The sequence below is a fragment of the Coenobita brevimanus genome, chromosome 71 (assembly GCF_032717465.1).
Source record: "Coenobita brevimanus isolate Jiangsu-jjx chromosome 71, ASM3271746v2, whole genome shotgun sequence".
NCBI classification, from domain to species: Eukaryota; Metazoa; Arthropoda; class Malacostraca; order Decapoda; family Coenobitidae; genus Coenobita; species Coenobita brevimanus.
This window is the reverse complement of record NC_137024.1, coordinates 5,914,831-5,986,919: the sequence shown is the minus strand read 5'-3', so window position 1 is coordinate 5,986,919 and position 72,089 is coordinate 5,914,831. Positions and strand designations below refer to the sequence as shown.

At 43.7% G+C, this 72,089-nt stretch overlaps 1 protein-coding gene across 1 annotated transcript; it reads left to right on the top strand.

Annotated features, from left to right (window-relative positions):
- The first annotated feature begins 39,087 nt into the window (after positions 1-39,087).
- On the top strand, positions 39,088-70,257 carry Uqcc1 (Ubiquinol-cytochrome c reductase complex assembly factor 1). Its single transcript, XM_080277779.1, has 5 exons — positions 39,088-39,372; positions 44,353-44,425; positions 55,956-56,122; positions 63,002-63,196; positions 70,028-70,257. Exons 2-5 carry the CDS (start codon positions 44,407-44,409, stop codon positions 70,124-70,126), a joined length of 480 nt encoding a protein of 159 aa, XP_080133905.1. The 5' UTR covers positions 39,088-39,372; positions 44,353-44,406; the 3' UTR covers positions 70,127-70,257.
- The last annotated feature ends 1,832 nt before the right edge of the window (positions 70,258-72,089 follow it).

Genomic DNA, 72,089 nt, shown 5'->3' with positions numbered 1-72,089 from the left:
CTTACTGTATCTGTAGCATACTCATAAGCAAGCTATATAACGTTAGGAACTGACTTAACTCCTACCTTTCCTTCTGTTTCTCTTCCATTATCCCTTCAGTCTCAGGACATCATTAGCAAAGCCTTCGAGGTGTTTCCACATGATTTTATTCAGCTTAGGGAAGACATTTCAAACTGGGAGGGTTAGATACGGCTTTAATCATCTCCTTTAACTTTTACAGACGTTTAAATAAAATAAAATTGTCTGAAAACTGTACGAGCAATGAAAAATGTCCATGGGCAGAAGGGATTAATATAAACCTGAATATTTGAAAATGTTGTAATAATGTAATCATGGAAACTTCATCGTGTATCTCAATCACCTTTAACGTCTTCAGCCAGAGGACGTCATATCTGATAGTTCAAGTCTTTCAAGTTCTTTCAAGCCTCATCAAGTTCATTAGATACATTCAGATCAGTAAAGATTCCCAAGTTATGCATACGAAGGTGTGTAACAAAAATCAGCCATGTTGATGCACTGGTGATCGAGACACAAATACTTGGAAAAAGAGAGAGAGAGAAAAGAATTAGTTAAATCCAATGGGTCAAGCATCATTTAGTGTGCAGGTAATCCGGCTATGATCCCGTGAGCAAAACCGCAGTTAGATTGGCCCTGTGGTGAGCGAAAAATGTTATGCTCTCTGGAGGAGCAAAAGGACAGCGGGGTCAGAGAAGAGTGGGTGGGACAGGTTGAGATGGTGTTTGATGATGAGGCAGGAAGGGACTAGTATACCCTGTGAAGACGGACTTTGTATAAGGGGTGGCGTTGTTGAAGAGGTGATTTTTCGTAGTAGTTCCGTGTGGGGGGAGGGGAGGGTTTGCAGAAAGGAAGTATGATTTTGGGGACGGTAAGAGGTGGATTAGAGGGGCTGGGATGATGAGTGGTGGTGTTGGGGTTGGACAGCCAGTGAAGATGGAGGTAGGAAAAACAATAGTACAGTTGGCCACACATGACCCTGGGACAGTGTCTGTGTGAAGTGGAGCCCTAGGTACACTTTCCGACGTTCATCCATCACAGTAATTTGGTCATTTCTGTCAGTATTAAACACTTCCGTTCATTCATGTCAGTGCCACCAACAAACATGTGAATATGTCAAGGCTGTGAAGTGTACTAAATGCACTTCTGCTACACACTGATGCTGTGCCAGGGTCATATATTGGCACGGCGAACATTTAAACTCAGGTGTTCTCCAGGCAGAAAAAAAGAACTAGGAAAGAGTAAGCACACGTTGCTCTCATACTCCTGTCATTTCACGGTGCAAATAAAAAGTAGTAAATTTCGAGTATGGAACAAGAGAAGAGCGAGAACCTCCCAGTGACGAGAGAACAATGGTAACATGTAGAACAGCTATCCTTTACAAGACATAATAATAAAGAAGCATATCCGAGAGAAACCACAAAAAATAATAACAGAGCTTTAACACTCAGGCTCCCATAACCCACTCCTTTGAATAAAAGCATCTTCTATCGAAAGCTGTAAGAATACTGGAGTTGTCCCAGCCAAGAAAGAGCTGTAGAATTAATACAGAATAAGTGGTAAGTAGTTAGTAATAGGGTCTATCTTTCCTACTTAGTCCCGTGATCCAACAACACGCCACAACGTGCAACTGAGGGCCCGTGATATAGGTTAGTCGCCTAGGGAGCCGGCAACCAGTCACTCCGCACTCCGCGCTCAACCATCACACGGGTCACTTCTTCCCAGTCCCTCTCAGTTCGCTGCCACTCCCCTACCTTACCGTCATGTTCCACCTGCTTGGCCATCCCGCCCATGGTGAGCTAGGCTACACTGGCCACTGTGTACTAATTTGTAACTTGTTAAGTCGCGTTACATTAGGAATCTTTGTAGCACATCTTAGTTAATTCATTTCCATATTGCACATTATACATATATATATATATATATATATATATATATATATATATATATATATAGAGAGAGAGAGAGAGAGAGAGAGAGAGAGAGAGAGAGAGAGATAGATAGATATCAACACTACTAAATCCAGAACTGTAGATGTGTGTTGGAAAATCTAATTCAGTAAGTCGCAGATTCCAGTCACGTGCACTACCTCATGTATACAATTATTTTATCTGATACTTATCAACACAAATACCGATGCTTATTATTAAACACACTGAATTTTTTAATGTGTGTAGGTGATAATTATAATATCATTCTGTTGTTCAGAGAAGAACGATGCTGATGTGTACTGGGATGGTAAGAGACCCAGGTCCAACATCCCACAACGACCACCAACACAGAGCATCCTGGTGGCTCAGGTGCTGTACTGTCGGATCCTCTACCGTCCAGTCTATGTTCAGCCGCTACAGTACCCACACCGTTCACACCCTCAGCCACTCCGCACCTCTGTTGTATCTGCACTTTACTGAACACACATCAACACGTCCCTCTGGCTGCCAGAAAAGAACGTAACTCGCTTCTGCTGAAGCAAACAATGGACCTGTTATAATAGGTCCATAATTGTGCGTACTAAACATACCAAGTCGTAGGGACTGCTTAACTCAGCCCTGACATGACCACATTATGGACATTAGAGGCATGTCCTCACACGTGTACCTAAGTAAAGTGTGTGCATTCAGTCAGTCATGCACTTCTTTCATCCCTTGTAGGATGAAGGTGCGTTAGTGCAACGTTCTTGAGTTTTATGAGTGGAGCAGTGCATAGGTGCACATTGGGTAGCCTATGTATTGTTGAGTGCCAATCCTGTAGCACTTGTTGAATCATGTACAGTATTGAAGTGCAACCTGAATAGTTTTAAAGCGTAGGTTGCATAGCAGTTGTGTTGTTCCTCAGCTTTCATTATATATGAATATATATAAAAATATAATATATATGCATGTATAGATAGATAGATATAGATAGATACACGCAGACTAGATATAGATATATAGAGATACTGTGGGATCGCCGGATCTTGCATCAGTATTGTTTATCCTGTCGCTGCTCTAGTCATTTATGTATAATAAAGGATTACTTAATAAACAGATATTTTAATACACCATGTCCTGACAGACTTACGAGGAAAGTGTGGCTATGGATGATTATTCTCTAAATAATAGAGCTTTACGAGATATATGCATTTTAACACATTTCCAAGTACATGTGTTCATATAGAAAAATAAGTGCTAATACGAAATGAGTCACGTAAACATGAAACAAACATCATGAGCTTCAGTTGTTTTACAAGAGAAAGAAACCCAAGCACCTATTTCAGTAAATGTTGAAAGCTTTCAAAAATACTATGTATATAAGTGTACCGTACGTGCTGGTCTGATGTCTGTTGACGAGTGCCGAATGTCCACGGCAGCTTGCATCGAAATTCCAATGGTGAGATAAGAAGTGGGAGATTGCTGGGGTCCGTCCACAATTGAATACAGGGATCATGTGTATAAACTCTCCTAAGTCTGTGTATAGGATTACCTATATATACGGTTGTCTTCATGGACACAGCTGCTACACATAACATGATAATGCTTAAGAAAAAAAAAAAGTCGATGACCACCATGCGTCTTGTGTTTTCCGGGGCACGTCCTCCTTTTTGGTATTTTTGTCCCCAAGGAACTTCCAAATAATTAAACTTGTCTAGGATTTGCCTTTTTTACATTTCATCAGTATTTTCCAAGCAGAACTGATAATACTTTGTTGTAAAAAGAGAAAAAATACCTACATTTAACCTCGAAAGAGGGTAAGAGAGTCTTCACAGTGGTATAAAATAAAACTTGAATAATTAGGCTAAACCACTTACTTGAGCACAAAACTGCTTCAGATATTCAACAAAAACAACGATTCATTCAGAACATTTATTAATACACTCCAGAGACTTGGTCCTTAAAATACTTGATGTTGTAAAAAGCCAGAGACAATGAAAGAACGAGAAGAGGGGGAGGGAGGAAGGAGGGGTTGTTGAAGAGGGGGCTGGAGAGAGGGGGTAGGGGGAGGGAGGAGGTAAGGGGGAAGCAGGGAGGGGGATAGAGGGGGTAAGTGGGGAAGGAGGGAGGGGGATGGGGAAGGTAAGGGGGAAGGAGGAGGGGGGGGATGGAGGAGGAAGGGATGAGGTAAAAGGGGAAGGAGGGAGGGGCATTGAGGGGGTGGGAAGAGGTAAGGGGGGAGGGGGGGAGAGAGGAGGAAAGGGGGGGATGGAGGAAGAATGCTTTTAAGGGAGAAGGAAGAGGTGGAGGGAAGAAGGAAAATAAGAGGTGGAAAAACAAGCTGGAAAGGAAGGAAAGATGAGAGATAGGAGGGGGGAGGGGTGACGGGAGGGAGGTAATGGAAACAGGCAAGTTAGTACAGGGGGAGGGAACTAGGGGAGGGAGGGAGGAGGTGGAGGGACAGGTGGAAGGAATCTTGGGGGTGGGGAGGAAGAATCTGCCGGCGTTTGGTCAGTTTGGCTTGAACTGTGAATGGTGAAGGGTAGGTGCGATTTGGGTAAGATATTTTCCATTTTCTTCCTCTTAATTGCTTTTGTGATGTTACTGATTTTAGTTTGCAACGTAAACACTCCTGGGTATTGCTACAGCTTACTCAGATAGATGAAATCGTAATAACTGAAAATAGAAGAATAACAGAGCTGTGTGTGGACTTCGTGGGTGTGGGTGTGGGTGTGGGTGTGTGGATGTGGGTGTGGGTGTGGGTGTGGGTGTGAGGGTGTGGACTGTAGGTGTTTATAGTTTTTAGTCTGATGGCTTATAAGGATTTTCTTTTTCATGTGTGGACTGGGGGAGAAGGCAGCATGATGGCGAAGAGCAGAATGACATGGAGGCGAATTAGTGCCCACCCTTTCCTGTTTCAAGGCATTTAGTTGCAGAGGACTACCACTACCACAGCTACCACTACTACCACCACAGCTACCAGTACTACCACTACCACAGCTACCAGTACTACCACTACCACAGCTACCAGTACTACCACTACCACAGCTACCAGTACTACCACCACCACAGCTACCAAAACTACCACCACCACAGCCACCAGTACTACCACCACCACCACAGCCACCAGTACTACCACCACCACCACAGCCACCAGTACTACCACCACCACCACAGCTACCAGAACTACCACCACTACCACAGCTACCAGAACTACCACCACCACCACAGCTACCAGAACTACCACCACCACCACAGCTACCAGAACTACCACCACCACAGCTACCTGAACTACCACCACCACCACCACCACCACCACCACCACAGCTACCTGAACTACCACCACCACAGCTACCTGAACTACCACCACCACAGCTACCTGAACTACCACTACCACAGATACCAGAACTACCACAAGAACAATACCACAACCAGTACTTTAGAGGGGTAACTGAACTGGATACTAATTTGGTGAGTATGCGAAAGTTTGTTCATTAAGTTCATTATTATTATTATTATTATTATTATTTTATGCTTGCTACTTCTACATGGCTTTTCTGGAGAGGTTGGGTGTATTCTTTCACAACTAAATATTAATTTTTCTCATCTGACAAGGATCGCTAGCCCCTTTTCAGTGATTTGATGGCCATGTGTAGTTAGGTTGGAAAGGTTTTGACTAGTAACCAAGGACACATTTCTTAAGGCTTACTACATTCCATGCTACAACCCCCAGCCTCTTTTCAGTTTATGGCCAAGCGTAGTCAGACTGGGAAGGGAATTTTGACTAGTAACAAAGGAGACTCAAAACCTGGCCTAGATTTTTATTTTTTATTTTCACATTGCTTATGGGCAGAAAGACAAAGATATGGCTCTACATTCATCCCTTAGCACTTCATGACTAATTTCATATTCCAGTATTAATCTTGTAGTACAATTTGGCACTCAGTGTGGATGGCAGTTAGGCCAGTTAGAACAAGAGCTGCATAGTAACCAAGAAGATTCAGTAGCTAATATGTTACTGGAAATCATCATCCAGACCTTTCTCACCCCAAGGTAGGGCGAGGTAGCCTTTTTTTTTTTTTTTTTTTTTAATGCAAGAAAGAAGGAACCAAAGGCCAGGAGCCTGCAAACCGTTCCTTCCAGGAAAAAAACAAAAAAAACAAAAGCGAGCCAAATTCAAGATCCGTTCATTTTGAGATGCCCGGACACACTGCGTTTGAAAGACTGGAGATCATAGAAAGTAAGAAATACAGACAGAGGGAGACAGTTCCAGAGCTGACGTGTTGCATAAATGAAGGACTGGGAGTAACGGTTAACTCTTGCATTAGAGAGTTGGACAGAAAAGGGATGAGAGTTTGTTGCTAGACGGGTGCTACGCACCCGTTGTCGAGGTGAAGTTATGCAGCAGACAGTTCAGAGAAGCAGTGACCATTGAAGTAGAGACAGAAAAGAGATAAAGATGCAACAGTGCCGCGAAGAGACGGGGGTTGAAGGGAGCCAGTAAAAGGAGGAGAGTTAGAGACAAAAAGCCTTTGACTCCACCCTGCTGAGGAGAGCTGTATGTGGGGAGCCTTCCCACACATGAGAGTTGCATTCTACACAGGGGCGAATAACACCCGTGTATACTGTAAAGTCAACAACTGTGCAGGGGTAAAGAAGGCACGGAGTCGGCTTAGCACACCTAATCTCTTGGAAGCAGATTCTACAAGAGATGTAATAATTATGATCTTTCCAAGATAAGTCCCGAGTGAATGAAACCCCAAGCATGTTCAAGGATGATGCAGGAATCAGCTGGATATTATTAAACGTTAGTGGGTACTCCTGTGGATGATTGTGTCGGGTTGATAGTTGTAAAAACTGAGTTTTTGATGCATTAAAAACTGTAAGATTATTTTTACCCCAGTCAGATTTACGAGCCAAGTCAGACATTAGGTGTGCCATAGCCTCGTCCCTTGAATGTTGAAGTAACTGCTGAGATGGACGTTGCGGGAACCGAATGGAAAGGTGAAGGGTAGAATCTTCAGGGGTACAAGTGGATAGTGTTAGATGTACAGCTTAGGTCACTGATGAATAAAAGGAAGAGAGCTGGTGATAGGACAGAGAGTTGGTAGGATCCAGAGGGTCAGAAAGTGCTTTCGAATAACCAGAGTTTGCCCAGCTGAATGAGCCGCACTCCCATTCACTCACCATTCAAGTCCTTGGAATCCTGGAAATGAGTCATAGTTAAAAAGTGCTATGGATATGATGAAGCATAGTTTTAATGACATTTGACCTGTTTTACCCACACATGACCTAAAATTGCTTTCTTTCTGTCTCTGTCTGTCTGTCTGTCTGTCTGTCTGTCTGTCTATCTGCCTCTCTGTCTGTCTGTCTGTCTGTCTGTCTGTCTCTCTCTCTCTCTCTCTCTCTCTCTCTCATCTGTAAAGAGATTAACACTAGAAAATGATGCTAGTCATGGAGAAGTGCTGTGAATAAGATGCATAATATTGTCTTTCTGCCATAGAGCCACAGGAAATAAGCTGCACAAGGACAAATTTAGGCTTATCAAACCAGGCGGACATCCTCTTTCCTTTAAAATGACCAAAAATGCCGTCTGTCTTGAAAATGGACTTGTAAGGATAAACACTAGAATATAAGACTTTACCTCTTTCATTTTAATTTGTTCTGAAAGTGACAACTCCTCATCTTGAAAACCGAGCTGTAATAAAAGCCTCTTAAAATAGAGTACTACGCTCTTTTTGGTTTAAAATGTCTCGGCATCTTTAATTTTGAGTTTTAACAGTAGAGGAACACTAGAATACGGTTACAATTTTAGGGTTTCGTTGATACGTTGAGAACTTGTAGACAGGCCAGGCAGTTGATCAAAGACAACCGAACACTTCTGGGTTTTATTCTTTTTAGAGTCAGCTGGGGTACAGTTGGAAAAGACTTTTCTCTCCCACGTTCTGCCCTTCACTCATTATTACTAGTTCACTGTCCATTCACTGGTTGACTAACTCTGACTAACTACTCCGTTCTTCACAGATTAGCTCTTACTGCCTGACGACTCACTGACTGTTCACTGATGAAAAACTGAACTGCCGCACACTCAACTCACTCCGTCCGTTGCACTTGGCCAACTCAAATGAACTGGCATACTACCTGAACCAAACTGAATTCCTTCGGATGAGGGACACTAGCTTTACTACCCCTTCCCTTGATTCCACCCACCAGTACAGCCCAGAACATTCCAGGACCCAGGAGAGAACTCGCATTTTCTCACGCAACAGTGCACTTAACAATCCACAACATTAATGACAAGAACTTCTTCCTACAGTTCTGTGGTATGGAGGGGCTTTCTCGAGGGTAGCGCCGCGTAGTTTGTATGTCCGCTGCCAGGGCAGTGCTAGTGTAGTGGCAGCCACGTTGCACCACGCCTGACGCTCGTGACTTTATAAAGCAGCCGATGATTCCGGAAAATATAGTGCCAATGTCCACTGTGCAGCATACGGATTAAAAAATGGGCACAGGAATTCATCGAAGAGATGGTATTACATTTCACAGGTAAGAAATGTATCTTCTTGCTACTTTTATAAGATTACTACCCCCTGGGGAGAGATGGGAAGATTCTTCTCCAGTATCCCAGCTTGTATGAGGGGACTAAAAAGGGCCCATTTATCACCAGTCTTTCTCTCCACGCCTCTTCTCTTCTGTTCACACCCATGTAGATATTTCCATGTTTCTTCCAGCCTTTATCAATTTGGGCATTCGGTTTCATGACATGAATAGTCTGACTTCCCACACCAATTCAACACCACTACTTCGACGTAAAACAGCTTCAACATCACGATTACTTCAACGTTGACCATACTATAGTTTCCATTTCTGCCATTATCTTTCCCTGCCTTTTTTTTTTGTGTGTGTGTGTGTGTGTGTGTGTTCGACTCTGGGCAAAGGCTTCAGGGCCTATATCTCGAGGGCAGTAACCTATCCCAAGGCCCAGTAGTCCTCCTACACCTCTACATGTCTGGTGTCACTTTGGCACTGACACCCACCGTCCATATTGAATACATGCTAGGGCTGTCTCATACTTGACTGGTGTAATGGTATTAGCGGGAGTATTTTTACGACATTTCGGCGGGTCATCTGGTAGATCAGGAAAGTCTGCTTTTTATGAAATTCAAATCCTTAAACTGTTCCCTGCCCCAGCCGGGATTCGAACCTGGGTCCATCAGGACTGCAGGCCGCCTCTCTACCGATTCAGCCACCGCCTTGGTGCCATATGACCTTTGTTGCCTGTTGTCAAATATTGTCACTCAACCTATAAGATTACAAACAATAAACTAGTTTAGGCCTATATGTGCGCAGAATCATTAAAAAAAATATAATCCAGTTGATTTTGTATTATGATACAATTGTGTATACATTGAAGCAGCACTGGGAGAGAAAGCAAACTAAGAACAATATTCCAGTTACCTTACTATGGTGGAGGTGATGGGTGTGGGAGTTTCAATACAGCAACCCTAAGTAGACTGTGGAGTAGACTGTAGCACCAGTTGAGCAGGGCAGTACTCCCGAGGTGGATGGAAAGCTGATGACAGGGAGTGCTGGAGCTCCCGTTTCATCAGCCCTCAGGACTAGTTCCTGACCATCCCCCTTTGCTGAACTTTCAGTGTCTCAGTTACACAGAGAGTAGGCCAGCATGCTCTCCAGTACAAATTTCTCTATCTATCTTCACCAAACTACATGCACAGTACACACTACACTTCCTATTCAAAATTTACCAAAATGGCGTCAATTCACCCAGCCTCGGAGTCCCCAGGGAGGGGGACCATAAATGCCCCCGCCATCTGCCCCTCTCCCGGTGACGACTCGAGGTGCCTGGAACCACTGTCTGACTCTCTTCTTCTTCATTTCTGCAACATTCGCGGCCTTTCATCTAACTTTCGCTCTGTAGAGCACCACCTCTCGTCCTCTAAACCTCACCTTCTTTTTCTAACGGAGACTCAGCTGTCTGAGGCAACTGACAGCAAACCCTTTTCTGTATCCTCCTACTTTCTCTATACTCATTTCAAAGCCAAAGGTGGCTGTTGTGTATACATACGCAACGACTTATCTTGCTCTCGTGTTCCTGAACTTGATTCTTCTGAATTCTCCACTCTCTGGCTTCGGCTTTCCTGTCATTCTCTGACTAAATATATCTGTGCTGTTTACTTATCCCCTAATTCTACTGACTATCAAAAATTCTTCGACTATCTTACTTCTACGATGGAACACATTCTGTCCATTTCTCCTTTCTCTGAAATCTCCATTCTTGGAGATTTCAATGTTCACCACCACCTTTGGCTCTCCTCTCCTTTCACGGATCCACCTGGTGAACAAGCCTACATCTTTTCTATCCTTAATGACCTAGAGCAGCTTGTACAGCACCCTACCCGTATCCCTGACCGCCTTGGAGAGAGCTCCAACATACTTGACCTCTTCCTCACAACTAATCCTTCTGCTTACTCTGTTAATCTTTTCTCTCCGTTGGGCTCCTCCGATCACAACCTTATTACCTTAACCTGTCCTATCGCTCCAGTATGGCCTGCTGACCCTCCAGGGAAACGTCGTCTCTGGCATTTTGGAGCTGCGGACTGGGAGGCCCTCAGGCAGTACCTCTTTGATTTTCCCTGGAATGATTATTGCTTCCATGGCTGTGAGCCATCTGAGTGTGCCTTGCGCATTACGGAGGTTATTCTCTCGGGCATGGAAGCATACATTCCTTTCTCATATCCTTTGACTAACGCAAGAAAGCCTTGGTTTAATCACGCTTGTTCTAATGCTGTCCGCAACAAGGAGAAGGCCTACAAAAGGTACCGGAGCCAACCCACCCCTGAATCACATAATCTTTACGTTTCTGCCCGGAATCGTGCTAAGTCTGTTCTTCGCTCTACTAAAAATAATTTCATCCATACTAAATGCTCTCAACTCTCCAACTCGAATTCTTCCCACTCCTTCTGGCACCTTGCCAAAAATCTTTCTAACAACTTTACCTCATCATCCTTCCCTCCTCTTTTCTACTCTGATGGTTCTGTAGCTATTTCTTCTACTGATAAAGCAGATCTCTTCGCACAGACTTTCTCCTCCAATTCCACCTTAGACGATTCCGGTGCTGTTCCTCCATCACTTCCCCCTCTGACTTCCTCATGGCTGACATTAAAATTTCTTCAGTTGATGTATTTTCTGCCATTACTGGCCTCAGTACTAACAAGGCATATGGGCCTGATGGGGTCCCTCCTGTTGTTCTCAAAAACTGTGCTTCTGTGCTTACACCCTGCCTAGGCAAACTATTTTGCCTTTGTCTGTCAACTTGTACCTTTCCTTCTTGCTGGAAGTTTGCTCTCATTCAGCCAGTCCCAAAGAAGGGTGACCACTCCCAACCCTCCAACTATCGTCCAATTGCTTTAACGTCCTGTATTTCAAAAGTTTTCGAGTCAATTCTTAATAAAAAAAATTTTAAGGCATCTTTCCTATCACAACCTTCTTTCCGATCGTCAGTATGGGTTCCGTCAGGGACGCTCCACTGGCGATCTTCTCACCTACCTTTCAGACTCCTGGTCATCCTCCTTTCGGGACTTTGGCGAAAGCTTTGCCATTGCACTTGGCATCTCAAAGGCTTTCGATCGAGTCTGGCATAAATCTTTAATTTCCAAACTGCCCTCCTACGGTTTCTATCCTTCTATCTGTACCTTCATCGCTAGCTTCCTTTCTGGTCGTTCTATAGCTGCTGTTGTAGAAGGCCATCGTTCTTCTCCTAGATCTATCAACAGTGGTGTTCCTCAGGGCTCTGTCCTATCACCAACTCTCTTCCTTTTATTCATCAATGATCTTCTAAGCTGTACATCTAACCCTATCCACTCATACGCTGATGACTCCACCCTTCACCTTTCCATTCGGTTCCCGCAACGCCCATCTCAACAGTTACTTCAAGAAACAAGGGATGAGGCTATGGCACACCTAATGTCTGACTTGGCTCATATCTCTGACTGGGGTAAAAATAATATGGTTGTCTTTAATGCTTCTAAGACTCAGTTCTTACACCTATCAACCCGACAAAATCTTCCACAGGTATACCCACTAATGTTTAATAATATTCAGATTAATCCTGCATCATCCTTGAACATGCTGGGGGTTTCATTTACTCGGGACTTATCTTGGAAAGATCATATTGCATCTCTTGTAAAATCTGCTTCCAAGAGATTGGGTGTGCTAAGCCGACTCCGCTCTTTCTTTACCCCTGCACAATTGTTGACTCTATACAGGGGTTTTATCCGCCCCTGTGTGGAGTACAACTCTCATGTGTAGGGAAGCTCCCCACATACAGCTCTTCTCAATAGGGTGGAGTCAAAGGCTTTTCGTCTCATTAACTCTCCTCCTCTTACTGACTCCCTTCAACCTCTGTCTCTTCGCCGCACTGTTGCATCTTTATCTCTTTTCTATCGCTACTTTAATGGTCACTGCTCCTCTGAACTGTCTGCTTGCATTCCTCCACCTCTACGACGGGCGCGTAGCACCCGTCTGGCAGCAAACTCTCATCCCTTTTCTGTCCAACTCTCTAATGCAAGAGTTAACCGTTACTCCCAGTCTTTCATTCATGCAACAGGTCAGCTCTGGAACTGTCTCCCTCTGTCTGTATTTCCTCCTGCCTATGATCTCCAGTCTTTCAAACGCAGTGTGTCCAGGCATCTCAAAATGATCGGATCTTGAATTTGGCTCTCTATTGTATTTTGTTTTTCTCTTGGAGGGAACTGTTACTGCGGGCTCATGGCCTTTGGTTCCTTCTTCCTCGCATAAAAAAAAAAAAAAAAAAAAGTCACAAGTTCGCTGCTGATATAGCTCCTCCTCAATAGAGCTCGGTGGGCAAGACAGAAAGTAAACAAAACACATATGCCGAAATCTCCGTAATGTTCCTCACATCTCCAAATACAAACACCAACCCAATCCTATGGCACAACACACACTTTCCAGGGTGTTCCCCACGTCTTCAGATATAAAACACCACCCTAATCCTACCGACATAACAATGTTTCTAGTTATGAAGTGCTGTGGAAAGCATAAATAACTACAGCATTATCTTATGCCACTGAACTGTAAAATGGCAAAATCTAGGGTAAGCAGAAGGTAGAAATAGTAGTGTCTTCTATTGTATAATTGTCTACTCTAAATGTAAATAATTTGTAGTATATTTCTACGGTCATTGCAGTGGAGTTTTTATGGTGGTCTTGGGTTTGTGTGGATGTAAACGAATTATCAAGATAGTCTGGTTCCAAAGAGAGGGCTGCCTGATTACTTGCTTCAGGAGGAGTGATGAGAGACTCACTGGAGATATCAAGTCGGGAGGGGCCTTGACTGCTTTGGAGGAGAGTGGTAGAAGTCTGTTCAGATAAGTACAGTACAGTATTACAGCACATTTGTTTTAACCTGATAACTTCCCGAAGCATTTTCAGCTGGTAGTCAGGTAATTGTGAAAAGTTGAACTGACCAAGGGCACTCATTCCTACATTATAACCAAAGATGAGATGGACGGATGGAGTAGGGAAAGATGGAAGTGCAGGTGAGAGTTGGAGGGAGGGCAGTCAAATGGCAGACAACAGGGTAGTGTGGAGGCAGTTTGTGGCCACCCCTACGGGATTAAGGTGTCTGGCAGTAGATAGATAACAAGATAGTTAGATAATTAATTTCAAGCAGCCACACAATATAGTGGGTTCTGTCCAGTGAAAACAGACTGATAGTAAGCAAAGGAGGCTCATTCCTACATCCATAAGAGTAGTTGGTGAGTTTTGTGTAGTCACTTAAGTGCTAAATTTGAGTGGGCCAGGTCCATCAGGTGAAGAACAGACTACAAAAGAATTTTCTTATGCCAAGATAATTTTTCTCAGTTAAGAAATTGAAATGAGATGGAGGTAGTTTTTTAGCTATAAACTTGTAGTAGAGTTTTGTCTTTTGGTAGTTAAGTTCAGCTTATATACAAGAATGACATTACCTTGCTTATATATCTTTGCCGTAGCACTTCTGAGTAGTATTTTAATTGTTAATATAATTTAAATCCTGATGTTAAAATAAGTTTTAGAGCATACAGTAGACTATTCAAGAAATATTAGAGAACAGTCGTGATTGAAACTTTGAGGCCTAACAGTTATATCCAGTGTTTGTGAAAGCAGAGATAAAATGCGGATGTCTATGTAGGTGTAGTTATAAAGATGTAATGTGGTCCATTTCACTGTGAAGAAGATGGAGGAGAACTGAATGTGGAGGGCGGAGATGTGAATGTTGAGGGTAGAGTTGAGAGGCAGACTGATAAAGATCTGGGATGAAGTCAGTGTGACCTCAGGGATAAGGTCTGAATAGAAAAGGTGCTAGAGATCAAGCAGCATGGCGAGCTGCCATTCGGTGATCAAGGCCGATGTATGCAAGCATTTTGTAGCCTTTATAAGGGAACGAATGAAGGAATTTTGGTCAGTTATCTTTTTCTGAGTCTATGTGGGTACAGAGGTTGAGATATAAATTTAAGTACTTTCTCTATTTGCGTTTCCCCAGTCTTTGTTTTCTGCACCCTGCCTCACCCCATCATTAGATGGAAAAGATCAGGATGAAGGAAAATCAAGATTAACTAGCTAACTCATTTTTTGCATTGGCTTAACTCACTTTCTGCATTGGCTTAACTTGAATAGGGAAGTAACATCATACAGTATGGAAATATATGCACTGTTTACCACACAAATTTTGATGTGAATATTTTTCATAGAGGTTTATTTATTAGCGCCCTTAACAGTTGTGGATTCATGCTTACCTGTTCGTGATTCTGGGGGACTTTAGGCTGAAATTAGGGATAGGTACAGAATATTAATTACTAGACTCCTGGAGATGGATGGATTATATAAAGCCTTCAGTTATGTCCTTCAGCATAAGATTTAACTTGTGTAAAAGTAGCACTGCCATTGTAGTTAGAGTTTGAGAGTTCTAAAGCAAATTTGTACTTCAGGGCAGTTGGAGGAGGGACAACTTAATAGCAAAGGAGGCCGCCCCTACCACCACCACCACCACCACCACACCTTCAATATAGTGGAGCAACTGGGCTGGATACTAAAATGGTGAATACTCTTAAATGTGTTATAGCTACAACACTTAATCATTTACATGCCAGTCTGTTGAAATGACCATTGATGGGCCTAGAGGAAAGTACTGTACATCAACTTGTATAGTTTTCTTTAAATCTTACCACGGTACTAGCTGTTGCTAATTTCCAGTTGGCTGCAAAACTTGCCTCGGTATCGTATTGTTCGTTTATAAAGGCTCCAGTGTGTTTGCATGTATTGGCCTTAGTCACCTAATGGAGAATCTCCACGCTGCTCAATCTCTGGTAGCCTCTCAATGCAGTCCTTTATCCCTGAGGTCACATTCTATGCATTTGTTCCAGGTCTTTTTCAGTCTACCTCTCATAAACCTGCCCTCGACGTTCACACTTGAAGCTTGCCATGATACCAGCTTTTACTGATTGCTAGTTGGGTGCAAAACGTGCCTCAAAAGGTTCCAAAGTAGAAATGCACTAAAACTTGTGTTAAATAGCTGGTAAAGCTAAGGCTGCAAGAGTTTGCCGAATCTGTTGAAAACTTTTTACTTTTGCTAAGTGACATTATCTGCAGTAGGTGTGTAGCAGTTAAAATAGCAATGCTAACAACCATATCTCTGTAAATGATCGTTGTCACCCCTTCTGTCTTAGGCTTCATTCTTAATTTGTGACAGGTTAGATATAGCCATTATAACCCCTTCACTACAGAAAACTTTCCCTAAGCTGGATAAAACCACTGAATGTAGGCATGAGAGAATTAAAACCAGTGACAGGAAGCTCCCTATCACCGCCTCGTTAATGATATTCTAGAGGTTAAACCAGAAACAGCTTGAGCCCCCTTCATTTGTAAGGGACAGCAGTATTGTGATCGTAAAGCCTTGCCTTTAATGAGTGATTGTCTAAGTTGCGTTGGTACCTTTAACTACTTTACTCAAAAATCTGGGTTTTATTTTGTTGTTTCAAGAATGTATTATATACATTTTGCACTGGAAGCTGTAGCTATTATTCATCCCTAACACTTTTTCCTAAGCAATTTATGCTTAATATACCCTACTGTCCTAGTCTTTTACTGTATATAAATCCTTCCAATATCAAAGCCATAGGTCTTTCCTTTTATGAAATTCACTGGTGGTAGCAAGAATAAATCTAAAAATAAATCACTAAGGAAGAGGTGCTAGGGGAGTTAAGGAAGTAAAGTATACTCGGCTTGAATTCATCCCTGTGACTGTTTTTTCTTCTGCCTGTGACCGTTTTTTCTTCTGCCTGTGACTGTTTTTTCTTCTGCCAGTGACTGTTTTTTCTTCTGCCAGTGACTGTTTTTTCTTCTGCCCGTGACTTTTTTCTTCTGCCCGTGACTGTTTTTTCTTCTGCCTGTGACTGTTTTTTCTTCTGCCTGTGACTGTTTTTTCTTCTGTCTGTGACTGTGCTTTTTCTGCTGCCTGTGTCTGTTTTTTCTTCTGTCTGTGACTGTTTTTCCTTCTGCCAGTGACTTTTTCCTTCTGCCGGTGAATGTTTTCCTTCTGTCAGTGACCTTTTCCCTCTGCCGGTGACTGTTTTTGCTTCTGCCGGTGACAGTCTTTTAAATGCAGTGTCCAGGCATCTTGCAGTGAGTAGATCTTGACTTGTATCAATATTTGTTTGGAAAGATTTTTAAAAACTGTTCTAGCTTTTTTCATGTAACCCAAACATTAAAATACTGTCAGGGATTACTTCTTTTTCTTAATTATTTTAGTTTATGCACATCTAGAAATGTACAGGGCAGTAGACAGATAGGTAGATTGATAGATAAAGCACACAGGAAATATGGTGGATTATCTTTAGGTGCTTTAGCAATGTTTAAAGTTTTTGCCCTCGGTAAAAGTCTTGACAAACTTATCTTATACGTATGAAACCCACCTGTTATTTGACCATCACCACCACCACACAACCATCATCATCATGCCTCCGTACCCTGTCAGGAGGGTTACAAGGGCTACCTCCCAGAGCGCCTTAACACTGTACGTGACCCACCATCATACGCCCACTGATAGGGCAGCCTCCTGGGGCACTACTCCCAGGTTTGGGCCACTCTCGATTGGGCGGAAGCTGCAGCCTGGGAACCACATTGCCCTGTACCCTCTACAACAGAACTGAGTCCCATCCCATTCCATACCCCATCCCCATCCCATCCCATTCCCCATCTCATCCCATCCCTATCCCCATCGCATCCCATCCCTATCCCCATCGCATCCCATCCGTATCCCCATCGCATCCCATCCCATCCCGGCCCCATCCCATCCCGGCCCCATCCCATCCCCATCCCCATCCCCATCCCCAGCCCAGCCCAGCCCAGCCCAGCCCAACCCAATTCCATCCCATCCCATGCTATCCCATCCCATCCCATCCCGGCCCCCAAACTGCAGCGACACAGCCCTCTCCACACCTCTCATCAAGTCCACAACTATTGTCAGTTTATTTTCATTTGTGAAAACTGGGCCACTTCTTCAACTTGAATATTGTCATGATTGTATGAAATTCGAAGAGCAATAAGTTTTAGCCAGGAATGAGTCCTTGGTTACTAGTGAAATTTATACTCCATTCTGACTACACCTGGCCTACAACCGAGCTGAAGGAGGTTACGGATTATTGTCAGGGGAAACTAAACGGACTACAGGTGGCGGGGGCGATGTGTTCTGGCCATATTCCCTTGCTGGCGTCAACCCGTGGCATTGTAGGTGCAGTGTGTGGTGTGTCGAGAGAAAAGTTTTCCCCTAATGTCCATTTTCCTCCACAGAAACCGATGGAACCGCAACATCAACCCCAGCATATGAAAAAGAACGGCAACCAAAGACAACAAGATGGCAACCCCAGTAGACAAGTCAACCTTAATGGGATGGCAATATGGCAACGAAACGACTGCAGACTACGAGATGGCACCCTAGGATGACGAGATGGCACCCTAGGATGACGAGATGGCACCCTAGGATGACGAGATGGCATCCTGGGATGACGAGATGGCATCCTGGGATGACGAGATGGCAATACAGGAGAGCAAGAATGGCAACCCAGTCAAGCCATCAGCGTCTGGGTCAACAGTGGCGTAGGAGGCTTGGTTAGCATCTTTCCCTTGGCAATTTATTTTCCCCTTAATATCGATAGTTTGCATCACCAACGAGATTAAAGTGAAATATGTGGACAAAATCGCAAAGGAAGAGTTGTTAAGAAGCCTCCAAAGCTACATAGGAGCCTGTAGTGTGTATCTGTAGGTGATATAGTAGGGATGACAGCAGTTACGGCGGCACTTGTATACCGTTACTCTGGTAGGTAATCCAGTCCATAGACACCTTAAATACTGTATTTTGTATTTCCTCAGGCGATAGAGAAGTGGATGTGATAGAGTTAGGAAAAATACACTGAGGTGGTTTGGCCATGTGGAGAGGATGGAGAGCGAGAGACTAACAAGGAGTGTTTGTGAGTGAGGTGGAGGGGGGGACAGGGAAGGGGAGACCGAGAATGAGCTGGAGAGATGGAATAGAAAGGTATAATTATGAGAGAGGGGGTGTGAGCTGGGAGGAGGGTAGCTAAATGGCAGGGGACAGGACTACATGGAGGCTGTTTGTTTGTTGCCACCCCTTGCGGGATAAAGGCGATTGACTATAGATAGGTAGATAGATCGACGGATAGATGCTAGAGAGGAGAGACAATCGGAGCCGGTTGAGACTATTCCTGTATTTCCCCATAGAGAGACTGACGGTAGGGAGGGAGGAGAGACTGACGGTAGGGAGGGAGGAGAGACTGATGGTAGGGAGGGAGGAGAGACTGACGGTAGGGAGGGAGAAAAGACTGATGCCAGGGAGAGAGTAAAGTTCCTGTATTTCCCCAGGCGATAGAGAGACAGATGCTAGGGAGAGGGGAGAGAGTCGACAGACAGGAGAGACAGAACCGATAGAGAAAGAGAGAGAGAGAGAGAGAGAATCGACTGAAAGGAAGCACCGGACTGAACAGGTTACAAGTTGTATTTTTTTGTATTTTTCTTTTATGGTGTGATGTGTGTTGTTCAAGTGTGCAGGGTAAGAAAGGAGGAGAGCGAGCGAGCTGGAGATGGAGATAGCTTACTGCACTAATATCACTGATATACTCTGGTAATACCTTAAGTATTTTGACATACTTTTTGCGATATACTTATAATTTTAGATAACACTACCTCCTGTCGGTACTTAATATGCTGTTGTAACTACTAATGTTCTGTAAATATACTAGTAAGAAAACTGAAGACAATAAAAGATGTATATCAAATTAATTTAACCTTTCGTGGCATGGTTAATATTTAGACCATAGGGAACTGGTTTAAAAAATCTACGGATATAACAACCCACGTTTCAACTTCGAATATTTAGGATAGCAACACTAGACATTCCATCACTTATGCTTTATTACTGGATATCTCCCTCAATTTTCTACTTAATGGTAGGCGATAGTATTTTTTAAATTTGATAGCTTGGTTCGTATTCTCTTTCCTTTAGCTCCCTGACATCTCTTCCTTAGCGATTTATTTTTGGATGTGGCTGGTTAATATCCTTTTGTACGCTATTTATGTATAGTATGGCCACATTGGATTTATGTAACATAACAGGACAGTAAGGTGTAATAAGCAGAATAAATCGCTTAGGAAAAGGTGTTGGGGAGCTTCCTTAACCAACCAAACTACCGGCCCTTGAGTCCCAGGTGCTATTTACTGCCATATTCGGTGACTAGCCCTAATAGCCTCATCTTGGCTTTATCATCCTCCACAATGCTAGTTTCACAGAGTATGGCAGTGTTCCTTGCTACTGCCAGACTTCCTTGCTACATCCAGACTATTTCTTGCTATTGGCAGGCTATTTCTTGCTACTTCCAGGCTATTTCTTGCTACTTCCAGGCTATTTCCTGCTACTTCCAGGCTATTTCATACAGCATAGGGAAGTTGCTTGTGATGCTTCTGTAAACTAGTCCTCCAGGTCCTCTTTTATCTCACTGTTACTTTTATGTCAGTTATTATCTGTTACTTTTGTCTCTTGGTTACTTAGGTTTATGCTTTATATAACTACTGCCACATCTGTCTGTATAGCCAGATGCCTTAATCCCGTGAGGAATGGCCACAAAAAAATCGCCTCCATGTCGCCCTGTCTTATGCCATGTCGCTGCCCTCCCCTCAACTTACACTCCCCTCCCTCATACCAGCACTATTTATACCGTGCTTTATACCAATATTATTTAGTTATACAAACTCTGCAAGTTTCATATAGTATCAAAACTCTTATTCAAAGCTGTTCTGTTACCAGTTTATACAGAAAGTCCTCATAACGTAAACCTTCAGCGGAGCAAAAATACTATTAAAAGCTTCATTGCTACCTGCGGAACAGATTTGCCAGATATGTGATAGAAAGCACTGGAAGAAATAGAGAAGTGGTTTGGCCTTGTGGAGAGGATGGAGAGTGAGAGATTAACGAGGAGAGTGTATGTGAGTGAGGTGGAGGGGCGTAAACGAGATGGAGTAGAGAGGTATATGTGGGAGGAGATGTAACTTGGGGGAAGGGCATCGAAATGGCAGAGGACACAACGACATGGAGGTGATCTGTCTGTGGCCAAGGAGACTGAGAATGAGTTGGAGTGATGGAGTAGAGAGGTATCTGAGAGACAGGAGGAGGGCAACAAAATGGCTGGGGACAGGATGACATGGAGGCGATTTGTTTGTTGTCACCCCTCACGGGATTGAGGCGTATGGCTACAGACAGATAAATAAATGCAGATTTGCCAGCTTTCCCCAGTTTAGTTAGTTATAAATTATGAGTGTATACGGAAAGTCCTCAAAACTTAGGTCTCTCATGGAGCAAAAAATACCATTAAAACTTCCCTTGCTACCTATGGAACGATGGAGATACACTGAGGCGGTTTGGCCATGTGTGGAGGATGGAACGTGAGGGACTAACTAGGAAAGTGTATGAGGTGGAGAGGAGGAGAACGAGGACGAGGTGGAGGGATAATTATGAAGACGGCTACCTGCGTTATCAAACCCACTGTAGGTAGTTTACAAGTGGTACACTTTTGTCCAAGTCATTATCAGTGAGGTTAATTGTTATTCCTTTGACTGATGCCTTAAAGGAGATCTAAATACCTATTCCTTTTGCTCCGTTTTCACTGTTATCAAAGCCGTTCTAAGTTCCAAGCTTATTCCACAGTCATCCTTACCAAAGTCCATCTGGGTTTTCCTATTAGGTAGACACTACCCTCGTATCAAAGCTTATTACTAGCTCTGAATGTGGCCCAGATACATGATACTCCACTTCTTCGTGACTAGCATTGCATTAAATTAGTCTTAAATATTCTAAATGGCTCTGGAGATATTGTAACAACTCCTCCTTAGCGACTTAATAAATGCAATACAGTTCAGTCTCCCCTTCTTTATTACTGACACCAAATAACTAAATTACAGTACCATTTACGACCGCAACTCTACTGGGGGCGTGGTGGCAGAGTGAGTAGAAAGGTGGCCTGTCACCAAAAAGACTTGGGTTCAATTCCCGGGATATAGAAAAATGTTTAAAAATGTGCCAGTGTCCGTAGTGACCTGTCATTTGGACTCGGGTTCGACTCCCGGTTAACATAGAGGTTAATTGAGGTAGTTTGGCAGGTATTTAGTGACCTGCCCGGTGGCGGGGGTGTGGACAGTCACATAGCTGAACTGCCGGTGGAGAATGTAAAAGTCTACACTTACACACACACTCACACAAGACACATCACACACACATATCCACCAGGACAGAGGCACTCACACAAGACACACACACACACACACATTAAGACAGACACGCCCACCTACAGTAGAACATGTGCATAAGGGTAGGGTGTGGAAGGCAGGGGGGTTTTATTTCAAAGTGCAAAAAAGGGTATACCTTTTTGGGACTTTGAAATAAAACCCCTTTACTTTCCACGCCCTGCTCTTATGCACTGTGTGTGTCTGTAGACATGTGTAGCTGAGTGCTTTAATGTGTGTGTGTACATGTCTATGTGTGTATATTAATGTACGTGTGTCTAAGACGTTGTACAGGTGTGCGTAGCCGGTCACTACGGACCGCCTACAGTAGTTTTTAAACATTTTCCTCTATCCTCCCGGGGATCGAACCCAGGTCACGTCATTTAGCAAGCCAAGCCTATATAGACTCACCCATCATGACCACATTATTATAAGATCGGGAACTTCTACAGTATTTTCCTAAGTTGTTATCTGCAAAAAAACAAGGTAATATTAAGTTGTAACATGCAGAAAAAGTTGTTAAGGAAGAGCTGTTACGATCTAGAACAACTTAGAATACATAGGACTGTAATTTATTGCTAATCACGAGGAAGTAAGGAGTATCGTATATGTACTTATATACAGTATAGGAAACAAATAAAATAGGTTTATTTATTTTCTTTTATTTTGAATATTTTACAATGCTTTTCTTACCTTCCTTGTATTATTTTTATTACCGTATCTGTCAGGCTCCTCTTGTGACACTCGCCTGGACCAAATCGCCTGTTGTCAGCTGTAAAGAAATGTTAGGGTTATTCCAATCATGCGGGGGTTAATGCTGACAGTGTATGAACTCCCTAAGGCTCCCACGACTCAGTCTCAGCTCGGCAAAATCGTCTGGTTTAACTGAAATGTCATTAGAATTGTCCCGAGCATTAGAGGGTTAATTAATACCTAAGCTATCCCTCTAGTGCTAGGGAGTACTCTATGTCCAGCTGACCGGGGGGGACTATGCTGTTCGGCTGAGAGATTCATAGGAGCCTGGGAGAGACAATTCGATACTTTGCTCTCACTTTAACATGGCTAAATATGCGCTTGCCATGTCCCCGTCTCGATTTCTGACCTGTAGCAATATATCAACACTAGAATACGATGCTAGTCACGAAGAAATGCTATGAAATGGATGCAGGGCCGTAGTATTGTCTCACTCTGCCTCTGAGCTACGAGAAATAACCTACAAAAGAACGAAAAATTCAACCCAGTTTATCTATACTTACGACTTAGCATTCAAAATAGAGACGGCAATTCAAGGCCAAGTTAGGGTAAAAAGAGGTGTCGATCGCTTGACCCCTTCCCGACACAGCAAGGCAGCGGTGGCGCCATCTAATGCGTGGAATGCGAGAGTTCCAGGCAATTCAGCACGAGGACGCATGAAAGTTTTTTCGAAATGGAGGGGTTAGATATAAATTTCACTGAGCCCTTCCATAAGACAAGGTTACCCAAAGCTAAACAACATCATCTGGAGATATCAAAAATTTAATATAAAATGTCTACATGATGTAAAAACATCTATCCACCTCAAGGGCTCGATCCGTGGCGTCAAGAACAGCGCAATCCATCTGTTGACGTCATTTTTAACTCCCACTCTTTGCTAGGCTTCAGACAATTTCCTACAGTTTAAGAAAAAAAAAACAGCATGATGGGACAGAAACAGATTTCACTAAAACCCAGACTGGGAACGACTTATTTGCTTTGTTCAAATTATCACACCCCATCCAACCCCATTCCAACCCCACTGCACCCCACCCAACCTCGATCCTACCCAACTGCATGTCACCCATCCCCTATCCTACCCCATTCCACCCCACCCAACCACGATCTCACCTCAATGCACCCCACCCGACCCCGATCCTACCCCACTGCACCCCACCCCAACCTTATCCAACTGTACCCCACCCCAATCCTATCCCATTGCACCCCACCTAACCCCATTCCTACCCCGCTGCACCCCATCCCTACCCAACAGCGCCCCATCCAATCCCGATCCTACTGTACTTCACCCAACTCCGATCCTACCTCACTGCACCCCACGCAACCCGATCCTACCCACTTGCACACCTTCCAACGCCAATCCTACCCCACTGCACCCAACGTAACCTAGATCCTATCCCACTGCACCCCACCCAACCCCGATCCTGCCCCACCGCACCCCACCCAACCCCGATCCTACACACTTGCACACCTTCCAACGCCAATCCTACCCCACTGCACCCAACGTAACCTAGATCCTATCCCACTGCACCCCACCCAACCCCGATCCTACCCCACCGCACCCCACCCAACCCTGATCCTACCTCACTGTACCCCACGCAACCGTGATCCTACTCCATTGTGCCCCAGCCAACCCCGCCCCTAACCCACTGCACCCCACGCAACCCCAATCGTACCCCACTGCACCCCACCCAACCCCGATCCTACCCCATTGCATCCCACCCAACCCCGATCCTACCTCATTGCACCCCTCCCAACCCCGTTCCTACCTCATTGCACCCCGCCCAACCCCGATCGTACCTCACTGCACCCTTTCCAACCCCGTTCCTACCCCATTGCACCCCTCCCAACACCGATCGTACCCTACTGCACCCCTCCCAACCCCGTTCCTACCTCACTACACCCCTCCCAACACCGATCGTACCCCACTGCACCCCTTCAAACCCCGTTCCTACCTCATTGCGCCCCACCCAACCCCGATCTTACTCCACTGCACCCCTCCCAACCCTGTTTCTACCTCATTGCACCCCTCCCAACCCCATTCCTACCCCCATTGCACCCCACGCAACCTCTATCCTATCCCACTGCACCCCACACAACCCCAGTCCTACCCCATTGCACCCCACCCAACCCCGACCATATCCCAATGCACCCCACCCAACCCCGATCCGATCTCAATGCACCCAACCTAACCCTGATCCTGCATGCAACCTTGATCCTACCCCTCTGCACTCTACCTTCCCCGATCTTACCCCACTGAATCCCACCCAACCCCGATCCTTCCCCATTGCACCCCACCCAACCCCAATCCTATCCCACTGCACCCCGCGCTACCCCAATCCTATCCCAGTGCACCCCATCCAACCCCTATCTCACCCCATTGCATGCCACACAATCCCTATTCTACCCCAGTGCAACTCACCCTACCCTGATTCCATTCCACTGCACCCCATCTAACCCCAATCGTACCCCACTGCACCCCAGCAAACTCCACTCCTACCCCACTGCACCCCACCCAACTCCGCCCCTAACCCATTTCACTACACCCCGATCGTACCCCACTGTACCCTGCCCAACCCAATCCTACCCTATTGCACCCCACCCAACCATGATCCTACCCTATTACACCTCACCCAACCGTGAGTCTACTCCACTGCACCCCACCCAACCCCGATCCAACTTCAATGCACCCCATCCAACCCCATTTCGACCTCGCTGCACGCCACCCAATTGTGATCCTATCCCACTGCACCCAACCCAACCCCGATCCTTCCCCACTGCACCCCACCCAATCCCACTGCTACCCCACTGCACCCCACCCAACACCCAATTCTATCTCTCTGCACCCCACGCAACCCCGATCCTTCCCCATTGCACCCCACCCAACCCCGATCCTACCCTACTGCACCCCACTCAATCCCCATCCTACCCAATTACACCCAACCCAACCCCGTTCCTACCTCACTGCACCCCACCCAGTCCTGATCCTACTCACCTGCACACCTTCCAACCCCAATCCTACCCTACTGCACCCCACCCAACTCCGATCCTACTCACCTGCACACCTTCCAACCCCAATCCTACCCTACTGCACCCCACCCAACTCCGATCCTACTCCACTGCACCCCACCCAGCTCCGATCCTACCCACCTGCACGCCTTAGAAGGCAAATCCTACCCCACTGCACCCAACCTAACCCCGATCCTACCCCATTGCACCCCACGCAACCTCGATCCTATCCCACTGCACCCCACCGAACTCCAATCCTACCCCACGGCCCCCCACCCAACCCCAATCCTAGCCCACTGCATCCCATCAAACCCCACCCGTAACCCAATGCACCCCACCCCGATTGTACCCCAGTGCATCCCACCCATCCCTCTTCCTACCCCACTGCACCCAACGCAACTCTGATCCTACCCCTCTGCACCCCACCAAACCCCGATCCTATCCCACTGCATCCCATCCAACCCAGCTCTTACCCCATTGCACCCAACCTAACCTCGATCATACCCCACTGCACCCCAGCAAGCTCCACCCCTACCCTACCCAACACCGCCCCTAACTCGTTTCATAACATACCGATCCTACCCCACTGAACCCCACCCAACCCCGATCCTACTCCACAGCACCCCACCGAACCTCAATCCTACCCCACTGTACCTCACCCAACCCCACCCCTACCCCAGGTCACTACACAACCCCGCTCCTACCCCACAGCACCCCACCCAACCCTGATCCTATCCCACTGCACCCCACCCAACCCCGCTCCTACCCCACTGCACCCCACCCAACCCCAATCCTACCCCATTGCACCCCACCTAAGCCTGATCCTTCCCCACTGCACCCCAGCCAACCCTGCCCCTAACCCATTGTACCCCACCCCTATCGTACCCCACTGCACCCCCCCAAACCCCGATTGTAACCAACTGCAACCCACCCAACACCGATCCTTCCTCACTGCACCCCACCCAACCCCGATCCTACCCCACTGCATCCCATGCAACCCCGATCCTACCCCACTACACCCCACCCAACCCCGATCCTTCCTCACTGCACCTGACCCAACCCAGACCCTTCCCCAGTGCACTCCACCCAACCCCAATTGTAACCCACTGCACCCCACCCATCCCCTAGCATACCCCACTGTACCCCACTCAACCCCTATGCTATCCCACTGGACCCAACGCAACCCTGATCCCACCCCACTGCACCTCACGCAACCCCGATCCTACCCCAGTGCACCCATTCAACCCGGCCCTAACACATTGCATCCCACCCCGATTGTATCCTACTGCACTCAGCCCAACCCCGATCCTACCCTACTGCACCCTACCCAATCCCGATCCTACCTCACCATACTCAACCCAACCCCTATTCTACCGCACTGCACCCCACCCAACCCCAATCCTACCCCACTGCAACCCACCCAACCCCGATCCTATCGCACCGCACCCCACCCAACCCCGATCCTACCCCACTGCACCCCACCCAACCCCGATCCTACCCCATTGCACCCCACCCAACCTTGATCCGACCTCACTGCACCCAACCCAACCCCGATCCTGACACCCTGTACCCCATCCAACTCCGATTCTATCCCACAGCACCCCACCCAGCCCCGATCCTACCCCATTTTACCCCACCTACCCCACTGAATCCCACCAGTCCCCATTCCTACCCCCTGCACCCCATCCAACCCCGCCCTTAATCCATTGCACCCCACCCCGATCGTACCCCACTGCACCCCGCCCATCTCCGATCCTACCCCATTGCACTTCACTCAACCTCGATCCTACCCTACTGCACCCCACCCAACCCCGATCCTACCCCACCTTACTCAACCCAACCCCTATTCTATCCAACTGCACCCCACCCAACCCCAGTCCTACCCCACCAAACACAACCAAACTCCGACTGTAACCAACTGTATCCTACCCAACCCCAATCCTTCCCCACTGCACCCCACCCAACCCCGATCCTACCCCACTGCACCCCACCCAACCCCGATCCTACCCCACTGCACCCCACGCAACCGTTTTTCTACCCCACTACACCCCACCAAACCCCGACCCTTCCCCACTGCACTCCACCCAACTCCAATTGTAACCCATTGCACCCCACCCATCCCCTAGCATACCCCACTGTACCCCACTCAACCCCTATCCTATCCCACTGGACCCCACGCAACCCTGATCCCACCCCACTGCACCCCACGCAACCCCGATCCTACCCCAGTGCACCCATTCAACCCCGCCCCTAACCCATCACATCCCACCCCGATCGTATCCTACTGCACTCATCCCAACCCCGATCCTACCCTACTGCACCCTACCCAACCCCGATCCTACCACACCATACTCAACCCAACCCCTATTCTACCACACTGCACCCCACCCATCCCCGATCGTACCACACTGCACCCCACCCAACCCCAATCCTACCCCACCACACCCCACCCAACCCCAATCCTACCCCACTGGACCCCACCCAACCTTGATCCGACCACACTGCACCCCACCCAACCCCGATCCTAACACGCTGCACCCCATCCAACTCCGATTCTACCCCATAGCACCCCACCCAACCCCGATCCTACCCCATTTTACCCCACCTACCCCACTGCATCCCACCAATCCTCACTCCTATCCCTCGGCACCCCATCCAACCCCACCCTTAATCCATTGCATCCTACCCCGATCATACCCCACTGCACCCCGCCCATCCCCGATCCTACCCCCTTGCACTTCACTCAACCTCGATCTTACCCTGCTGCACCCCACCCAAACCCGATCCTATCCCACCTTACTCAACCTAATCCCTATTCTATCCCCCTGGAACCCACCCAACCCCGGTCCTACCCCACTACCAAACCCCGACTGTAATCCACTGCACCCCATCCAACCCCTATCCTACCCCACTGCACCCCACCCAACCCCAATCCTACCCCACTGCACCCCACCCAACCTCACCCCTACCTCACTGCACTCCACCCAGCCCAGATCCTACCCAACTGCATCCCATTCAACCCCGATTCTACCCCACTGCACTCCAACCAACACCGATGGGTTGCAGGGTGGTGGTGGTAGTGGTGGTAGGGTGGGTTGCGGGGTGGTCGTTGTGGTGGTAGTGTGGGTTGCAGGGTGGTGGTGGTGGCAGGGTGGGTTGCAGGGTGGTGGTGGTGGTAAGGTGGGTTGCAGGGTGGTGGTAAGGTGGGTTGCAGGGTGGTGGTAGGGTGAATTGCAGAGTGGTTGTGGTGGTAGGGTGGGTTGCAGGGTGGTGGTGGTAGTAGGGTAGGTTAGAGGGTGGTGGTGATAGTAGTGGTGGTGGTAGGGTGGGTTGCAGGTGGTGTGGTGGTGGTAGAGTGGGTTGCAGGGTGGTGGTGATGGTGGTAGGGTGGGTTGCACTACCACCACCACCACTAAGTGCGTTCTCTTTACCTGTTCTAAGCACAGTTTTAGTAATAAGACTTTAAATAGTACAAAGAAAAGAACATCATACATTTAAATGCCAGAGTTTATCCCAGTCACCAAGAAATACTCCAGTTGCCGCACTGCAGCTGCTCTGAGCCCAAAAACACACCCAGCAAATCTTCAAAATTTTATATTGGAAAATAAGTACGAATAATTGCCAAAATGTCGGTAAATATGTTATAAAATGCCTATTAATACAGTTATTTGCATTCTAAATCAATATTTATCCAAATTAGAAGTTTGTCAAGACGTATTGGCGATCTTTAACCCTTGTAAGGTAATCTTAATTTTGTTATTAGGTAACGTGGGGTCTGACAGACCCCACAAAAAAAAAAAAACTTCCGTTTGAGATATTTCAAAATGCTTCAATGCACAAATAATTCAACCCCTTATCTGTAAATAGGGCCAGAAAAAATAAAGTTTAATCGAAAAAATATATATTTTTTTTAAAGTTTATACAAAAATGGTTAAATTTTAGGTATACAAATTTTAAAATTAAATCTTGCAAAATTGAAAAGTAATATCATGATTCCTTGGGTGGTCTGCAGTAGACCGATGTTGGGACCTTCTGTATACAAAAGGAGAAAGACAGCAAATTGAAATTAAAAAATCACAAGAGGGCTCAGCTGAGGTTACATCATAGGTAATCTGGGGTCTAACATATCCCAATTGCTCTATAGAGCAAAATCAGAGCCAGGTACAGCTATGACCCCATCATCCCCATGAAGAGCATCACTAGGCAGGAAGGTAATGAGACGGACAGATCTGTAGACCTTATGCTCATATTTTTTAACATTAAATTTCGGGGACTGGGGCCTCTGAGACCCCACATTACCTATCTAGGGTTAAGGCAAAACACCCTCTAACTTTAGCATAATTTCACAATCCCGATTGTTTTTAATTATTTTTTTTATTGATTTCGAGATAACTGGGTGTGTATGAACCTATATTATGTAAAAAATTATAATATTTTCCCCATTCGGTAAATGACTGCTGATTCGATCATTCGTCGCACCGCGGCCCAATGCAACTTTAGCTGACGCTTTCACCGCACGTACTGCTTTCGCCATGCTGTTTCTACTGTAATAAGACACATGATCCGATCGAAACAAGATGACAACCAGTTGCAATCAACTACAAGAATAGTAGGTTTAATGTAAACGAATGTATTCATTTCTCTGTTGTTTCATCCTCCAATGATTGTTTAAATATGGCGGCTAGTTCTTTCAACAATAGCCTGTCTTGAACGGTGCAAAATACCCTTAATTTAGACCAATAAGCTCGTAAACATGAACTTTTATTTCACCTTTATCCGCTTCACTTATTTCTAACTTTATAAGTGTTAGCTACTATCAAAAAAATTAATTATTAGGAAAACAGTCCGTAGGTCGATACAAATTGCATAAACAAACTCAGCCGGGCACCTTCTCAGCTCAGCGTTTACACAACCTCACCACTGGTGAGCTTATTTATCATTATTGGCAGACAGCTGAGTTATTGTGATACCCCATGTGACTCCATTTTAACTTGTAATAGCAAGTATTTAAAAAGAAGTATTCAGACATCAGTGTGTTTGGTTTTGGACCATCCACAATTTTTTTTTCTAGGTGAGATTTAGGCCTAAGCTAATGTGTTCCTTGGATTACAGTAGCTGAGATTTCCTTAACGTTGCTGTATAAGCTCTCATATCAGACTTTCCTATGGTAATGACGTTAAACAAGTTTTCATGAGGGAACAGTTCAGGTTAGATAACCTATTACGTTATGTTAGCCATTGTCATAGTCAGTCAGTCATATTGTAAGTTTAATTATAAAGCTGGAGCACTAAATAGCATCTGAATTCTTGTTGAATATTCAGAATTACACCCAAGTAATGGACACTGAAATTAATATGGTCATGGCTGAACTTAAGCAGTTTTAAGCACTTTCATTTCCATAAGCATCTGTTGCAAATACTTTATTACATACTAAGTACGGTAGACAAGGAGGTGAGGGGAGATTTTCCCTGCCCTGTCTTCATCTTTTATTGCATCTGTGTTAATATGAACTAACATAGCCCATCCTAATCTAACTTAGGATAATCCTCAAGGAGACTTTCGTTTTCGTTTTCGTTTTTAAAGGCTCCAACATGCTTGCATGTGTCGGCCTTGGTCACCTAATGGCGGCTCTCCATGCTGCACGATCCATTGCAGCCTCCCTGTTCAGTCCCTTAACCCTAAGGTCACACTTAATGACCTCGTCCCATGTCTTTCTCGGTCTACCCCTCATAACCCCACCCCCAATATTAACACTTCTCACCTTCCTCACCCAACTATCATCCCCCATCCTCTCCACATGTCCAAACCACCTCAATCTACCTCTCCTCATCACAACACCAATACACTCCAGTCCCATCCTACCTCTCAACTCTTCCATTGTAAACCCACCCCCTCCAGGCCTTGGACGCAGGGACGCACTGCACATCCACCTAATCATTGTCATTTCTGTACGTCCGAGCCGGCGAATGTCTTCCTTCTTCACTGCCCAGGTCTCACTGCCATACAGCATTACACTCCTAACACACGCTGCATACAAAGACCCCTTAGCACGTAGGAGAGCCCCTCAATGTCAGGAGAGGCAAGAGCTCCCTGAACTTCTTCCAACCACTTCTCACCCTAGCCACAGAGCTAGCTCCAGCCCCACCTCCAGCACACAACATGTCTCCTAAATAACAAAACTCTTCCACACACTCAAGAGATTCACCAGCAAGTTCAATTCTTTCACGTCTGACGATCTCCACCTGCTCACCCCGGCACGCCGTACACATAAAATCAGCATTATCTCGCAGTCTACCTCTGATACCACTACATCTCTTATGCACCCATTTATCACACACACCGCACAAGATGGAATTACTTCCCACGCCCTTGTGGCAAACTGCACATGGCCACTCTCCCTCGTCTTTGACAGTACCGCCACCAACCCTAGATATCATCACTTTTGTTTTATCTGCATTTACCCTTAAACCCTTTTGCCCCATACCATCTCTCCACTTCCTAAACCTTTCCTCCGCCTCCCTTTCATTCTCTGCAATCAACACCAAATCATCAGCATACAACAACTCCCACGGAGTCCGTTTCTAAAGTCACGTGAAAGGGCTTCAAGTACCATGATAAACAACATGGGACTCAAGACTGACCCCTGATGCACACCAACATTCACGGAAAACTCATCACTCAAATCTCCATTCACTCTCACCTGGGTGTGAGCACCCACATACATGGCCATAACCACCCTAACCAGCCACTCCTCCAAGCCAAGCTTTCTCATTGCCCACTTCACCACCTCTCTAGGGACTCTGTCAAAGGCCTTTTCCAAATCAACAAAAACAAAATAAAGATCCCTTCTCCTACCAATATATTTTTCCTGATGCTGTCGAACAATGAATATGGCATCAGTGGTCCCCCTACCTGGCATAAACCCAAACTGCATCTCATCAATATTCACTCTTTCTCTAATCATACCTTCTAAAACTCTCTCCATTACCTTCATTATCTGATCTAAAAGCTTTATACCTCTATAATTCCCTCTTTCCAGGGCATCACCCTTCCCTTTATACACATTTACAATTACACTCTTCAGCCAATCATCTGGGACAACACACTCATATATAATCCTATTTATCAGGTCAGTGACTAAACTCACCCCTATATCGCCTGAGGCCTTCAACATTTCGGCAGTCAACCCAGACACACCTGCTGCCTTCCCCACCCTCATCCTGCCTATTGCCTCACTCACAGTAGCAGTATCAATCAAAGGCCAAGGGCCAGACACTGGATCTGCTGGCTCCAAACCTTCCCTGTCCCAGTCAAACTCCTCATTCAACAACCGGTTATAATGCTCTCTCCATGCATCTTTAATATCCTCACTGTTCACCACTACCCTTCCTTCATCATTCTTCACACACTGCTCACCTATGATATCCCGATTATCCCTCTTCACCTGACCTGCCACCCTAAATATATTTTTCCTTTCCCCATGATTTAGGTTATCAAGTAATTGTCTCTGTGACTCAGACTTTGCCCTGTATACCTCTCTCCTAGCCCTACGCTTGGCAGCCAAATATTCCTCTTTGCCATGTATTAAATGTTGATAGAAATAATTACCAACCTTTGAATTGATTCAGTGACTGCAAAGTTGTACAGAAGTGCATTGTCGAATGTGAAGGGGAGCTGTCGTTAAACGAGGAAAGTACGGTACAGTTGAGGCGCTGAGTGGAATAACATCTTGTGTGTCAAATATAGAAAATGGAGAAAAATGCTGTTAAAGTTGGTTTACTTTCAAAATGCCTAATCTTTTCAACTGATAAAGATATTCTGGTGATTTTTTTTTTTTAATTTAGCTGAAAACATCTGCTTTCATGTTAGAGTATGTAAATCAATGGCATTTTTAAATAACAATATATTAACAGCATCTTTTAACCTCTCTCCTGATAACAATGAACTACATTTTCCCAAGAATGTGTGTGATTGCAAGCCAACCTTACGATGTATGCATGAACTTTCACAATGTCCATTAATATATCACAAAACTAGCACAAAAAAATAAAATATAGCTGAGAAAATCTGTCCGTGGTGGCCTGTGGTGCTCGAGTCGTTATTACTAGCATTCTGGGACTTCACCCACATGAGGCTAACAATAGATGCGTGTCTGAACGTGAATACATAAGAAAAATCGACCTTAGCACCAGTGGAATAACTGAGCCTGATGTTGGTTTCCAAGGTTCAGGACCTGGGGAAGACAGTGCTAAGCCACAACGAGTTTCTGACTGGATTATTCAGGCAAAAATGGACCTAATGTCCACCTAGCAGAGTATAAACACCTTCGTGTCCAGCATGGTCAGTCAGTACCCTCTATAAAATTGGATTTTCACCCTTGCTGGGTGCATTTTTTCACATGATTCATTACTGTACTAGTAGAAGAGGGTTTGGGGAATACTTTGGTGTACTTAACTCCAAAATGGCCACTGTTGTGGACAAGAGGTTATTCCACTCAGTGCCTCAATTATGTAGGGGATGGATTAGGTTAGGATAAATTTTGTTGGGTTAGGTGAGAAAAAATTAGATTGGGTTAGCTTATGAAAATTAGGTTAGGTTTGGATAAATCAGCACAGGTGAGGATAAATTTTATGCCCAAAATTGAGTTCCAAGATGGCTTCCATCTGTATTCAGACACCATATGATGGCATCCATCAGTCTTCAACACATCACATGGTGGTGTCCATCTGTCTTCAGCATCAATGGAGACTTTTAACAAAGACTGCTTTTAAATGTTCATTACTTTTAAGAGAAAAAAAAAAATTAGACAAAACTTCATATGTCTCTCCATCTATGTATGACCAAACACCATAATCCCATAAGGGGTGGCTGTTGTCTTTGAGTTACCAGTACGGTACCTTAGTTGTTTTATGAGGAGGGGCATTAATCTTTGGCCAACCCACTTGCTGACAAACAGGGGGCACCTATGGGTTGGTTATATGGTTACCACCCAGCATTGTAAATGGTTTCCTGGCTTACAGGAAACCATTTGACTTGTCATTCAATGTAAAGTCACCTGATAAGGAAAGAAGAGTAATGAAAAGTGACAGGAAAAGGAAAGATGGGAGAAGTTGGAAGAGAGGGGAGACCCACATAAAGAATGATAACAGTGAGGGAAGAAGTAGGCAGCACTACATTGAGTGAGTGGATGATGGTCTTCACCACCAACCACCAAAAGTTGAAAATGCACCCAGAAAATATTAAAAGAATTCCATGAAGGATTTTCATGTTTCATTTATAAAGGCTCTAACATGCTTGCATGCATTGGCCTTGGTCACCTAATGGTGGCTTCTCATGCTTCATGATCTCTGGCAGCCTCCTTATTCAATCCCTTATCCCTGAAGTCATACCTGTTCAATCCCTTATCCCTGAAGTCATACCTGTTCCATGACCTCGTCCCAGGTCTTTTTCGGTCAACCTCTTGCAACCCAACCCGCATCATTCACACTTCTCACTTTTTGCACCCATCCTCTCCACATACCAAAACCATCTCAGTCTACCTCTTCTCATCACAGCACCAATACACTTCAGTCCCATCCTTCCTCTTAACTCTTCCATTATAAACCTACCCCCCCCCCAGGCCTCACATTCAAGAATGCACTGCACCTCCACCCGATCATTGTCATTTCTTAATGTTTGAGCCTGAGAATATCCTCTTCCTTTACTGCCCAGGTCTAACTACCATACAGCATTACAGTTCTATCGGAGCATACAAAGATTCCATATCACGAAGGGAGAGCCCTTTCAATGTCAGGAGAGGCAACATCTCCCTGAATTTCTTTCAACCACTCCTCACTCTAGCCACAGAGCTAGCTCCAGCCACACTTTCAGCACATATTATGTCTCCCAAGTAGCTAACAAAACTCTTCCACACACTCGGAAAACTCACCATCAAGATCAGTCGTATCACACCCGACAAAATCCACGTGCTCTCCCCGACACACTGTCCTCATGAAGTCAGCATTATCTTGCAGTCTGCCTCTAATACCATTACATCTCTTATGCATCTGCTTATCATAGACATGACACATGATGGAAATACCTCCCACACCCTTACGGCAAAGCACACATGGCCACTCTTCTCCTTTGACAGCACTGCACCACCACCAACCGTAGATACCATCACCTTCGTTTTATCTGCATTTACTCTCAAGCCCTTGTGCCGTATACCCTCTCTCCACTTCCATAATCTTTAATCTGCCTACTTTTCATTCTCTGCAGTCAACACCAAATCAGTAGCATACAACATCTCCCATGGGAGTGTATTTCTTAAGTCACATGAGAGGGCTTCAGGCACCATGATAAAGGGCTCAAGACTAACTCCTGATGCACACCAACATTCACAAAAAACTCTTCACTGAAATCTCCATGCACTATCACCTGGGTGCGAGCACCCACATACATAACCCTAACCACTCTAACCTGCCACTCCTCGATTTCAAGTTTTCTCATTGTCCACTTCATGACCTCCCTAGGGACTCTGTCAAAGGCCTTCTCCAAATCAACAGAAACAGTGTACAGATCCCTTTTCTTTCCTATGGTATATACTTTTCCTGAAGCTGTTGAACAGTGTATATGGCATCAGTGGTCCCATAAACTGCTGCCTTCCTCACCTGCATCCTGCCCTGCTCAGAGTAACAGCATCCAAAGGTCAAGGACCAAATACTGGATCTGCTGACACCATACCTGTCCTGCTTCAGTCAAACTCCTCATTCAGCAACTGGTTAGCTATATATAATCCATTTTCCGGGCATTTTTTTATATCCTCACCGTTCACCACTACCTCTCCGTCATCATTCTTCACACACTGCTCACCTATGATATCCCAGTTTTCTCCCTTCATCAGATTTTCCACTTAAATATCATATTCTTCCTTTCAACACTGTTTAGGGTTATCCAGTAAAAGTCTCTGAGACTCAGATTTTGTCTCGTATACCTCTTTTCTAGCCCAATGCTTGGCAGCCAAGTACGGTATTCCGTTTTGTTACCACCCCTTTTCCATTCCCAGAAAAGCCTTCTTTTCTCCATAACTGCGGCTTCTACACCCTCATCCCACCACCATGTTACCTTATGTCTTGGAGGACCCCTTTTCTATCCACACAGTGATTCAGTAACTCTGAGGAGATTGTTCTTGAGAGCTCTGTACTGTTCATAAAAATATCTGTCAACAGTTCTCTGTTCAGCCACTACTTTACTCATCTCGCTATAGAAGGCATCCCATCCTGCTTGGTTTTCAGCTTTCATATTTTCCTCCTAGGTGCATAGGTCCTCTTCTTCACCATGTGCTCCTAAGCACCATATCACATATCAGTAATTTGTTTTGCTGCACACACTCTTTGCTTCATATAACTTTAACATCCCTCACCAGCCTCCTATCAGCCCTCCTGACCAGGAAATAGCCTGTCTGGCTACTATTGCCTCCCCATACTCGAATATTTTTTTCTCCATCCACATTCCTCGTACCATACTGTATGTGTATCTCTCATGTACCCCTTCTTATCCTTGAGCTGCTTCACCTACATGACCATTTAAGTCCCCGCCCCCTCAAAAAAAAAAAAAAAAAAAAAATCTCATCATCCCCCATACCTCTTACCACATGTACCAGTATTAATTCATGGTAAAGGGGGGGAAAAATGAAGAACACTGCAAATTAAGGTGGTCCTATCTCTTTGAAAATTACCCTTATTTTAACATGGATGCAATAACTGAGAGTTACTAGCTGGGCAAATCCTCCTACTCATTTTTTATGAAGTACCAAATAGCCAGGCAAACCCTCTCACTCATTATTTAAGTACCAAAAAGTGCATCAGCAGCAGATGTGTATAGAAGAGAAATTGCATAAAGCCACATAAACTGAATCATTAACTTGGCAACATTGAGTGAATTGACATCTGCTTTACGGTATTGTGCATTACCGTATTCACTAAATTTCTTTTTACCAGTTTATCTTCTTTTCCTGTCTGTACCATATTTGGTTATGGGCAGCTTGCAGTTTCACAGAGAGTTTTAGGTAAAATCTAGGTTTTTAAATTTAATTGATTAGTGTGTGACCAATTTGATGTTTTAGTCATTTATATTGCCATCAATTCGTTAAAGTTAGCTTAATGTAACCTAACTTAATGTATCATAGTCTAACCTGATCTGGATGTGACAATCTTCCTGCTTCAAACTAATGTCCTTAAATAAGGCCAGCAACCACCATAGTCTAATCAACAAAGGGTTGGTAATTTAGGGGAACCAGTAACACAATGGCAATCTCTGTTTAAGATGCCATTGGCAGTCTAAATTTACACAAATACTGTATTCTAAGGGCATCAGTTCTGAGATGTGAAAGAAGTGGATAGAAACAAGTGGTAGTTTTATCACTGATATGTACTTATGTTACTGTATGTAATATAAAAATTAGACATCATACATTGTACAAAAACTGTGACATTTATATGTGAAATTGCAGATTGTTCAGGATAAGTTGGGTTAGGTTAGGTTAGATGGCCAGATCCATCTGTTTAGTTTGTTATGTTACAGTATTTGTGTAGATGCTGAACCTGGTTATATAATACTGTACAGCTGAATGAAACCTTTAGTCATATTAACTTACTTTTATCTGTGTATGCTGGATTCATTGCTTTTATGCTACACCACCAGACACATTAGCTTACCAGTATCTGTGTACCTGTACTGTACATTTTGTTTCTGCAATCATTCTCAGAAAAAAAAAAAAAATCTCCATTGTGTCGGATTTAAAGTACGGTACAGTACTGCACATACAAAATAACATACTGTACCAGTATCTGTACTGGGTATATGTTTAGTTTTTGTGAGATTTTTCGTAAATAACAACTTGACCATCCTTTTCTCTATATGGTCAGTTTTAAATTACTTGTTTTGCTTTACACTCAGTATATACAGGTATTGTTTTTATGTCTATCCTACTGCTTCTTTCTACAGTACCTTCAAGGCATGCCCACTTTCTTGGGAAGTTACTGTTGTTGAAAAGAAGAAACACACTGAGGTGGTTTGGCCATGTGGAGAGGATGGAGAGTGAGAGACTGACAAGGAAAGTGTATGTGAGTGAGATGGAGGGGGAGAGAGGGAGGGAAAGGCCAACGATGAGATGGAGGGACGGAATAAAGAGGTATATGAGAGAGGGGGTGTGAACTGGGAGCAGGGCAGGTGAAATGGCGGGGGACAGAGTGACATGGAGGTGATATGTTTGTGGCCGCCCCGTATAAGGGATTAAGGCGTCTGGCAATAGATAGATAGATAGATAGAAAAGAAGAGTTATGTGACTGATAATTCATAGCTATTCATTTGTCTTCCATATGTATTTATTCACAGCTTTTTTTTTTTTTTTTTTTTTTTTTTTTTTTTTTTTTTTACAAACGGTTGGGAACATTCCTTCCCAGTCTTGTGATGTTAAATAGGAACCAGTTATTTGTCATTATTCTTTAATTAATGAAATTTTAATTAATGTACTTGTATCATATTTTATACCAGATATGTTGAGTGGAAGAGTTCAAATAATTCCTCTACTATCAAGATTTTCAAGAATTTTGGAAAGTGAAGCACAAGTTGCAGGCCAGCCTCCATGGAGAGGAACCCACACATACACAGCTGCTGCCTGTCAAAGAATTTCCAATGTACAACAGCCATTAGCAACCTGCCATGGGGACTTTGCAGTTTTCACACCAGTACTCTGCCGATCTGCTGTTACCAAGGCAACTCAGGAATCAGGAAGATTTAAGCAGCTGATAAAGAAGATCGGCTGGTTAGATTATTCAAGAAATGTAATTTTTTTGACATTTTTGTACTATTATTTTTGCCATTAAATTATCAGTAAAGATGGTGGCTTAGGGTACCATTACAGTACTCTGACTTTTATGTTGATGAATCATCATCATCATCATCATCATCACAAAAATAACCATCATCATCACCACAAAAATAACCATCATCATTGTCGTCGTCATCATTATCAGTATATCTTGTATTAATAAAATGAGTGGAAAAATCTTGTGGTGGACAGGATTTAGAAATAGAAAAAAAGATAGCACTGGAGAACACTATTAACAGATTCCTCAAAAAAATGAGTTTACTCATTGTTCAGATCTTTCAGATCTTGGCTTCACCTTGTAGGTGGAAGAGAAGAAATACTGTACATTTACCTTTTTAGGTGCACTGTTCAATTGCCTGTGAGATAAAGTCATTCTGTTGACTATCAAGAAAAAAAAAAAAAAAGAAAAAGAAATTAAGAAAAAGCAGCCCATGCCAAATGTATCTGTCTTTTGCCAATTCTTTGCCTCTTCAGCATCTCTAATTAGTTTTCTCACATATTCACTCCTGATATCCAGCCATCTCCTACTCCTTCCACACCTCATCTCACATTCAGTCTCATTCACATATGTTAATATACTTTTGACCAACTTGTCGATATCCATTGACTATGTGACTGATCCATGGAAACACACTGTTTAGACTTCTTTACTGCACATCTTTCATGAATCTTCATGTTTCATGTTCTCTACTACTTTTGCAGCCCACATAATTGTTAATTCAGTAATCCCATCAACACATGCTTCTTTCTGTGTGATAGCCACTTCTCAGCCTTCTTATTTTCTATCTTTGTCAGAACCATCTGCATAGCCCCGGTCTTGTACGCTCCTGATGGGGCAATGTAGGATTGGATGTCATATTCTCAGGCACTGTCTTACTACATATGTCACTCAGTGGAGCTGATTTATCTGCAGGCAATTTATGCATCAACTTTGGTCACTGTGTATCCATATTTTTGTATGTACGGAATAATAGATAACTGGTGAGTAGCTAATGTAGGTATTTACAGTAGCTATACAGGTATCAAGAAGAATTTCCTACAGTGGTAGTGGTACGTACTGTACAGTATATTATTAATTTTCTCCTCATGACCAACATGTTGAATATATTATTTGCACACTGATTTCAGTTATGTGACGTGTGATAAATACTGTTTATCTCGCATGATATGCTTGGACGCATACCAGTAAGTAATTAAGTGGCTAAGAATATACAGTAATACCTCGATATACGACACGCCTAGATGTGATACCCTGGCTTAACGATGGGGGTAGAAATTACACCATACCCCGCCTAACGATGACCAAACTCCGGTTTAACAGTGAGATTTGATTTTTCTTACCGATTTTGATATTTTAAGATTGTGTGTTTAGGTTAATTATAAACTGTTTTTAGACTTCGATTAATGTGTTTTAGCCATGGGTGGGGTGAACATTGTCATTTCGGGGTAGTTTACTAAGCTTGATTATTTCCAGATTTATATTTGACAATACTGTATTCAGATTTGATTTGTTGGCTTCAGTGAGTTATTTACAGGTGTTAGGCTTAGGTTAGCTTCCTTGATAGCTCTTAGGCCATATAGATTGCTTTTAAACCTGTTTTGGGGCTCATCTGGGTGAGTTTTGGACTTGGTTTGGGGGGAAACCCATGGTTGGTAAACGGTCCACATTGAAATACATGTTAAAAGTACCCCGGTATATGATACCCCACCTAACGATAGGGTTTTACCTAACCAATTAGATTGTTAAACTGGGGTATGACTGTAGTTGTTATGATGGATATTTCGTGAATCAGTCATGCTTGTAACTTATGAAGAAGGGACAGTTATTGATAAGGATATAGTGTAAACTTTCAATTATCCGGCATAATTCAGCCAACCCTCTTGCCGGTTATTGCAGAATGCCAGATATTGCATTGTACCTCTCCCATTGGCTTAAGATTCAGCATTGAGCCAGATAATGTGTTACTATCCCTCTTGACCCTGTATCCTAAAAACTTTCCCATGAGTAAAAGATGAAAATTAAACTAAAATATTATACAGTATTGATACAATACAGTAATACAGTACATAATGTACTATGTATTCACCTGGTGTTGGGATCAGTGGAGGGTGGAGGTGTACGCCATGCAGTATGATACAGTCCCAATAGGGCACTATAGTAGGACTCGCGTAAATTTGCGCCTGTGGTGTGGCCGGCTCCTGTGTACAGTGTTGCCACGTTTTCTATACCGTTTTCTCTCTCTCTCTCTCACTCTCTCCTGGCGGGAGATACGAGCCACCCTGAGTACTTTTGATTCTTTTATAAGTTATTTATAATTGTGCATTCATTTGTTAATTTGGTTTTGTTATATATAGTGATATTTATCATTTTTTGTATACGGCGACAGATGACCCGTTATTGCAGTACCATGATTGATTTTCATTCATTCATTCTCTTTCCCCTTCCTCCATCTCTCTCTCAGCCTACAATGCCTCTACCACCACCACCCCCCGTCATGCCGACACATGTATTCAACCTTGTCCCTCTCCTGCCTGCCTCTCTCTCTCTCTCTCTCTCTCTCTCTCTTTTATTGCAAGAGACATTTTGGATATTTTCTTTTATATAATATTGTATATATTGTAAATTTGACCAATTCCACACCACCCTTGAGGTCAAGGCCACCGACTGGGTGTGGAAGTGTTGCCGCTCGTGAGTGAATAATGTTTATTTTTTTTTACTTCGGTATTAGCATATGCCTACTATTTTGTCCTACATATTAGCTTATGATTATAAATGTGATTATTCCTTGCCCTTAAAATTACGGTAAAAGTCAGTAAATGTGAGCATTTTTCCCTAGCAACACCTGTACGAGCTATGCTTAGGTCTATGGAGGTACGTACAGTACTTTACCTTAGGCCAGACTGGGTGTGTCAGTGTTGCCACTCACAAGAATTATATGAATTATTTCTTTTACTTTGGATATTCCCATATTTCTTCTTTTTTCAGGCTCATTATCTTATATCCATAACTGTGATATTATTACCCACCCTAAAACTATGCTAAAAACCATTAAAAGTGACCACAATTTCTTTTAGCAACACTGTACAATATGTATGCCATGTTTCTGTGTTACTGTATAAATATTTTATGCATAATAAGATTACTGTTGATTCATCCATCAAAATACACAAGTGCCTTGTACATAAATAGCTTCCGTTTCACATCGCAAGTTGGGGAAACGTGGCACCATTGTACACAGGTGCGGGCCACACCAAAGCCGCAAATTTACGCGAGTCCTACTATAGGACACAAAGCACTGAGAAGCCACAAGCTTTGCAACAACAAGCGAGGCATGGGAGGCTGCAGTGTAAGTCACAGCACCAGGGTTTTGCCTCCATATGGTCACGAGCAGAGTGCACAGACACGTCTTCACTGTACGAGAATGAGAGAGTGGTGGTAGGCTCACCGTGTGGGGTCGCCCGCTCCTGCAGTGCGTTCTGATTGGGTGGCACATTGCAGGGTTTTCCCGGGCACAGGTTGAGTCCCATATCCGAGCCAGATGATATGCCTTGCCACCAGATATTGCATAGGACTGCTGGTTGCCTCCCATTTCAGTCCTGGTTACTGCTTTAATAGAGCCGAGCAAAAAGCGCTGGAAACTGCGTTGGGAGGGTTATTGCAATGAAGGATAATTGAGAGTTTACCTTATATAGTATCATTACTCTATAAATATGCTCATTAATCAGTTGAAACTGTGCAGCACATTATACAGTACCGTATAGGAAATTGGATATAAGTATCAATTGAGAAACTCATTATGGTCAGTTTTCAAGGTTAGGTTGATGTGTAGAATAAACCACCATTACTGTCATCATCATCATCATCATCATTGTCTTTGTTGTTATCAAAAGCCTTTTCTATGCTTTCCTATGTAGGTTGTGGTTTAATGTTTGGCAGTTCTCCAGGATGCATGCTGTCACTAACTAAACTCTAAACTCCTTCAAAACATATGTTTTTCAATTTTAGAAGGAATTTTTAATACAGTGAACAGGGTTGATGATGGCTATATATTACCTCTCCAATAATGTACCATCAGACATAAGAGGTTAACCATAATACAGTCTCAACACCTCATCCCACATTTTCATGGGACAATCTGTCATACTTCTTTTCACATTCATACTTGTAAACATCTTTACATAATATATTTTTCCCCCAAATCTCTACATATTCAACCCACCTCAGAATATTTGCGTAAGTGAGTGTTGAATTACTTGTAATGGTAAAGGTAAGTTTTTGTTAATGTCACAAGGAATACAGTATTACCTTCTTAAATCCAAAGATGCCTTTCCTGTTTTATTCTTCTTAACACTGGATTATTTTATTAAATTTAGGGGAAATATCTTGTAATGAATGGGTTTATTGAAGATATATTTGCCTCTCCAATTCATAAAATCACTCCTAAAATGAATTAATTGTTCAGTAGCAAGAATAATCTGAAATTGTGAGACTCAAGGAGGTTAATGGTGATAGGTGGTGGCAACCATCATCCACTCACTTCATGTAGTGCTGTCTACTTCTTCCTTCACTTTTATCATTCTTTTTCTCTGTTTGTCCTCCTCTCTTTCTATTTGTCCCATCTTTCCTGTCACTTTTTATTGCTCTTCTTTCCATTTCAGGAGGTTGTACATGAATGACAAGCTTAATGGCTTCTTGTAAGCCAGGAAGCCATTTACAATGCTGGGTGGTAACCATATAGCCAACCCATACGTGTTCCATATGTGTCAACAAGTGGGTTGGCAAAGGGTTAGTGCCCCTCCCCGTAAAACTAACTCAAAGACAAACGGTCACCCCTTACGGGATTATGGCGTCTGGCTTTAGATAGATAGATAGATATAAAGTTAAGAAACAATTGACTGGCAAGGAGTTAATAATTTTCTTGTTATTTTTCAGAAACTGAGGAGGTCTGGATATATTCTGTACAGCAAAGCATGTGATGCATCTCTTATGTCTGATTTTTCTGAAGGTAAATGTCATATACCCAGTGCTTAGCACACTCAGTTTCTTATGACTCACCCTCAGATTATTAAAATTGCTTTATTTTTGCCCAAACGAAATATTAAAGTTGATATGGCCATGAATGAATTATGGAGAGAATACTAGGGCCTGTATGACCCAGTTTAGTAAAATCATCTGATGCTAGCCTAAATAGAACAGTATAGGCTACTAGAGTTGATGTGACCATGAGAGGATTAATGGAGACAGTATCAGCACTCTCAGACTTCCAAATCTCTCATATTTCCTCAACCACTCATCTTCTCTTGCCACTTCACTCACATGTAATAATTTTGTCATCATGGATGCATTTTGGAATTTTACAGGTATATAGGCTGCATCCAGACATATTGCAGGCATTGCAACAGTTAATCAAGATGTTTTCATCCAATTGAGGACAAGAATTACTCTGCAGAATAAAATCTTGTTGTAGCCGGAATAAAGTACCTTCCTGTATCTATAGACAGTGAAAGAGTTTGTCATTCAGCTTTCTTCTGTGTAGTTGGAGATCCCCCAACATCACCTAGTACATCACTTTAAAATTGCACAGTCTCTGGGGAAGTAACTACCCCCCCCATGCTGAGATATGCATATGAGTATAGGTGTGGGAGGCATTTTGGGTGTAGGATGAGAAGTGCATTGGCAAGTTGTTATGTTGGAGTGGCAGTGTATGTGAGTGAGAGTCCATATGTTAACAATTGAACCTCATCAGGGTGACAAAAGATGAGAGAGAGGAGGGAAGCAGGTTGAACCGTAGGATGCAGATGGGAGGTGGAGCACTTGGGGATATTGATGCTATTAAATAATGTATTATTGAGCTATGCATGTAAACATTGTAAAATTTAGTGTAAGCTTAAAGAGAGACAAAGCCATTTCAAGGGAGAAAACTTACAAGTGAATTTGACAGTACCGAATGTATATGTAAGTGCAGAATGCTTAATTTGGAAACAAAGAGAAACCTGCATAAAATTGTATTATTTTTTATTTCACATAGGGATGAAACCTGGGTGGAGTGATAGATAGTGATGTTGGTTACATACTGCAGAAGTGGCTTTTTTATTATATATATATATAGAGAGAGAGAGAGAGATAGAGAGAGATAGATAGATATATATATATATAGATAGATAGATAGATAGATATATATATATATATAGATAGATAGATAGATAGATATATATACATAGAACAGTCGCAGGCATAAGCAGGATGAATAACGTAAGTACTGTAGCTAAGAAGTATCTTACTGCTTTAGAATAGAAGAAAGGGCAATAGAAATGAGATGTAGATTTACTGAATGAGTAAAGAGAAATAAGTTGAGGTGGTGTGGATATACAGTACTGTATTTAATTACTGCACAAACGAGGTTTGTCCAAAAAGAAACCAAATTTTTTAAATACCGCACCAGCTGGTCGGTGTAGCAGATTATGGCAGGAGTGCTGTGTAGCAATGACTTTGAGCTTCTGTCTAACACTAACTGCATCATGCCACATCACTTAGTCATCAAGGTACACGTGCTTGAGTAAACATGTATGTTTACCCGCAGTGCATATGGCAAATTTTCTTCTGTCTCTTTTATCGTCTGAAATTAGCAACCTTTCAGGGTGGATTTCAACTTTGGGAAAATAGATAAATAAAATAAAAACTGCAGGGGCCAAATCGGAGAGTAGGACAGCTAGGGGATGATAGTTGTCTCGTGCTTTATCAAAAAGTCATGGATAAGGAGTGACGTGTGAGCAGGTGCATTGTCATGGTGCATCATCCAGGTTTTGTTGTTTGTGCCAGAGGCCTCTTTCCTTGCTGTGCCTCCCTCAAATGGCTCAGGACATCCAACTAAAACTCTTTATTGACTCTCTGACAGTGTGGAACAAACTCGCAATAAATGATGCCCTATCAATAAAAATAGACGATCAACATCACCTTCACGTTTGAATGATTCTGGTGTTTTTTTTTTGGGTTACGGTGATGATGTTTCAACGCACTGCGACAGATCCTTTTTTTGTTTCAGTATCGTAGTGAACCCACTGCCATGGCTGCCTTTTTTGTTTCTACATTGTAGCCATACGCTCATGTTTCATCACCTATTACGACATTTTTCAGAAAGTTATCATCAGCATTTAAACAATCTAAAGGCTCCTGACTGACTGTAATACTGTTCTCTTTTTGCTCATCTAGTAGCACACACGATACATATTTTGTGGCAGCATGATGCATCTTCAGTGTATCAGTTAAAATTATGTGGTGCAAACTTTTACAGGTGCATACTTCTTTAGAAACTTCTATCTATCTATCTATCTATAGCCCGACGCCCTAATCCCGCAAAGGGTGGCCGCAGACAAAACGGCTCCAAGTTGCTCTGTCACCCACCACTTGACTACCTTCCCCCAACTCACCCCCCCCTCCCTCATATACCTCTCATCTCCATCCCTCCACCTCATCCTCGGTCTACCCCTCCCTCTCCCTCCCTCCCTCCACCTCATCCTCGGTCTACCCCTCCCTCTCCCTCCCTCCCTCCACCTCACCTACATACACCCTCTTAGTCAGTCTTTCATTCTCCATTCTCTTCACATGTCCAAACCACCTCAGTGTATTTCTCCTAATCTTCTCAACAACATCCACATCCACACCACAACGTTCCTTCACTTCTTCATTTGTCAACCTGTCCCTCCACGTCACTCCACATGCTCCTGTCAAGTAACTCATTTCCACTGCTCTCACTCTTGACTTGTTCCCCTCTTGCAAGGTCCACGCCTCGCTTCCATACGTCAGGGTAGGGATCACAATACTATCATGCAGCGACTTCTTAACTTCCATACTCACCTCCCTATTTCTCATCACTGCTTTCAGTGTACAAACAACCTTCCTACCCTGCTGTACCCTTTCACGCACTTCATCCCCCAAAGTTCCATCCTTACTCATCACACTACCCAAGTACTTGAATGCACTCACATTCCCCATATCCTCACCATCCAACCTCACTGCACACTCTGTGACTTCATTCCTCTCAAACACTGTAGCTTTACTTTTGTTTACATTAACTTTCAGATTCCTCCTCCTACACACTGTCCCAAATTCATTCACCAAACCTTGCAACTCTCATTCATCTTCACTCAACAATACTGTATCATCAGCAAACAGCAACACCGGAAGCTTCCAAATCTCACCCTCATTCATTAGAGCCACCCCCATATCCACTGCCCTACCTTGCACCTCCTTTACAACCCCATCCATGTATATATTAAACAGCCATGGAGACATCACACAACCCTGTTTCAGTCCCACGTTGAGATCAAAGAACTCACTCAGCTCACCATCCACTCGCATCGTAGCCCTAGCTCCCTCATACATACTCTTCACAGCAGTCAACAATTTCCCCTCCACTCCATATATTCTTAATACCTTCCACATTCCTTGCCAATCTATTCTGTCATAAGCTTTCTCCAAGTCCATGAAGGCAGCATACACTTTCCTTCCCTTCTGTAGATACTTTTCCACTAAACATCTTAGAACAAATATCTGATCCACACACCCTTTTCCCTTCCTAAATCCCCCTTGTTCTTCTCCAACTAGCTCCTCTGTCATATGCCTAACCCTATCAATGAGTATTCTGCCATATATTTTACCAGTCACACTAAGAAGGCAAATACCCCTTTGGTTACCACATACTTCTCTCTCCCCTTTTCCTTTGTATAAAGGAACAATTATACCTGATTTCCAGTCCTCTGGAACCCTTCCCTCTTCCCAAGCCAATCTACACAACTTCCATATCCACTCCACAACAATCTCACCCCCATACCTAAGCATTTCACCACACACTTTTCCTGGGGCCTTTCCCAATTTAATCTTCTTCATTGCTTCCACTACTTCCGCCCTACTGATCTCGTCCTCCCTCCTCTCATCTCTTCTTCTCCCAGCCATTCCTCAACCACTTATACTCACACTGCTCTCACTCTCTACATTCAACAAATCCTCAAAGTGCTTCTTCCATCTCCTCAATTTCTCTTTCTTCTCCACCAACAATCTATTATTCCTATCTTTCACTCCCCTACTGTTTCCCCTTTCACACTGCCTTACTTTCTTTACCTCCGTCTAAAACAATTTCTTACTCTTCCTCCATTTCGCACTCAGATTCCTCCCAAACTCTTCATCCACTTTCTTCTTACTCTCCTTCACCAGTCTCTTAACCTCCCTTCTCCTGCTCACGTATACCTCTCTCTTCTCTCTCTCATCTTCTCCCCTACCTCTACTCGCTAACCCTTCACTATGTGCCTTCTTCTTTTGTTCAACAGCTCGTTTCACCTCATCATTCCACCATGCTGTCCCTTGCACACCCTTGCATCTCCTCACTTCACAAACCGCCTCACACGCTGCGCCTATCTCTTCCGAGAATATATTACATTTGTCTTCCACCCCTTCCATCTGCTCTAGCACATACCTTCCCAATCTTTCTTCCACTATGCTCTTATACTGTGTTATTTTCTCACTATCTTGCACTTTCTTCACTCTTCTCACAGGAGCTGCTTCCTCCTGTCTTCCCCTTTGTCTCCCCAACCACTTTCTTTGCAGCTCTACCTTGCCCATCACTAAGTGATGGTCCGAGACTCCATTCCCCCACCCTCTCCACACTCTTGCATCCAACACTTGTCTTCTCATTCGCTCATCCACACACACGTAGTCTATCATTGCCTTTCGTTCAACAAGTTCACCATTCATCCTCCTCATTACTCTCCATGTATACCGGTGGATCATCTTATGACAAAAGTAGGTGTTGGCTATTGCCGACCCCTTACAAGCACAGATGTCCACCAAAGCACTACCATTCCCATCTACGTCGGCTGGCACACCCCACTGACCAACCACTCCATCCACTCGTACGTTCCCAACTTTGCCATTCATGTCTCCAATCAGCAGCACTCTCTCGCTCCTCTCAGACTTGTCCATACATGCTTCTACTCTCGCCGAAGACTCATCTTTCACTCTTGCCACTCGGTCCTCAGTCGGGTCATACACACACACAATCGCCCACGCTTGTATACATACTTTCATCCTCACCCATACAATCTTTGCACCCACTCTTCCATATTGTCTTATATTCTCCTTCCACTTCTTGCTCATCATCAGACGTACTCCCTCTCTTGCCCTCTCATTCTCATTGACTCCCGCACATATACCTAAACCATATTCCCATTCTCTCACCCTTTCACCTTCCCATTTAGTTTCAGTCAATCCACATATATCCACTCTTGCATCCTCAAGCACCTGAACAATCTCTCTCTCTCTTTCACTTCATCATTCACTCTTCTCACATTCCATGTTCCCACCGTAAGAATGTCCTTTGTCCGTTCCTTAGTCATCAACGTATGGTCAGTCCGGGTCCGAGGCGCTTTATTCGCTTTTTTAGTTAGTTCATTTTACGGGGTGGGTCACTATCCCACCACCAACCCTTTTAGTCGCCTCGTACGACAAGCAGGGATACTGGGGGAGTATTCTTGAAACTTCAGGTGGCAATTTTCACAGATCACAGCATGCACTTTCTCAACATGATTGTTGTGTCTTGATGTGAAAGGCTGTCCAGATTTGGGATCATCTTCAGTGGATGTTCTTCCTGAGTTGAACCGCTAGAATCACTTGGGATGTTGTGTATGGCTCAAACAGTCCTCCCCATAAGCCTATTGCAACATTTGAAAAGTCTCCGCAAAAGTTTTTTTTTTCAATTTGAAACAAAATTTCTCGTAAACCCGTTGCTCTTCAAGATCCTTCATTATTCACCTTGCAAACAAATTGCCAAGTACCCTACACTAAACACATTAAAATCAAGCATTTGCGCCATGATAACTAAGTGATGTAGTGCGATTCGGTTAGTGTTAGACTAAAGCTCAATGTCGCTGCTGCATAGCGCTCGTGCCACAATTATGCTATGCTTTCTAGTTTGTGTGCTATTTAAAAAGTTTAATTTCTCTTTGGACAGCCCTCATACAGCACATTGGGTGCCAAAGATAGACTTTTAAGATTAAATTGTTAAGCTTTGCAAGAGAGTAACTTAGTGAGAGCTGTGTGTCGACAGAATGACTGGGAGATGATTCTCTGACAGGAGATGTAAATAGTAAATGGAGATGGGACAATGTTTGGCAGTGGGTGTCACCCATGGAGCCATCATATTTTGTATTTGAAGTGATATGTATGGCTTACTGATCCATATTATTATTGGAAACATTTCTGTGCTTTAAACCATCCATATAGATCACAACGGTTTACAGAGTCATGGTATATAGCAAACACTAAAATGGGGAATGTTGTTCCAACTGTGTACACTTCAGGATCACAAGTTTCAGCCTTCCTCAGTTGAGAAGTTCTGAAGAGGAAGCAAGATGTCAGAGATAATGATTGGAAGACTTGGCCCTGGGATGGGAAAGGAGGTCTGGATGATGATGATGATGATGATAAGACCAGGATTATTGTGTACAGTACTGGGAACATAATTTTATGTCATGGTGAATAACAATGCGCCATAGTATGGTACAGTCAACTTGCCTATAGTGTAACATTTTGGCAGCCACTAGGTGCAGTGTTATGGAAATTTCACATAATAGGAACAGAGCCTGTGAGAAATAAGGAACTTACTCCCAACTACTTCCATGCTCACCCCAAAATGACTTCTTTAAGGTTGCTCTAACTGCTCCAATTGAGAGAGAGAGAGATTGTTTACAAAATGCCTCCAGTCAGATAAGATGATCTAAATTTCCACGTATTTCTCTTTTTTCCTCTTTACTTTTTTACCCTTTGGATGTGACAGAAGAAGGAATGAGGAGAGGAATAAGAGAGATGGATGGAAGTAACATGAGGGGGAAAAGAGAGACAGACGAAGAAAAGTGATAAGAGAAAGAAAAGAGGGAGAGAAAGATTAATAGATGAAGTCGTCCCAGCCAGATAAAACAGAGGGATACAAATTTCCTCTTATTCCACTCATTTAATACTTCCTTTTATATCCCTTGGATGTGACAGAAGAAGGAATGAAAAGAAGAGAGGATAATAAGAGAAAGAGAGAGAAGTAACAGGAGGAAAATAAAGAGGAGAAAAGATGAAAGAGACACAGAAAAGGATAGCAACTGACAGGAGGGTGATATGGAAGCAATAAAGTTGAGGCAACAAAGGTCAACATTTATGTCACAGGAATCAGGAAGGAATTAGTGTGGTGCAGGATGCCAGATGAGTCAGAGAGATAGACTGGTTTTCGTTTTCGTTTTCGTTTTTAAAGGCTCCAACATGCTTGCATGTGTCGGCCTTGGTCACCTAATGGCGGCTCTCCATGCTGCACGATCCATTGCAGCCTCCCTGTTCAGTCCCTTAACCCAAAGGTCACACTTAATGACCTCGTCCCATGTCTTTCTCGGTCTACCCCTCATAACCCCACCCCCAATATTAACACTTCTCACCTTCCTCACCCAACTATCATCCCCCATCCTCTCCACATGTCCAAACCACCTCAATCTACCTCTCCTCATCACAACACCAATACACTCCAGTCCCATCCTACCTCTCAACTCTTCCATTGTAAACCCAGCCCCTCCAGGCCTTGGGCGCGGGACGCACTGCACATCCACCTAATCATTGTCATTTCTGTACGTCTGAGCTGGCGAATGTCTTCCTCCTTCACTGCCAGGTCTCACTGCCATACAGCATTACACTCCTAACACACGCTGCATACAAGACCCCTTAGCACGTAGGGAGAGCCCCTCAATATCAGGAGAGGCAAGAGCTCCCTGAACTTCTTCCAACCACTTCTCACCCTAGCCACAGAGCTAGCTCCAGCCCCACCTCCAGCACACAACATGTCTCCTAAATAACAAAACTCTTCCACACACTCAAAGAGATTCACCAGCAAGTTCAATTCTTTCCGTCTGACGATCTCCACCTGCTCACCCCGGCACGCCGTACACATAAAATCAGCATTATCTAGCGCAGTCTACCTCTGATACCACTACATCTCTTATGCACCCATTTATCACACACACCGCACAAGATGGAATTACTTCCCACACCCTTGTGGCAAACTGCACATAGCCACTCTCCCTCGTCTTTGACAGTACCGCCCACCAACCCTAGATATCATCACTTTTGTTTTATCTGCATTTACCCTTAAACCCTTTTGCCCCATACCATCTCTCCACTTCCTAAACCTTTCCTCCGCCTCCCTTTCATTCTCTGCAATCAACACCAAATCATCAGCATACAACAACTCCCACGGAGTCCGTTTCCTAAAGTCACGTGAAAGGGCTTCAAGTACCATGATAAACAACATGGGACTCAAGACTGACCCCTGATGCACACCAACATTCACGGAAAACTCATCACTCAAATCTCCATTCACTCTCACCTGGGTGTGAGCACCCACATACATGGCCATAACCACCCTAACCAGCCACTCCTCCAAGCCAAGCGTTCTCATTGCCCACTTCACCACTTCTCTAGGGACTCTGTCAAAGAGCCTTTTCCAAATCAACAAAAACAAAATAAAGATCCCTTCTCCTACCAATATATTTTTCCTGAAGCTGTCGAACAATGAATATGGCATCAGTGGTCCCCCTACCTGGCATAAACCCAAACTGCATCTACATCAATATTCACTCTTTCTCTAATCATACCTTCTAAAACTCTCTCCATTACCTTCATTATCTGATCTAAAAGCTTTATACCTCTATAATTCCCTCTTTCCAGGGCATCACCCTTCCCTTTATACACATTTACAATTACACTCTTCAGCCAATCATCTGGGATAACACACACTCATAAATAATCCTATTTATCAGGTCAGTGACTAAACTCACCCCTATATCGCCTGAGGCCACTTCAACATTTCGGCAGTCAACCCAGACACACCTGCTGCCTTCCCCACCCTCATCCTGCCTATTGCCTCACTCACAGTAGCAGTATCAATCAAAGGCCAAGGGCCAGACACTGGATCTGCTGGCTCCAAACCTTCCCTGTCCCAGTCAAACTCCTCATTCAACAACCGGTTATAATGCTCTCTCCATGCATCTTTAATATCCTCACTGTTCACCACTACCCTTCCTTCATCATTCTTCACACACTGCTCACCTATGATATCCCGATTATCCCTCTTCACCTGACCTGCCACCCTAAATATATTTTTCCTTTCCCCATGATTTAGGTTATCAAGTAATTGTATCTGTGACTCAGACTTTGCCCTGTATACCTCTCTCTAGCCCTAAAGCTTGGCAGCCAAATATTCCTCTTTGCTACCACCCTTCTTCCATTCCCGGAAAAGCCTTCTTTTCTCCTTAATTGCAGCTTCTACACCCTCATCCCACCACCCAAGTTACTTTATGTCTTGGTGGTCCTCTTGTCAGCCGCATGTTACATCAGTAACTCTCAAGAAATTGTTCTTGAGGGCTCTGTACTGTTCATTAACGCCTCTGTCTACAGCTCCCTGTTCAGCCACCCACTCTCCTCAACTCGCTATAGAAGGCATCCCCTTACTACTTGGTTTTTTCAGCTTCCATATTTTCCTCCTAGGTACATATAAGTCCTCTTTTTCATCATTTGTTCTTTAAGCACCATATCACAAATCAATAGTTTGTGCTGCTGCACACCTCCTCACTTCCTATAACTTTAACATCCCTCACTAACCTCCTATCGGCCCTCCCTAACCAGAAAATAATCTATCTGACTGCTATTTCCCCAGACTCATACATAATTAACCTACTGTCTCTTTTCCTAAAATATGTGTTGCACACAATCATGTCCGTTGCCTCCCCAAACTCGAGTATCCTTTCCCCTTCTGCATTCCTTAGACCATATGCACATCCCCCATGCACTCCTTCATAACCTTGGGCTGCTTCACCTACATGACCATTTAAGTCCCCTCCCAAAATCACTATCTCATCATCCCGCATACCACCCACTACACGTATTAAATCATCCCAAAATCTATCTTTCTCTGATTCATCCAATCCTGCCTGTGGAGCATATGCCGATATAATCACAGCTATCTTTCTTCCCAACAGAATTTTCACAACCAATATCCTATAAACACTCTCAAAACATTCATAACATATTCCACCCATTTCTCCGCAACCATCACACCAACACCTCCATATCCGTCTGTCCTCCCCTGCCAAAACAACTTATAGCAACAGTCCTTCCCAACAATCTTTCTGGCTGATCCACCCCTGTACCGGACTTCCTGCAAACACGCCACGTCCACCCACATCCTACTGAATGCCTCAACGACTTCCCTTGCTCTTCCCCTCAAACTTCCCACATTCCATGAACCCACCCTCATCCCCATGGGTGATTTACTGTCCTCAGGCTTGCTTTGAAACCTTTTTTGTTTTGTCATCTTCAGTATTAATAAATGGGGACAGACACAGCACAGGTCCCACTCACCGCACAATCCCAGGTCCAGGCAATGGATCTGGGACCCCTAGCCCACCAGCTTACCAGTGGCTGTGGTAGTGGCCTCGGGGCACCCTGCCAGGACAGCTGCAGGGACACCCTCCAAGCGCGTCTTGGCACTGCAACTATCTCGCCATTATACACCCACTGATAGGGCAGCCTCCTGGGGCGCTACTCCCAGGTTCGGGCCCCTCTCTATTGGGCGGAAGCGGCAGCCTGGGAACCGCAATGCCCTGTACCCCCTAGCACAGGCCCGAGCCCCATCTCGCCCTGGACCCATGATCTATGCCGGCGGAACCCCCGCCACGCCTCCCCCCAGAAGTCCGCCACTAGGTAGCGGGGGCAAATTTTTCTGGCCGCATGCCCTTGCTGGCGCCAACCCCTGTAACGTAGTGGGATACGTTGTGTGAAATGTAAAGTGCATGTGGTGTAGTGCATAGATAGTTAGAGGAAATGTTTGGGAGAGTATGCTGGTCTACTCTCCATGTTACTGTCACACTGAAAAGGTCAGCAAAGGGGGATGGTTAGATAGCTAGTGAAACAGGAGCTCCAGCTCTCCCTATCACCAGCATTCCCATTCCCCTCGGGAGTACTACCCTGTTCGGCCCGTGCTACGGCCTATTCAGATGAAGTGCTGCAGTGATTGAAAATGCCATATATGGGACACTTGGGACCCACTTTTAGCATTATACGTGTTCCACCTGTGTTATGCCTGCTTTTTGGATCTGACCAACGGCTCAACATGTTGCTAATGAATCACAGATCAATAGGAAGCATAATTTTTTAGGCATGATGACTGTACAGTACTACACAAAGCTTAAAACATAGTTATATTCTCATCAAAGCTGCTTTACAACGGCAGTGAATCCTTCAGTGATTAGTACATTAGTAAGAAGAGAAATTATTCCTGTATAAACAGACTTAACTGGCTGAGTGAAGTCTTGTGTAACATGAAGATTTAGGAAAAGCAATTAACTACATTCCTTTAAAATTGTTCTCTTGAAATTTTCTAGATGTAAGGACATCGTCATCCTTGTAGTGCTGATGCCAGTATAACTACAGTATATTGCTTGTCCGTTTTGCAGTATGTGAACTTCCTGACACCTTCTACTCATGGTTCTTGGTAACGGAACTTCATGTGTGGCTGATAGCAGTTCGGGTCATGGCAGAAGGGGAGGAAGGTCGCTACTCACGCAATGCCATGGTTGAGGCTCTCTGGCAAGATTGTGATACTAGAGCAAAAAAATTAGGGGTAGGTTTACTGTATCCACTCTAATCCTTGCAAGATGGAGATAATTTTTTTTTTTTTTTTTTTTTCTGCTAATAACCATATGATTTTGTTCAGCCAGAAGTCAATCATAAAAATATTTGTACTATCCATTAACCCTCTCATGGTTGAAACTGCTTTGTTTTACTAATACCTGGTACTTTCCATTAACCTTTCATGGTTGAAGCAACCCTATTATTTTAGTCTGGCCACTGTCTGACAGTTTACTTTAGAAGCTGCAGAGTAATAAAGGTGTACAGTAACCCTGTTGTAGTTGAGACAACTAATATATTCAATTCTGGATAACAGCAGCTGATTTTATTCAGCAGAAAGTAAGTCATAGGTGCCTGAGTGTTAATTTGGCCTAAAATTGCTATCATCATGAAGACATTTCTATGTAAAGGATTTATAGCCATAGCATTAGCATATTCTTCCCATTAGATAAAGGATGAAAAATCCAAGTTAAAGTGGATGGATTGTAGTAATGGATCCTACCTCACCTCATCTTTAGGTGGGAAAAGGGATGATTGATGATGATTGACCTCATGGAGCAAATAGAGAGAGAGAGAGAGAGAGAGACTATGGCACTGTATATGGAGGTAGGGGGAGTGAGAGAGACGTAGGATGAGGTGGAGGGATGGGGGTGGAGAGGTAGTTGAGTGAGAGAGGGAGACAGGGAGACTTTGGACAAGGTGGAGGGAAGGGGTGGAGAGGTAGTTGATTGAGAATGGTGTGGGATGGAGGAGGACAGCGTAACATGGAGGCAGTTTGTATGTGGTTGCCCTCTCAATAATCGAAGTGTCTGGCCATAAATTGATAGATACTTAGATGAAATTTATATTAGTCTTGTCCAGTAATACAGGGTGTCTGAAAATGGCTGTTTGCATTTCTTGATGGTATAACAATACATTGCTAAAAGGTAATGGAAAAAACTGAAGTAACATCATGTAGGGCAACTCGTGATCATGACCACAAGCATCTCAGGACTGGTTTGCAAAGTTAGTGGATGATACTGTATACAGTTCATGAGGCAGTCTTGCCATAAACATTACCATATTTTTAAAGACTAAGAACTATTCTTGCATGTTCACATCTTTTTTTCCTGATGGCAGCCATCCATGCTTAACGATCTTGAGCCGTTTCCCATCTCGAACCTGTTCCAGAGATATCTATATGGGACCTTGTCCAAAGTCTTCCTTAGCCTACCTCTAGGCACACTTCCTAGTCAGTGCTCAACCAGTCACCCTCCCACTTCCTCTTGACATGTCCAGACCATAGTAACCTATTGGCTTGCATCACAAGTCTGATATCACTTACACTAAATCTCTTTTACCACACTGTTGCCAGTTTTGCCATTCGGTGATGCCCTACTCATCCATCATGACAGTCTTATTGCATTGCCTCCCAGTCTGCTTATATTCTCTTTTATTAACCAAGTCTCTTTGCCATACAGCATAGCACTTCCCTTGCATGTTCTTTATGGAATAAAATTGTCTAGAAGGAGCAAGAATAAACTAAAAATGACCATCTAATTCAAGAGGTTAATCACTCTGTGATTCATCACATGCCATGTTTGAGGTAATAATCAGTACATCTGCCCATGATCATTTAAATTTTGTGTCTGAGAGGTGGTAGCGACCTTTGACATTATACTCTCAGGATCAGGCATTGCCATCATTTAATTGCTTAAGATAGTACACAGAAACATAAATACATATGATAACTCTCTGAATTTCTGTACACAATGCAACTGTTAACATGATTGGTTTTGGGGGTGTACAGAGAAGGAATGCAGTGCCAGGAAACGTGATATTCGCAGGGGTAAAGAACACTGTGAAGGGGCTGAAAAATGGGAAAGCAGTTGGAGTTGATGAGGCATATGCAGAGATGCGTATGTGTAGTGGAGAGAATGGAATGAAGTGCTTGTTGGAGATATGTAAGAAGGCATGGATGAGTGAAACTGTGCCAGTGGAGTGGAGAAAGGCAGTGATTGTACCCCTGACCAAAAATAAAGGTGAGCAAAGTGAATGCAAGAATTATCATGGCATAAGTCTGTTGAGTAAGGGAAGGTATATGGAAGAATTATAAAGTAAGAGAGATCAGAAGTCCTTGTGAGTGACGAACAGGGTGGCTTTAAGAGTCGTAGAGGATGAATGGATTAAATATTTTCAGTAAGACAGATAGGGGAGAAGGCATGTGAGAAGGACTATAAGGTGTTTATGGCATGTATGGATCCAGAAAAAGCATATGACAGAGTAGACAGAAAAGGATTGTGGAAGGTTTTGCACATGTACGGTGTAGATGGTAAGCTGCTGGATGCTGTCATGAGTTTTTATGATGGTAGTAAGGCATGTGTAAAGGTAAATGGGTATCTAAGTGATTGGTTCATGATCATTGTAGGCATGAGACAAGGTTGTGTGATGTCCCCGTGGTTGTTCAGTATATATATGGATGGGGTGATGATAGAAGTAAAAACACAAGTAATGGAGAGAGGGATGGCATTGGTAATGAATGGTGATGGATGGAATATCTCTAATTTGTTGTATGCTGATGATGCAGTGCTACTTGCAAATACAGTACAGTACCAGACCAGAGCTTGGTAGGCTAGTGCAGAGTTTTGTAGATGTCTGTGGTCATTATGCATTGAGAATAAATGTAGAAATGACTAAAGTGGTGGTTATTGAGAGAGATGGTGACTTCCAGTGTGATATTGCAGTGAATGGAGAGAGACTGGAATTGGAGAGTTCAGATACCTGGATACAGTGATAGAAAAGAGAGGAAAATGTGCAAAAGAAATGGAAAGTACAGTGACCTAAGGAAGGAAATTAGCTAGTATTATGAAGATCTTGATAAAAGCAGAGGCCTGAGTCTTGCAGCTGCCCGAGGCTTACGTGAAAGAGTGCTGGTGCCAACTTTAACATACGGATGTGAGACTGGTGTAGCATGAATATGAAAAGTCAGGAGTGAGAGCAGTGGAGACGGGACTGCTGAGGAATGTATGTGGAGTACAGAGAGCAGATAGGATACGAAATAATGTGATTTGTGAAGGATGCAGAGTGAGGAAATCTGTGGACACCAGAATTGAAGAGAGTGTACTGAGATTGTGTGATCATGTGGAAAGAATGGATGACAATAGAGTGATGAAAAAGTTATATCTGAGCAAATTTGAAGGAGGGAGGAGGCAAGGTAGGCCAAGGAGAAGGTGGAGGAATTTGGTGGATGAGTGTGTGAGGAAGATAGGTATGGAAGTTGGTGAGGCTAAGAGACTGACAAGAGACCAAGCTGGCTTAATTAATTTTGTGCGGAGAAGCACATCACCAGGGATTTGGTACCCCTTTTAACATGAAAGCCTTCAGATTGACTGTCAGATAGGTATATGTGAAGCTACAGAACGTGGTGAATTTTTTTGGCCTGTCTGGTGGAGCCAGGATTCTGTGGGCATGACTGATGAGTGAATGGAAACATGGCCCATTGAACTGGACAAACTTTAGGCTGTCTGGGCGATGCTACTCCTTATCCTGCCCTGGGGTGAGAAAGGAGGTACGGATGATTATGATGATGATGATCTTCAGTTAGTCCTTTGTGGTACTGTACTGCCATGAAATGTGGGTCAACCATCTTTTGACATACTGCACATTAGCAGCTAAAATAAAGTATGGCATATCTTCCTATTTCTCCCATCTTTCCTGTCACTTCTTATTGCTTTTCTTTCCTTCACAGGTGGCTTTACATTGAGTGACAAGCCAATTGGTTTCCTGTAAGCCAAGAAACCATTTACAATGCTGGGTAGTTACCATATAACCAACCCATACGTGCTCCCTACATGTCAACAAGTGGGTTGGTGGAGGGTTAGTGCCCCTCCCTGTAAAATAAGTAATGCAAAGTCAAGTGGCCACTCCTTATGGGATTATGGCGTCTGGCAATAGATAGATAGCTAGATAGATTTTATATTGTCGTGTTGTCATTGATAATATCAAGCATAATAAAGATTATAGCTTTGTGCTATAGATGATCTCATGCAATTTTGCAATTCAGAATGTGTATCTCCTTAACTATGGTGTCATTACTCTTGCTACCAACAGACAATTTATTTAGGCAAAGGAGAGACTTTTCAAACCTCTTGAATCTGAATGACATACCACTTAGTTTATTCTTCTATCTATCTATCTATCTATCTATTGCCAGACGCCTCAATCCCGTTTGGGGTGGCCACAAACAAATCGCCTCCAAGTCTCCCTGTCCCCCGCCATTTCACTGCCCTGCTCCCAACTCACACCCCCCTCTCTCATATACCTCTCCACCCCATCCCTCCATCTCATCCTCGGCCTCCCCCTCCATCTTCCCCCCTCCACCTCACTCACATACACTCTCTTCGTCAGTCTTTCACCCTCCATCCTCTCCACATGGCCAAACCACCTCAGTGTGTTCCTCATAACGCTTCCTATCACATCCACATCCACACCACAACGCTCCTTTATATCCTCATTCGTCAGCCTGTCTCTCCACGTGACTCCACAGGCTTCTCTTAAATAACTAATTTCCACTGGTCTCACTCTTGACTTCTGTCCTCCCAACAATGTCCAAGCTTCACTTCCGTACGTTAGAGTTGGTATCACAATACTGTCATGTAGTAACTTTTTCACTTCCATGCTCACTTCCCTGTTTCTTATCACTGCTTTCAAAGAACCAGCAACCTTTCTTCCCTGCTGTACCCTTTCAAGCACTTCACCCTCCAAACCTCCATCCCTACTCATCACACTACCCAAGTACTTAAACATACTCACATTTTCCAATTCCTCACCATCCAACCTCGCTGTACATTCACTAACTTCACCTCTCTCAAAGACCATCACTTTACTCTTCCCTACATTCACCTTTAGATTCCGTTTCTTACACACTCTCTCAAACTCATCCACCAAGCCTTGCAGCTCCCCTTTGTCTTCACTCAATAACACAGTATCATCTGCAAACAACAGTACAGGGAGTTTCCAAACACTATCCTCTCTCACCAGGGCCACTCCAACATCCACTACCCTACCTTGTACCTCTATTATTACCCCATGCATGTACAGATTGAACAACCATGGAGACATGACACATCCCTGTTTCAAACCAACTTTCAAAGAGAAAATTTCACTTAGTTCACCATCCACACGCACTGCTGCCTTCGCACCATCGTACATACTCTTCACAGCATTCAACAACTTCCCATCTACTCCATATATTCCTAACACTTTCCACAATCCTTGTCTGTCCACCCTGTCATATGCTTTCTCCAAATCCATGAAAGCCATATACAACTTCTTTCCCTTCTCTAGAAACTTTTCCACTAAAGATCTAAGAATGAATATCTGATCTACACAACCTCTTCCCTTCCTAAAGCCTCCCTGTTCTTCTCCAACTAATTTCTCTGTTCTTTCTCTAACTCTGTCTATAAGTATCCTACCATACACTTTTCCTATTATACTAAGAAGACAAATGCCCCTATGATTACCACACACTTCTTTTTCCCCTTTTCCTTTGTACAAGGGAATAATTATACCTGACTTCCAATCCTCTGGGACTCTACATTCCTCCCAGGCCAATCTGCACATCTTCCACATCCATTCTACTACTATCTCTCCCCCATGCTTCAGCATTTCACCACACACTCCATCAATTCCTGGGGCTTTCCCCGATTTAACTTTCTTCATTGCTTCCACAACTTCTATCCTACTGATTTCTTTCTGTCTTCTCACCTCCCTCCTTCTCCCAGCCATTCCCCAGCCACTTATACTCGCATTACTTCCATCCTCTACGTTCAACAATTCCTTAAAGTGTTCTCTCCATCTGCTCACTTTTTCTCCCTTCTCCACTAGTAATCTACCATTTTTATCTTTCACTCCCCTGCTAACTTCACTTCCACCCTGTCTTACTCTTTTCACTTCTCTCCAGAACATTTTCTTACAGTCCCTCCACTTTACACTCAAATTCCTCCCAAATTCCTCATCCACTGTCTTCTTACTCTCTCTTACTAATCTTTTCACCTCTCTCTTTCTTGCCACATATAACTCCCTCTTCCGCCTCTCAACTTCTTCCACGCCCCTATTTCTCATCCATTCATTGTATGCTTTCTTCTTTTGTGTCACAGCCTGTTTCACCTCTTCAGTCCACCACGCTGTTCCTTGCACCCCCCTCCGTCTTCTCTTCCTTCCACACACCACATCACATGCTGCACATATTTCTTCTGTAAATATCTTACACACACCTTTCACGTCTCCCATCTGCTCCAATTCATATTTGCCCAGTCGTTCCTCCACTTCTCTCTTATACTCTGCCTTTTTCTCATCCTCTTGTAACCTTTCCACTCTCCTTGCAACTACTCTTTCCTCTCGTCTTTCCCTTCTTCTATTCCTCCATCTTACTTGCATTCTAATTCTGGCCACCACCAAGTAGTGGTGCTACTTGATTTTATTCAGGGTTGGGAAGGTTGCCTAGGGGTTAATGAAGGCATTATCAAGCCCTTCCAGTTTGAAGTCTGCTAAGCTGAATAAAATTGTCTGGTAGTAACACTACTAGAATAAAAATCACCTGGATTGAAGGGGTTAATGCCTCCACTACAGGGGTCTCCCCTAAGTTGAATAAGATCATCTACTCAGTACCCAGAATGAAAGAGAAGTTGCCTTCCCCTGAAGGAGTTAATGTTTTGATTGAGCTACCTATCACTTCACTTGTACAGTAGGTATGATCACTTTCTGTAATTCAGGAGCAAATTGAGAGATGATGATGATGACGATGACGATGTTGATTTATGATGATGATGATGATGATGATGATGATGATGATGATGGTGATGATGATGGCAACTTTTAACTACACTTGCAGGCTGGATCACTTAGTATACTGAAGGAGCAGATGGAAAGCCTAGGTTCATCATTCCAAGCCACCCTGTTTGCATATGATGAAGGCCTCATGAGTGACGACCGAGTGCTGGCCTCAGCCCTCTGGCGTAGACTGTTTTCACAGGAGTGTAGTGACCCAGAGAGACTGGAATGTGTTGTAAATTATGTGAGAAGACAGGTAAGGTATTCTTAAGTTAAATAATTTTTTTACATTGTTGTTAATGTTGGTGTTGTCTCAGGTTCATATCTATTTTGGGGGACTGGGAGGGAGTTCAGAGATATTTGTATAACTGGGCATCAGAGCCACCCAGTTATATTGTCACTGCATTAAGGTTTCCCTCTCCATCATCATCATTTTGGTAAAAGCTGAAAGAATCGGCAGTCAGTAGTATCTATCTATCTATTGCCAGACGCCTCAATACCGTTTGGGGTGGCCACAAACAAATCGCCTCCACGTCGTCCTGTCCCCCGCCATGTCACTGCCCTGCTCCCAACTCACACCCCCCTCTCTCATATACCTCTCCACCCCATCCCTCCATCTCATCCTCGGCCTCCCCCTCCCTCTTCCCCCCTCCACCTCACTCACATACACTCTCTTCGTCAGTCTTTCACCCTCCATCCTCTCCTCATGTATAGTAATGCCACTCAGGAATGAGCAGCTGACCACTCTCTTAATACTTTTCAGTATACATTTTTCTCTAACAGCATAAATCCATGCTATTTTTTGCACTTACTTCAGTCATCTCAACCTTTGTACAAAGGCTTGCTTAAATATCTTCTTCCAGTCCACTGGATTAACTCAGCTTACCCCTGCCTTCTTGTAAACAGTTGTATTTTGAGATGGTTTATTAACCCACAAGTAACCCAAACATCATGTAGCAAAGTTCAAATGTTGCGAACTAGCTGTACGTATGTAAATAAGACTTTCCATCTGGTGTTTACATCTATTTCATTTAATTTTGTTAGTATTTTCCATGCCCATCCCTTTCGTTTTCATGCTGTCCTTCTTTTACACTGTCATTCATACACTTCTACACTTCCATCCATAATTGTTTCTGTTTATAGGGAACTTGCAGTAAAGTTTTATTCCAAGTTCATCATTTAATTAATTAATTAATTAATTTATTTATTTTTTACACATTTCTTACTGGTGAGGCACTCAGGTTAAGGCAGACAGTTACAGATATGTCATAAAGGGAGATTTGTACATAACCCCTTCAGTACAGTGATAGGGTATCCTTTTAAAATACATTCTTGCTGATACTGGGTGATTTTTTTTTAAGCTTAGAAAAGCCACCTGAAAGTGGAGATGTTAATGAAGGGCATCTTTAACCCTTCCAGTTCAATAAGTATACCACATCCCGGCTACAATCTTATGGAGATGGCAAGAATAAAATAAAAACATCATTGCATTTAAGTCAAATGTATAGGCAAAGATGGCACTTATATACCTTCCCATCTGTGTTCCTCATATTACTTGTACTTTTGATGGTAAGTGGTAATGACCATCATCCGCTTGCTTGATGTAGTACTGTTTGCTTTCACTTCAGTGTAAAACTGCCTGCTTCTTCCATAGGTGACACTGAGTGATGTACCTAATGGTTTCCTGTTACCTATGAAGCCATTTACAACTCTGGGTGGTAACCGGATAACCAGATAACAAGATGTTGTGGAGCTTACTTTGGTGGCCAAGTTAACTGGATGGAGACACAAAAGAGGCATCCATCCAGGAACCAAACCTCAACACAATTCCCTGAGCCTGTCCACTGCAAGGGAACATAGGTTCACTGCATGGGATGGCCCTGCAGGGGCAATTGCTTGCATATGGTGAATGGGTTGTTACTACTACTACTACTACTGCTGCTACTACAATTTTTTTTTTCTCAGTAAGAACTCATTTGTTGCATCCACTTTACCATTCTTCCAGTTTTCTTTCACTACTCTTCCAGTCTCTACACCACACTAAACTATTTTTTTTTTTTTTTTTTTTTTTACCTAATTACTATAGTTGACACCCTTGCAACACCAGACAGAGCTTTGACATTCTTAGCCAAGTATTGAGTCTTAATTTGTTTGTTTTCAATTCATTAAACTTGACTCCTAAACTCCTTTTCTGTCTGCACACTCATAGTTCTCTTTCCTGGAAGCTTTTGCATTTTGCTTTTTTGATGTATTGTTATAACTTTTTAGATCAGTAAAGTAGCTTTCATAACTGATATAATTATCTTACTTTTTAAAATTATTTTTCATACAGAAGTGGACATATTTGGATTGACTGAGATTAAATGGGGAAGTGAGAGAGTGGGAGTATGGATTGGGAATATGTGCAGGAGTAGGTTAGAATGAGAAGACAAAGGTAGGTGTACAGTATGTATTGTTGTGTGCAAGAGATGGAGAGAGAATATAAGAGAGTATGAATCAATTGGTTCAGGGATTATGTGGGTAAGATTGATAGTTGGAATACAAGCATGGGCAATTGTGTGTGTACATGCGTGATTGGAAGATTGTGTGAGCAGAGTGAAAGAAAACTTCTGGGGAGATGCGGAAGTGTACATAGAAAAGTTTGAAAGGAGTGAGAGTGTGTTTGTGATTGGAGATATGAATGTAAAAGTAGGGAATGTGAAGGTGGATGGAGTAGTTGGTGAATGGGGTGTGCCTGCAGTAGTAGTAGTAGTAGTAGTAGTTGTTGTTCCCTAGGCAGTCTGACCGAACAGCCCTGAGTCCCTAAGGAAGGCCACGGCCGAGACCGGGCTTTCCCACAGAGCTGTCAAGGAGTGTTTGTTGTGTTGTTGATGTAGGTGATTGTGTGCAATGCAGTCTTCCATAATGTGTTTAATAGTATGGGGTGCTATGTTACATCCTGGACAGGCATTAGTGACGGAGTCATCCAGCCTCTTCTGATAACTTAAGAGGGCTGGATGATGCCCACATCTCAGCCTGGCCAGGTGGACCCTGTCCACATGGGGGAGATAGGATTCAGAAGGGTGGATATCAGGAGGCTGTGCATGCAGCTGTGTGTTGTCTTTCAGTGACTGAATGGACCAGCGAGTGATTTGAGTATGGATATCCTTCTGGAAGCTGGTCTGAGGTGGGCAAGGGGGGAGAGATGACAGTATTTGTGTATGATATCATATGCTGAGTGTTGTTTTGATGTTCCTTGGTGTGTGTGGATGTTTTGCCATGTAGTGTAGTGGATGTTGTGGGTTTGTGGAGGCTGCAGTGAGAATTTGGGTGCCTCTCATGTCTAGATGATCCTTGACTTTGATGACTTTGGTTTCTTGATGTAGGTGGTCTGTGGGTGTAGTGGCTGTGCAGCCTGTGATTATTTTTATGGCCTTGTTATGTATGGTCTGTAGGGTGTTATAGTGTGTTTTAATGAGGTTAGGAGCCCAAGCAGGGCTTGCATAATTCATCACTGCACATATATATTGTTTGTATACTGTGGTTGTGGGCTCTTTGCTGTGTCCAAATGTTGTATGGGCAAATGACCTCATGTCATTGAGTCTTGATGTTAATTTATTTTTAATGTTTGTGATGTGTTGTTTAAATGACGTTGATGTATTGTATGTTACACCAAGGATTTTGTGTGTGTGTGTGTGTGTGTGTGTGTGTGTGGTAGGGGAGTGTTGGTTATGGTGAGGTGTGGAATGTGACTGTGTTCTGCTGTCCAGTTTGTGAGCAGGGTCACTGTAGATATGGCTGGGGCTATTTTGAGCCTGTTTGTGGTGAACCATTCATGCAGTGTGTTGAGGCAAGGTTGGAGGATGTGTGCAGCTGTGTTTGCGTTTTGGTATGTACATGTAAGTGTTATGTCGTCTACATAGGAAGCTATGTGTATCTGTGGTGTGTGGGGTGTGGGTATGTCGTGCATGTATAGTTAAAGAGTGTGGGGGACAAAGCATATCCTTGGGGGACGCCATTTGTGAAGTTTCTAATGTTTGAAGACTGACTGGCAAATGTTACATGTGCACGTCTGCCTGCTAAGTACTGTAGATTACTAGCCATCTCTTTGTGTTAATGTGCATGTTGAATATTTTGTTTGTAAGGTTGTGGCGGGGGATGACATCAGAAGCTTTTGCTAGATGAGAATGGTAGTGCTCTAGTGGACATTTGTGCAGGGAGGGGGTTGATGAGACCAATACTCTCTTTAGGCACAAAATGATCCACACGTATACATGGCAAGTGCTGAGAAAGGTGGTTGGTGAACTGAATGAACGAAAGGCAGTGATTGATTACGTGTGTCTGGGTGAGAGAATAAGGTATGTGCTGGATACTAGAGCATACATTGGTTGGGGGAGTGGACTTTCTGACCACTACTTGGTGGTGGTGAAAGCCAAGGTACAAATGTTTGGATGAATAGAAGGAGAGTGGGTCAGGAAGAAGTCCTGAGGGCAGAAAGGTTGCAAGAGAATGAAAAAAAGGCAGAATATAAGAGAGAAGTGGAGGAGCAATTGGGTAATCACGATTTGGAGCAGATGGGGGAGGTGGAAGGTGAATGCAAGATATTTACGGAAAAAATCTGTGCAGCATGTGAGGTGGTGTGTGGGTTAAATAGAAGACAGAAAGGGGAGCATGGAATAGCATAGTGGAGTGAGGAGGTGAGACAAACTGTGGTGCCAAAGAAGCAAGCATATAGTGAGTGGATGGGAAGCAGGGAGATGAAGTCGAGAGACAGAATAAGGAGTTAAATGTAGAGAGGAAGAGAGAGGTGAAAAGATTAGTAAGAGAGAGTAAGAAGAGAGTGGATGAGGAATTTGGAAGGAATTTGAGTGTAAAGTGGAGGGGATGAAAGAAAATGTTCTGGAAGGAGGTAAAGAGAGTTAGACAGGGTGATAAAGAAGGTAGTAGAGGAGTGAAAGATAAAAATGGTAGGTTGATAGTAGAGTTGGGAGAAAAAGTGGGCAGATGGGGAGAACATTTTAAAGAATCATAGGGAATAAAAGTAATGCAAGTATAAATGGCTGGGAGAAGAAGGGAGATGAGAAGGGAGGAAGAGATTAATAGGATGGAAGTAGTGGAAGCAATGAAGAAAGACAAAATGGGGAAAGCCCCAGGAATTGGAGTTGTGTGATGATATGCTGAAGCATGGGGGAGAGAATAGTAGGAGAATGTCTTTGGAAAATGTGCAGATTGGTGTGGGAAGAAGGTAGAGTCTTGGAGGATTGGAAGTCAGGTTTAGTTATTCCCCTGTACAAAGGAAAATGGGAAAAAGAAGTGTGTGGTAATCATTGGGGCAATTGTCTTCTTAATGTAATAGGAAAAGTATATGATAGGATACTTATTGATAGGGTTAGGGAAATAGCAGAGGAATTAGTTGGAGAAGAACAGGTAGGTTTTAGGAAGGGAAGAGGTTATGTAGATCAGATATTTATTGTAAGGTCTTTAGTGAAAGAGTTTCTGGAGAAGGGCTAAGAGGTTGTATGTGGCTGTTATGGGCGTGGAGAAAGCATATGACAGAGTGGATAGACCAGGAGTGTGGAAAATACTAAGAATATATGGAGTAAATGGGAAGTTTTTGCATGCCATGAAGAGTATGCATGAGGGTACTAAGGCTGCAGTGCATGTGGATAGTGAAATGAGTGAATTTTTCTATTGGAATGTCGGATTGAAACGGTGATATGTTATGTCTCCATGGTTGTTCAACCAGTATATGGATGGAGTTATAAAGGAGATACAAGGTGGAGCAGTGGATGTTGGAGTGGCCCAAATGAGAGAGGGCAGCATTTGGAAACTTCCTCTGTTGTGGTTTGTAGATGATACTGTATTGTTAAGTGTAGGTGAAGGGGAACTGCAAGGCTTGGTGAATGAATTTGGGAGAGTGTATAAGAAATGGAATCTAAAGGTGAATGTGGGGAAGAGTAAAGTTATGTTCTTCGAGAGAAATGAAGTCACTGAATGTCAATGAGGTTAGATGGTGAGGAAATGGCAAATGTGAGTGCATTTAAGTGCTTAGGTAGTGTGATGAATAAGGATGGAAGTTTTAAGTTTGAAAAGGTACAACAGGGAAGAGATGTTGCTGATTTTCTGAAGGGAGTGATTAGAATTAGGGAAATGTGCATGCAAGTAAAAATGTCGGTGCATGATAGTATTGTGATACCAACTCTAACGTATGGAAGCGAAGCTTGGTCATTGTTGGAAGGACAGAGGTCAAGAGTGTGAGCAATGGAAATGAGTTATTTGAGCGGAGCATTTGGAGTTACATGGAGAGGCAGACTGACAAATTAGGAAGTGAAGGAGCATTGTGGTGTGGATGTGGATATGATAGAAAGGATTAGGAGTATACATTGAAGTGGTTTGGCCATGTGGAGCGGATGAAGAGTGAGAGACTAATGAGGAGAATGCATGTGAGTGAGGTGGATGGAGGGAGAGGGAGGGGGAGACTGAGGATGAGATGGAGGGATTGAGTGGAGAGGTACAGTATATGAGCATGGGGTGTGTGAACTGAAGGGAGGGCAGCGAAATGTCGGTGGACTGGGCGACAAGGAGGCAATTTGTTTGTGGCCGTCTCTTACGGGATTATGGTGTCAGACTCTAGATAGATAGATTTTTCATAGAAAGGTGGCTCAGTCGGTAGAGAGGTGGCCTGCGGTCCTACTGGATCCAGGTTCAGATCCCCGCTGGGGCAGGGAACAGTTTAAGGATTTGAATTTCATGTAAAGCAGACTTTACTGATCTACCAGAAGACCCTCCGAGATGTTGTGAAACTACTCCTGCTAATACCAATACACCAGTCCTATATGAGACAGCCCTAGCATATATTCAATATGGACAGTGGGTGTTAGCACCGAAGTGGTGACATGTAGAGGTGTATGATATGTAGGAGGGCTACTGGGCCTTGGGACCAGGCTCTGAAGCCTATGCCCAGAGTCGGAAAAAAAAAAAAAAAAAAAGGTACATACAGATTTGCAGTGGCAATTTTCTTTGTCAATAATCCATTTATAAAGAGGTCACTGATCCTAGTTTAGTTCCATAATATTGTGACATTAACTTTCTCCATTATTCTCCACAGATGGCTGTGTTGGACAACTTGTCTCGTGATGAAATACTTATGGACTGTAAAGTTAAGTGGGTCCCACTTCTGGAACCAGAGGCTACAAGGAGTTTTTGAATTCCATGTAGTTGCTAAAACTGTATTGTTAACTAACTGTGCTCAGGGTTCATAGTGCCACTGGTCTGATGCCATGGATGGAAGTCACATATTGTATGTGATCTCATAAGCTGAACCATCTCCACCCTGCTTTCATTCTACAGAAGTTGCCCTTCCCAGAAAGATACAGGCACACTTAGTAAGACCATAACATGGCCATCACCCTGCCGTGCTTCAGCACCAATGCAAAGTACAACTCACAAACAATCCACTATGCTCCACTGTAATGCAGCTTCCTCACACCACAACATATTTATGCTTCTCACTCTCCATCATCCACTCACTTGATGTTGTGCTGCCTATTTCTCCCTTAGCTTCTATCACTCTTTTTCAGCACCTGCCCTCCTTTCTTCCTATTTCTCCCATCTTTCCTGTTACTTCTTATTGCTTTTCTTTCCTTTACAGGTGGCTTTACATTGAGTGACAAGCCTAAGGGTTTCCTGTAAGTCAAGAAACCATTTACAGCGCTGGGTGGTAACCAAATAACCAAACCATACATGCTCCCTACGTGTCAATAAGTGGGTTGGTGGAGGGTTAGTGCCCCTTCCCGTAAAACAACTAACTCAGAGTCAAATGGCCACCTCTTACGGGATCGTGGTGTCTGGCAGTAGATAGGCAGATGGACTCTCCCACCACTTACAGTCCTTCAGTGTAGCCTCAACTAAAGATCTCTTGGGAACACCTAGCTGTCATAGCTGGTTTCCTGCAGTTCACTAGGTTCAGTCTCAACAAAGGAGTCTGGGAGCACCCAGTTGAAACAGCTGGTTGCCTGCCGTCCACTGACTTCACATCCAAATAAGCTTGGGGTCACAGCAGCACCAGAGGAAAGTGTGCTAAACCTCAGGAGGTGATTCTGGGATTGATTTTGGAGGTAGTATATCAGTATGGTTTCAGTTCACAGCTGTTATCACGCTAAATTACTGGCATTGTATGGATGAAGTATTGCTATTAGTGAGACCATTTTCTCCCTTAACCCCCCCTCCCCAGGTTCCTGCTGGGAGGTTTGTCACCCCTATTTGGGTATATTTTGGCCATAAATGACTTTCTGAAAATTACAAATCCAATCGTACAAAATAGTTGGGCATGCTACATTTAGCAAACAAATACATGGACTTGCCATTTTACTGACATGCTCCTCTCAAATAATGCTTAACTTAATTATGCGAACTGAACAATAATAACTGTTAGTATGCCTGTAAGCTGAAAGAATGCAATTGCTTTGTTTCTTAACTAGAAAGTTATTTGACAGATATAAAGCAATTACGAACATGCTTCTTTTGATCTGATGTTTGTGACTGAAGTGTCGATTTGATGTTTATGACTTTGTGGAGTTATTTCATGTCAATGTGGAGCTGTTTATGACCAAGTAGTAATGCTTCATGCCCATGTGATAAAATTTATTTGACTATGACCATGACAGTGTGGTGGTGTTTTTCAAAGTGTGGTGATGTTAATGACCATGTAGTGGTGGTAAAGACCATGTGGCAGTGTTTATTACATGAAGTGGAGTTCATGACCATATGGTGTTTATGACCAAGTAGTGTTGGATATGAGCATGTGGTGGTATTTATAAACATGTGGTGTTTCTGACCATTTGGAGGTGTTTATGATCTCTCTTGTGTCAGTATTATGTTAATGTGTTTTTATGATCCAACAATATCCTTAAACAAACATATTTTTGGAGACATTTTTTCTACATTGATCACTCTCAAGACAAAATAGTTTTAAAAAATGGGAATACTATGATTATCTGCATCATCCTTTCTAACATGTGACCTTGCATTCAAAATCAGCAGGGATGGGTGGGTTGAATATGTGGATGAAGGCAAAGGGGGCGCAACCCCCCAAAAGATCGAGAACCGCGGATCTAACCCTTCCAGTTTTAAAAGTCTCTGAGCTAAATAAAGTTGTTTGGAAGTAAACG

Coding starts and splice junctions, on each gene's coding strand:
- Uqcc1 (XM_080277779.1), top strand. Junction 56,123..63,001: donor CTAGAGCAAAAAAATTAGGG/GTAGGTTTACTG, acceptor CTACACTTGCAG/GCTGGATCACTTAGTATACT. Junction 63,197..70,027: donor TAAATTATGTGAGAAGACAG/GTAAGGTATTCT, acceptor TATTCTCCACAG/ATGGCTGTGTTGGACAACTT.